Source organism: Vicia villosa, linkage group LG4 (genome assembly GCF_029867415.1).
Source record: "Vicia villosa cultivar HV-30 ecotype Madison, WI linkage group LG4, Vvil1.0, whole genome shotgun sequence".
In the NCBI taxonomy this organism is placed as follows: domain Eukaryota; kingdom Viridiplantae; phylum Streptophyta; class Magnoliopsida; order Fabales; family Fabaceae; genus Vicia; species Vicia villosa.
The window spans coordinates 154,149,558-154,221,646 of record NC_081183.1 but is presented as its reverse complement, the minus strand read 5'-3'; the positions used below and the strand labels follow the sequence as shown (position 1 = coordinate 154,221,646).

The 72,089-nt window shown below is 33.6% G+C and overlaps 5 protein-coding genes across 7 annotated transcripts; all 5 read right to left on the bottom strand.

Annotated features, from left to right (window-relative positions):
• Positions 1–13,892: 13,892 nt before the first annotated feature.
• LOC131595578 (putative elongation factor TypA-like SVR3, chloroplastic) lies at positions 13,893–19,780 on the bottom strand. Its single transcript, XM_058867961.1, has 14 exons — positions 19,417–19,780; positions 19,206–19,315; positions 18,921–19,124; positions 18,548–18,724; positions 18,218–18,370; positions 17,712–17,801; positions 17,331–17,465; positions 17,141–17,257; positions 16,799–16,950; positions 16,632–16,716; positions 15,813–15,907; positions 15,142–15,307; positions 14,830–15,025; positions 13,893–14,361 (listed from the first exon to the last, which is right to left on the bottom strand). Exons 1-14 carry the CDS (start codon positions 19,619–19,621, stop codon positions 14,228–14,230), a joined length of 2,019 nt encoding a protein of 672 aa, XP_058723944.1. The 5' UTR covers positions 19,622–19,780; the 3' UTR covers positions 13,893–14,227.
• Positions 19,781–23,192: 3,412 nt separating this feature from the next.
• Positions 23,193–28,931, bottom strand: LOC131595577 (uncharacterized). 3 transcript variants are annotated; one of them, XM_058867960.1, is made up of 10 exons: positions 28,800–28,931; positions 26,274–26,744; positions 25,971–26,186; positions 25,709–25,891; positions 25,285–25,506; positions 24,915–25,031; positions 24,674–24,817; positions 24,141–24,242; positions 23,889–23,957; positions 23,193–23,725 (listed from the first exon to the last, which is right to left on the bottom strand). In XM_058867960.1, the coding sequence occupies exons 2-10, from the start codon at positions 26,553–26,555 to the stop codon at positions 23,495–23,497; spliced, it is 1,566 nt and encodes a 521-aa protein (XP_058723943.1). In that variant the 5' UTR covers positions 26,556–26,744; positions 28,800–28,931; the 3' UTR covers positions 23,193–23,494. The 3 variants fall into 3 exon arrangements, with proteins under 3 accessions (XP_058723943.1, XP_058723942.1, XP_058723941.1); XM_058867959.1 differs by having other exon boundaries at positions 26,274–26,729; positions 28,800–28,930; XM_058867958.1 differs by lacking the exon at positions 28,800–28,931 and adding an exon at positions 28,083–28,127 and having other exon boundaries at positions 26,274–26,729.
• A 4,532-nt stretch (positions 28,932–33,463) lies between these two features.
• Positions 33,464–35,117, bottom strand: LOC131600003 (remorin 4.2-like). Its single transcript, XM_058872238.1, has 2 exons — positions 34,303–35,117; positions 33,464–33,870 (listed from the first exon to the last, which is right to left on the bottom strand). Exons 1-2 carry the CDS (start codon positions 34,954–34,956, stop codon positions 33,679–33,681), a joined length of 846 nt encoding a protein of 281 aa, XP_058728221.1. The 5' UTR covers positions 34,957–35,117; the 3' UTR covers positions 33,464–33,678.
• Positions 35,118–44,691: 9,574 nt separating this feature from the next.
• LOC131595576 (NAD(P)H-dependent 6'-deoxychalcone synthase-like) lies at positions 44,692–46,125 on the bottom strand. Its single transcript, XM_058867957.1, has 3 exons — positions 45,731–46,125; positions 45,284–45,527; positions 44,692–45,201 (listed from the first exon to the last, which is right to left on the bottom strand). Exons 1-3 carry the CDS (start codon positions 46,054–46,056, stop codon positions 44,821–44,823), a joined length of 951 nt encoding a protein of 316 aa, XP_058723940.1. The 5' UTR covers positions 46,057–46,125; the 3' UTR covers positions 44,692–44,820.
• Positions 46,126–50,095: 3,970 nt separating this feature from the next.
• LOC131595575 (ABC transporter C family member 8-like) lies at positions 50,096–56,468 on the bottom strand. The gene is made up of 12 exons (XM_058867956.1): positions 56,338–56,468; positions 54,219–56,155; positions 53,757–54,077; positions 53,540–53,626; positions 52,826–53,446; positions 52,582–52,746; positions 52,191–52,485; positions 51,654–51,868; positions 51,098–51,403; positions 50,928–50,991; positions 50,621–50,860; positions 50,096–50,531 (listed from the first exon to the last, which is right to left on the bottom strand). The coding sequence occupies exons 1-12, from the start codon at positions 56,360–56,362 to the stop codon at positions 50,401–50,403; spliced, it is 4,407 nt and encodes a 1,468-aa protein (XP_058723939.1). The 5' UTR covers positions 56,363–56,468; the 3' UTR covers positions 50,096–50,400.
• Between the last annotated feature and the right edge of the window lie 15,621 nt (positions 56,469–72,089).

The following is a 72,089-nucleotide window of genomic DNA, read 5'->3' as shown; positions in this document are numbered from 1 at the left end:
TTGAGACACAACAACCATATATTTTGAAGGCAGTTCATAAATGCTTTCACAAATGCAACCACTAACTAATGTTTTGTAGAACTAGAATCCTAATATATTCTTATTCCTCTGTAGAGGGTAGTTTTTGGTCTTAATAATGGTATTGAACAAATAGTTGAATATGCTACAGTTTGCATATACTTCCTTCACTTTTATAATATTTGTATTTAACTGCATCTTGTGTGTGTGTGTTTAATTTTACAGTTACTTTGAAGTCTCTGGTTTCTACTTGTACAACGCCGATTCAAACCTACCATCTCCCACATCAAGTCTAATTCAGGTTACTATCCCTTTCTTCTTGCTTATAGTTTGTTATTTTCTGCTTATAGTTTATTGTTTATGGTTCTATTTAATATCAATTTAGTGTCTCTCAACCAATTTTTTGGTTTGTGGACTTATATTACCTTGAAATAAGGTAATGTCTTCTTTAAGAAATCGGGTATTCAGATTAGGTATTCTATTCTGATGATAGCTATTTATTATCTTGACAGAATTCCTTAGTACCTGATAGAGAAACCAAGAAGCATTTGTTTAGCTTAATTAAGTCATGGATAAGACATGGATGAGATCAAACCGATTGTCGAAAGAGTACGAGAAAGGGGTATGGGAATTCGTTGAGTTTGCGGTTAAGCACTCCGAAGACCCGCTTCGAATGCCGTGTCCTTGCTTGGGTTGCTGTTATGGGGATAAGGTTGACGGGAAACAATTGGGATCCCATTTACTACGGTTTGGAATTGATAGAAGTTATACATGTTGGACAATGCATGGTGAGAAAAGTAACGGGAATGCTGGGTCGAGTTGTAATAGGAAGTATGCTTCAAACGACGATTGCACAGACACATACGATTGTGATCGAGTCGAGGAGATTGCAGAAGCGCTTGAAGAAGATCTTGCGGATTGTCCCAAAATGTTTGAGAGGTTGGTAAGCGATGCAGAGAAACCGCTGTATGATGGTTGTTCAAAATTCACAAGATTGTCTGCGGTGTTAAAGTTGTACAACTTAAAGGCGGACAATGGATGGTCGGATAAAAGTTTCACAGAGTTATTAGCCCTTATGAAAGATATGCTACCAGAGGATAATGTTCTTCCCAATCGAACGTATGAAGCCAAAAAGATGTTGTCCTCTATTGGCATGAGCTATGATAAGATACATGTATGTCCAAACGATTGCGTTTTGTTTCGAAACGAGTATGCAGCGTTGAATGAGTGTCCTAAATGTGGTGCCCCTCGATATAAGAAAAAGTTGTCTCCAGCTAAAGTCTTATGGTATTTTCCTATAATTCCGAGATTTAGACGCATGTATCGTAGTGAGACCGATTCAAGACACTTGACTTGGCATGCAGATGAAAGAATTATTGATGGAAAGTTGCGACATCCGGCAGACTCACCACAATGGATGAAAGTTGATACTGATTATCCTGAATTTGGAAAAGAAGCAAGAAACCTTCGGTTGTCATTGTCTACTGATGGAATGAACCCGCATGGTATTCAAAGTATCTCGCATAGCACATGGCCTGTGATTCTTATGATCTATAACCTACCTCCGTGGCTATGTATGAAGCGTAAGTACATGATGTTATCAATGCTAATTTCTGGGCCTAAACAACCAGGGAATGACATAGACGTATACTTGGCACCGTTAATCGAAGATTTAAAGTTTTTGTGGGACAACGGTGTGGAGGTTTACGATGGGTATAGGAAGGAAAGTTTCAACTTGAGGGCGATGTTGTTTGGAACAATTAATGATTTTCCAGCATACGGAAATCTATCCGGGTACAGCAATAAAGGTCAAAAGGCGTGTCCCGTTTGTGAAGATGAAACCGATACGACACGATTGGATCTTTGTCAGAAGAATGTCTTTCTCGGTCATCGTAGATTCTTAAATTCTAATCATCACTACCGTGGGTGGAGAAAAGCATTCAACGGAAAGGCCGAACATGGTACAGCCCCGCCTTTTTTGTCAGGTGATCAAATTTTTGAAAAGGTGAAAGATGTGAGCACTCAGTTTGGCAAGCCTTTTGCACATTCACTTGTCAAGGGTGGGTGGAAGAAGAAGTCCATTTTTTTTGAACTTCCATATTGGAAGTCGTTGTACGTAAGACATTTCCTGGATGTTATGCATATTGAAAAAAATGTATTTGACAGCGTTATAGGTACGTTACTCAATATACCAGGAAAGTCTAAGGATGGCGTTAACATAAGGAATGACATGGTAAACATGGGGATGAGAACTGAATTGAGACCCGTGACGAAAGGAAGACGAACATATCTGCCACCTGCTGTTTACACTCTATCTAGAAAGGAGAAGAAAACATTGTGTAAGTTCCTCAGTGAAGTTAAAGATCCAGAAGGCTACTCTTCAGATATTAGAAGACTTGTGTCCATGAAAGACCTCAAGTTAAAGAGTTTGAAGACGCATGATTGTCATGTTATAATGGAACATTTTTTACCAATAGGTATACGTTCTATTCTGCCAGAAAAAGTAAGAAGCGCAATAACTAAGCTGTGTTTCTTCTTCAGGTCAATTTGCAGTAAGGTGGTCGATCCCGCGATCTTACCAACATTGCAAAAAGAGATAGTTGTTACTTTATGTGATCTTGAAATGTATTTTCCTCCCTCGTTTTTTGACATAATGGTTCATCTAGTCGTTCATCTTGTGAAAGAGACACAATTGTGCGGACCAGCTTATATGAGATGGATGTACCCTGCTGAACGTTATATGAAAATATTAAAAGGGTACGTGAAAAACAGAAGTCGACCGGAGGGTTGTATTGCCGAACGATACGTTGTTGAAGAAGCGGTTGAGTTTTGTACTGAATAACTGTCAAATGTTCAATCAATTGGACTCCCCAAATCTCATATTGTCGAAAAAAAAGAAGGAAAAAGGCTAATTGGAAATAAAGTTGTGACAGTATCAATGGTCGAACGGGATCAAGCGCACTTGTATGTTCTGCACAATGAGATTGAGGTTGAGCCGTATGCATATTCCGGTCTCCGTAGCTAAATGGAATCTGAAAAGCGAAGACTTGGATGCGGAAAAAAAAGCGATTTGGGACGAGCTTCAGGTATATATCATATATGGTTAATTGTTGTTATTATCTTGACGATAAATTGTTTAAATTACTTATACTAACACACTATGAGTATGTTTTTTTGCAGAGGACTTTTGAGATACCAGATGATCGTAGACGCTACATACTTGGTTTGGCCGGCAAAAGATATAGAGGGTGGAAAGCTTTTTTGACAAACACTTATCTTAAGGATAAAGATGGAAACTTTCTTGAAGAGGCACCGGGACGGCCAAAAAAGTATGAGATCTTCATTGGTGAAGAAGATTGGGCTAAGTTTGTAGAGCAAAGAGATGAAGATTTTCGGAAAAGGAGTGCCAAGAATAGTGCGAGAGCATCCAAACCCGCATATCCATACAAAAAAGGGCGTTTGGGATATGCACGTTTGGAGGATAAAATTGTAAGTAAATAGAAATGCGTTTTAATTAATTGTCTAAATGTGTTTTATTTGACGATTTTATCATTTGTGTCAATGCATAGTTAGAGGAGACTAAAAGTGAGGAAACCTCACTTCTTGAACATGTGTTGTGGAGGGAAGCTCGTGTGGGCAAGGATCATGCTGTCGATCCCGAAGTTCAGAGAGTTTTTACTGAATGTGTAAGTATAATACTGTGTCTTTAATTAAATCAAATGTTTTTTAATATATAAATGATTTTTTAATGTAAATGAATTACAGGAGACCTTGTCGCAATCGGCATCCACCGGTGACGGGAGCGTACTTAGTAGAGCACTAGATGCTCCTGAGTATCCCGGTCGGGTGAGGGGTAAGGGTCATGGTGTGACTCCAACCTCTTTTTACAAGAGTCCTAGGAGAAGAAATCCTTCAAATGAAGAAGTGTTGCAAAAGTTGGCGGAATTGCAAGCACAAGTCTCTGAATTGCAAAGAGATAAAGAGGCGTATATGAGAGAAAAGTGCAACACTTCATCGGTGAAAGAAACTAGTGATAAGGCTAGTATCAACTATCAAAGGAAATTTCCCGAGGTAATTATAATTTTTTTTCCTTTTAAATTGTTCTATTTTATTAATGATAATGACTTTATATTTACTATTGGTTTAGGGCATTTCATCTTGCCAACTATACTTATCGGAACCGAGTTATCGACTAGTTGGCAAGGGAAAAGTGCACAACACTTTGGGAGATTTACTTCACCATAGACCGCTCCCGGATGGACACCTGAAAGTATCGGTGGATGTTGTAGTAGATCATGATGCGATGCTACCGGTACCTGACATGGTCTCAGAGACGACATTGCTGCGAGATGCAATAGGATCATTTGTTGCATGGCCCTCGGAGCTCATTACCATTAGTGATGAGGTATATTGAAAACGATTATGAATCATTTAGTTTTCGAATGTCAATTCTAAACCGTTTATTAATTATTTTTTACATTTTAATTTTAGACTGCTCCTATAAAACCCACAGTTAAGGGTAAAGGGAATTTACAGGAGGAGGAGTCCGTTGCATCACTAAAAGAGGTACATTTAAAGTGTTAATAATTAATCTGAATCTAAATCTGCATGATTTTATATTTTACCTAACTTATATGATTTTTAGGCATCCGCTCGAGAGTCACAACAAGTGACGCAGCAAGTTCGTACCGTACCACCCACTGGTCCTCCGAAGCCAGCGGGAAAAAAAGGCGGTGCTTTTGTGCCTCGGTACCGGTCGACGCTCGCAACAATGGTTGATATGTCCGATTTGAAGGATGGTGCTTTACGTGAAATCGTTATGGATGAGAGTGTCTTCGGTATTGAATTCAAGTCACTTATTACACTTGATGACTTGGAGGAGATTTTTAAGCATGATCAACTAGGCGTCAATAACATGCACTCATACATCCGGTAATATTCCCTCATCCGATATATTATTTAATTAGTCCCACAATATAATTTATTTACACATTTCAATGAAAATAATCTAATGTTTATTATGTTTTTATTTAAGGTTGTTGTATGACAGAGTGTTGCGCGGGACTCCGTTGTCTAACAGATTCCGTTTCGTGTCTTCCGCCCACTGCAACGGAATGGCAATTGCTTCGGAACGGGAATCAGTTAGACAGCGATTAGTCGATAGATTCATGTCCACCGGCAATACAGAATGTCTGCATCTTTGGGCGTATAATACCCGACCAGTAGGGTTAGTTTCTCATTCTTTGTTCATCTAATCTCTGTTTCTTTTGTGTATAGCAAAATTTTCATATAACCTATTGTTTTTATTTATAGAGCACACTGGTTGCTGCTTGCTATCAACCCTATAAGGGAAGTCGTGTATTATCTGAATTCGGTAAATGGTGAATGGACCAATTATCCGGCCATGAAGGACATCGTTGATTTGTAAGTGGGATCGTTCTAAATATATATTCGTGTATATTTATATATATATTTACTTATTTGTGGGATTGATCTAAACATATGCTTTTATATATTTGTTAATTAGATCAATACAAGTGTTCCGAAGTCAACGGGACGCACAGGTATCCCGAACTAAATCTAGCAACATTACTTGGATCCAAGTGCAGGTACATTATTTTTCACAATGTTGCTTATAATATATTTATGCTACTTGATAAAACAATGCACAACTATAGAATCTTATTTGTTTTTCTATGTAGTGTCCGCAACAGAAAAACAGTTACGATTGCGGATACTTTGTATTGAGGTTTATGAAAGAAATCCTTCAGGCAAATCAATTAGAGATTCCGCTCACGGTATGAATTTATAACTTAAGATAATTTCATATAATTTATTACATTTAACTAAATGTATCATTCATATTTTGTTTTTGTTTTGTAGTACCTTGACGAATTCCGTGCCGCTGGATACCCGAAACTTAAGTTGGAAGAAATAAAAGAGGATTTGTGTCATTTTTATATTAAGCGCTTTTTCATGTAGGATTTGTGTCGAATTGAAGTACTATAATATTATTGATGTTGTAATGATGTATATATATATAATTTTGGATATTATAATGGTATTATATTAGTATATATATATATTGTCTTACTGATGGCTGAAATAATATCGTCGAAAATAAATTACAGGTCGAAAATATTACAGGCTGAAAACATATTACAGGTCGAAAATATTACAGGTCGACTGGGAGGATTAAATTACAGGCTGCACATTAAAATACCTCATTTAGCTACTAAAGCGCTTTCTAAAAAGCGCTCTTAAAGGCCCACATACTAAAGCGCTTCTTTTTAAAAGCGCTGCCAAAGATTAATAAAAAAGCAAAAAAAAAAAAAAAAGCAACATACTAAAGCGCTTTTGTAAAAGCGCTCTTATAGGGGGGGCTATCAGAGCGCTTTTCTGGAAAAAGCGCTCTTAAAGCCCACCCTATAAGAGCGCTTTTACAAAAGCGCTTTAGTATGTTGCGTTTTTTTTTATTTTTTACTCTCACAGGGGGGCCTATCACAGCGCTTTTCTGGAAAAAGCGCACTTAAAGGGGGGCCTACCAGAGCGCTTTTTCCTGAAAAGCGCTCTTAAAGGGGGGCCTACAAGAGCGCTTTTTTCAGAAAAGCGCTCTTATAGGGGGGCCTACCAGAGCGCTTTTAAAAGCGCTTTCGTAGCCTATGCCAGCGCTGGCTTTGGCAGCGCTTTAAAGCGCTGTTAAAGGCCATAAAAAGCGCTTTAAAAGCCCTTCCTCGTTGTAGTGTCTACAGCCTCTAGCACAATTGATCCTAATTCCCCTACCCTAAGCCCCTCACCACCCGCTACTATTAATCACCATCCTATGATGACCCGTTTCAAAACTGGAAATCCTAGACCCCGTCAATTTCCTACCCTTCTTTTAACCACTGTAGAACCTACCACTGTGAAACAAGCCCTTACCTCACCTCAATGGACTCAAGCAATGGAAACTGAATATAATGCTCTTATGAGAAACAACACTTGGACTCTAATTCTCTACCCACTGGAAAGACTGCTGTCGGATGTAAATGGGTTTTTCGTGTCAAAGAGAACCCTGATGGCTCTGTGAACAAATACAAGGCAAGACTTGTAGCTAAGGGTTACCTTCAAAAGTATGGGTGTGATTACACAGAAACCTTCTCTCCAGTTGTCAAGCCTGTCACTGTTAGAATTATTCTAACCATTGCCCTCACAAACAGTTGGCCTCTCAAGCAAGTTGATGTAAATAATGCTTTTCTTAATGGCTATCTTGATGAGGATGTATACATGACTCAACCTCCTGGTTTTGTCTTCAGTGATGCCTCTCTGGTTTGTAAACTTAACAAAGCAATTTATGGGTTAAAACAAGCCCCAAGGGCATGGTATGATCGACTCACAAAAACATTAATTAGTTTTGGTTTCCAACAATGCAAGTGTGATCCTTCTTTGCTCATATTCAACAACAAAGGTTGTTGCATCTACATGCTTATCTATGTCGATGATATTATCCTCACTGGTTCCTCACCTATTATGATTCAACAACTCATTACCAATCTAGACAGTGTTTTCTCTCTCAAACAACTGGGTGATCTAGACTATTTTCTTGGAATTGAGGTTAAGCGCACTTTCAATGGTAATTTACTGCTGTCTCAAGGAAAATATGTGAGAGATCTCCTGCAGAGAGCAGAGATGGATGGTTGCAAAAGTATTACTACACCTCTCCCAGCTGCAGTTAAACTCTCTAAAGCTGGTACTGATTTCTTTGAAGATCCAGCACTTTACAGGAGCATTGTAGGTGCTCTACAATATGTTACCATTACCAGACCAGAGCTCGGTTACTCTGTGAATAAGGTGTGTCAATTTATGTCTCAACCTCTGGTTTCTCATTGGTCTGCCGTAAAGAGAATTATAAGGTATCTTAAAGGTACAAGTGATTATGGATTGGTGTTCAAACCAGCTAGTTCTGCTGCTCCTATTCATCTCAGGGCCTACTGTGATGCTGATTGGGCATCAGATATGGATGACAGACGCTCAACTTCTGGTGCTTGTGTATTTTTGGGACCTAACCTCATCTCTTGGTGGTCTAAAAATTAAACTCTTGTTGCCAAGTCTTCTGCTGAAGCAGAATATCGCAGCCTTGCTCTTGCTGCCTCTGAAATTCTTTGGGTTCAATCGTTGCTTCACGAATTGTGTTTGCCTATTCCTACTCCTGTCATCTATTGTGATAATCAAAGTACAGTTGCTCTTAGCCACAATCCGGTGTTGCATTCAAGGACAAAGCATATGGAGTTAGACATATTCTTTGTCAGGGAAAAAGTACTCAACAAATCGCTATTAGTTGAACATGTTCCTGCACAGTTTCAAATTGCAGATATTCTCACAAAATCTTTGGCTCGTCCTCAATTTTGTTTCCTTCGAGACAAACTCAGAGTGTCAAACACCACTGAGTTTGTGGGGGGAGTAATAGAGAATATGATGAGTCCTGTTTTTCACTACACTTCCACTAGTGGATGTTAGGCTTTAATTTCATAGAATAAGAAAAGTCATGTTTTGCATTAAACTTCCACTAGTGGAGGTTGGGATTTAAACTAATAGAATAAGGATGGTCGTCCTTAAATGTAGAATTTGAATGATCAAACTTTTCTTGTATAAATAGAGCACCATGCTCCATTTCAAAATCAATCAAAAACAGATTCACATTATATAAATTTCTGAATCTATTAAGTAACATGCTCTTAAAAGCAAAACAAAAGTATGTCGAGCGTCTCGAGTGAACCTTAAACAAGGAAGACTCAATCAACTCTGGGTTTGTGTTTTTTAAGTTTAGGAATCTCCACTCAAGTGATCCCCTTAACCAAGAGGGACGAGATTTTCCATTCCATTTTATTATTTTTCACTATTTATTAATGTTTTATGGTGTTTTATTGATTTTTGTTTGTTATGCAAAAGGGGAACATACATTTCTAACCTAATGCTAGCAAATAAGAATGGCCCTAAGGTCAAGGATAAGGGATCTCTACCTATGTTATCATGCATAGACTACAATCTAAGTTGTTCTATATGACTCATCTTAATGAAGATTGGAGTCACCGCCCTAATGGAACATGGCAAGCACATGGTAAGAGATAAGCAAAGCAACAAGCAAGGTAGGTGACTTCATGAAGTCCCTAACCAAGTCTACTCCTAAGAGAGACTACACACAATGAATCCCAAGAGAAAACAATCCACAAAAGGTGGAAGAAAAACAAACAATCCTCGCTTCTTAAACTAACAACAATCAGAGTGTGAAAGAAGAGGAAAAACATGAGAAATAGGGAATAAAGCCCTAGGGCAGTAGAAAACCAAGGAAATTAGTGTCCTAAATCAAACACAAAAGCATCATTACATCTCACAAAAATATCCACAAAAAGTTACCAAAGTATCGCATGAATCGTTACTTAACAATTAGCGAACAACTATCAATTAATCAAAACAAAAAGCAAATGAACACACGAACTAAGCTTGAGGTCAGTAGAATATTAATTCATTTATAGGTCTAAGACCTTATACCAATCCTTGTTAGTCAATTAGCTTGAAACAACACAAAGTTCTAACAAAAACTAGACAAAACTAGGTCAAAACTAGTTAGTAAGTTCAAATGGTGAATGAAGTTAGAAAAATGTAATAAAATGATGGAAGTCAGTAACTAATAACCTCTAATAGGTGTCTAAACAATCATGGAATCAAGTCAAGAAGTCTCATACAAAATTATAGGTCATTTGGACAAGTTATGATACAATCGCTAACTAAAAGCAAGTTATTTACATGTAAGAAAGGAAATCCGAGCAAAGCATGAAAGGATGACTTAAAATTCACAAATCAGGTACTAAAACCTCTTAAACAATCCTAGAAATGTCCTCAAAAAGTATTAAAAGCATTGCATAGGTGCATCATCCCTTATGGGCAAAAACAAACAACAATCGTACACAAACGCACAATAATCGAACGCTAAAGGAACTATCCTAAAAACCATACTAAAATTTAGAATCAGAACTTTCTCTTTGATACATAACATCCTATATATCTCTACTGAATGTACACAAAAAGGAATGGAAAAAATCAGTGTGCAAGTTATTCAATCAAGCCTAAATGCATAAGGTACCTAAACCGAAACAAAATCGACTACACTTTAGAAAATAGTCCATTAAAAATACCAAGATATAAGTCCAAAAATTCTTAGAAAAATATTAAAATTATCTAAACACATTAAGGAATCTAAAACATATTTTTTCACATTTTTTATTTGAATTAAAACAGGTTAACCAATCAGAAATGAGAGGAAGAACAAAAATGAAATAATAAAGAAAGATCTGCCTACTGGGGGTGAGAAAGTAATTTGAAATGAATTGTTTTCTCTTTATTAGCGCGTATGGGCCTGAACAGGGTGGTGTAGAAACGAAAATGGACTAAGCCTAGGAGGAACGTGGCCCAGTCTGCACTACAAACTCATTTTTTTTTATTTCATTTGTTTCAGCACTTATTTCATTTTAGCATATGGTTTAGTATGGAAATAAAACGTGACATGAATATAAGACACCTTGCATCAATTGGGCAACTTTCATTTAAGTGAGAAAGAGACAAAAACGCTTGCAGCCAATCACACACCGTCACGACTACTTTCAATCATTGAATAAAAACTACAGAACAATTAAATGGGAGCTACAACCAACAGGATCGTGCCACGTCAGGGATTGAGAAAAATTGAAATTCAAAACACACAGACGCCGGAGCTCCGCTCCGGCGGAGATATACCTAAATCTCCAGAAATCAAAACAAATACCACCACTTTGTTCGGTTTTGCACGCTGATCATGAATCCACTCATAGAATTCTCTAATTCCTTCTCTAACACACAAAACGAATCACATTTTAAAACCCTAACATGAACAATCTTTACCAAAACTGAACCTAAGCATATCAACGCATTCATCTTTGTTCACAGGCCTCAAATACGTAAATTAAACGTTCAGGCAATAACATATTCCCGCAAATCGAAATCAAAGTTCAAGAATCCAAAACTATGCAAATCGACTGTCATCTATCTTGTACAATAGTACTAGTATGCTCAGGGAGTTGAATACACTTACTTGTTCAAGATCTTGAATTGAGAATGAAGGAAAAGATTCACGCTTGCCTTATTCCTGAAACTTAACTCTTTGTGAGAATGATGATGGAAAGGCCTTTTGGCTTCTGAGAAATAAACTCAGAAGCTTAGGGGAATTGATGTCAATGCCTGAAAACTTGCCATGATGATGATGGTACGAGCAGAGTCTTGCTAAGCAGTCGGAGGAAATTGGTTATGGAGCTTGTAGGTGATAAAGGTTGGTTCTGTGACGGTGAGGAGTGAGAGCCACTGCCGATGACGATAATGGAAGGTGGATGAAGATAATGGAGTTTGTTATGGTTGTTAGAACGGTTAAGGTGGAGTGAGAAGGGAGGATGAAGAGGAGAGTGAGGAGAACGAGAGTAGAGAGAGGTTGTGAAGAAACTGGAAAAAAAGAAAGCCAAAATGAGTGTCCTCCTCTGAAATGTGGAAGACCTCTTGTTTATATGTGGGAGCGTGTGGGGTGTATTGTATTGTGGTGGGGATTGTTGTAGTGTGACTTTTCCTTTCCAAACTTAATGAGCAAGTAGTTGTTTTTGTAGTAAAGCCCCTTCCTCTTTTCTATTTTTGCATGGTTTGCATGGCCATATGGAGTAAGCTTTTGCTTTTCTTTGGGTACATACAGAATTAGTCTTGACAATTGAAAACAATGCTGGTGTATGTACTCGTGCACGCGAACTTGTATTGCTCACATGGAGTTTGTATGCCTTAGGGCAAGACACCAACTTCCGACATATATAACTCATGCCATGGAGTATCCTTTGGCACAAACCTATGCTCAATACAAAGATGACATATGGGAGAACCAAATTGATGCTGGGATTCTTGGGAATAGTGATGGAATCTATGAGCAAATGGTCCTTGAACTCACTGATTCGCTACTGAATTCACGCGGCGGCAATGACCGGGCCTGCTACGTCATTGTAACAAACTTCGAATTGTAGACTTTATGGCTCTCTAACTTTCTAACCAATAGCTCAAATCAGTCCCTCTTGGTCTCATGATAAGGATAATGCGTGACAGAATAAGTTGGATGTTTGAAAGTGTTTGAAATAATGGCTGGGAGTGTGAAAAAAAAGGCTATGAACATGTTGACGTAATGCTGCAACACGCGCGCGCGCAGCTCAGTCTGACCGGCCCTGTTTACGAATTCCAATCAGCCTACTTCATGGCTTCATATCTCAACGATTACACGAATAAAATTCTTCATCTTTGGCTTGTTCGATAGAACCCATGGAGTAGAATAGAAATACGTTGAACTTGAGTCCATAAAATAGTTTCAACTCCTTAAAAATCTTCTTAAAAGTGGCACGCCAAGTGCTCGATGTATTGCTTGCTCTGCCCAGAAATTGCCGTCAACATGACTTGGACTCACTTGTGATCTTCAAACTTTACACTTCCATAACTCTTAATCAATGCCTTATTTGAAAAAACGCCCAACTACAACGTTGTTGAGGGCCATGAGGTGAACAACTTTCATGTTAAACTTTGCTCAAAAAAATGTCTCTAACCACGCGTAAATGTGTCATGAAGTCAGCTGATCCGTCATTTGAAAACCTTCAAAAATATTTCTAAGTATCAAACTTTCTTCTTTTGGAAATTTCATTTTTCAACTAACTTCCAAAAATGACAACTTTAATTATTTCTTGATTTTATTTTGTTTTGTTGACTTTCTTTGACCAATTTTCAACCAACTTTCAATATTTGACAGTTGACCTTGATCTTGACCAAAAAGTCAACATTTCCTGATTTTTTGATCCCAGGTGAATTTCCCGATTAATCCGCTTCCGATCTAATTCTCAATCAATGTTCACCCAGAGAAGATTTAATGAATACATTTCTTCAAGGCAACCATACTTCATGCTCAAAATTATTTCCTGATTAAATGTTGCCAAAAAGTCAACAGGGTTGACTTTGGTCAAAACCCTAATTTGAAAACCCCGATGAACCTGAGGATCGTATCTTTTAATCAGCGCTTTGAATTGAAGAGGATGAGACCCTGATTTTAGGAGTATGTCAATGGAAATGAGGCCATGCAATCGGACTTCCGATATTCTCTCTTTTTTATCAGGAATTTCTTATGCAAAAGCTTTTTTCTTATCGATTCTGAATAGTAACCATGATATGGATGAATGTAATGGACGAATGGCCTATATGAGGTATGCATATGAATGTAAGGTGAAGGCCAATTGGGGAATAAATAAGTGGGCAAATTTTGGGGTGCAACACCTTGTGACCGATTAATCAAAAGGATCAATTTCACTGTCTACTAGCGGAGGGTCCCGTTTAAATCTAGAGCACAACTCTGTATGGACTAACCTAACACAAGAATTGTTAGTACCTAACTGAATTCGAACCCAGGACCTTGAGAGGAAGAAGCACACTCTCAAGACCCAAGTCTCCATCACTAGATTTAATTTTAACATAAATCATTTTACTTTTAGATCTTTCTTATTCGGACTCAGTTTTACAAAAATCATCAACTTTCTTAGACGAAAGAAGATGAATGTGAAAGTCAATAAATGAGTTAAGTTTATATACCAATTATGTGATGATTTAATGGCAAAACCTAACCCAATCCCCCTGCATTATGAAGTCCATGCACAAGTAACACAATCATGGTCTGTTGCATAAGACATATGCAATTGAGGTTTTATTTACCTCTAAGTCGAACTTCAAATTACTAAAGTTTATTTCCTCTGAAAATCGTATGATTAAAGGCAAAAAATACACAGTATCGACAGTATATGAAGTCTAGTAAATTCATTGATCATTGCATTATCATATCATGAACAATTCGTATTTTGATGTTCCTTCTTGTCAATAAATATGAATTTGAACAACAACCAAGCCTTATCCCATTAAGTAGGGTAGGCTACATGGATCAAAATTCAGTATGATTTTATCCTCTAAATCAACTGTGAACAGTTGCTATGATGAATAAGGTATTTTGCCAACTCCTATATCATTCTGCAGTTTCAGACAAATATACGCGACATTGCATCAAACAGTAGTGAAGTTATGTAGTTTCCGCAGAGTTGCCTTATAAAACATCTGCAAGTTACTGCTTCACAGCATCACTGGAAGTCTACTTTCCTTTCTTTGCAAGTTTTGGATTCTTGCACATTCTTATACTTTTGGGGGTGACCTCTACTAGTTCATCTTCTTGAATGTATTCAATGCAGTCATCCAAACTATAATCCAATGGAGTATCAAGAATCACTGCACAAGGGAGTAACGTAAATTATTTTTTTTATCAAATATTATTAGCTTATTGATAATTTACTAGAACTTCATTTTTAAGCTATTAGATGATAATAAATTGGAAGAATTATAAACAAAAAAAAAGAAAGAAAATATAATGCCAAAATGAACAAAAAAATGAGCTCATATAAAGTATCGATAGACACAAGCACGGACAAGCTACCGACACCGACACATAGACACATAATAGAAAATAAAAGTAATTGTACGCAATTACAAGTGTTAGTGTCATGTTGGTGTCAGACACTTAGACACACCTTCAATCTGAAGTTTAGTGCTCCATAGTTCTAGAGTAATTGCAAACAAAGTAGCTTGGGATAAACTAATGATTTAAAATAATTAATTAATTAAAAGAATATATTATTTGAATCAAACCACATAAATTGAATATATGTATGTGTTAATTGCAATGGAGCTGCTTCTCACCTGATTGTTCCTTGTTGGAACGGATATTCGTAGCAGCTTTTTTCTTACAAACATTCAAGGACAAGTCCCCAGAGCGTTGATGGATGCCAATAATTTGACCTTTATAAACTTCTGCTCCAGGACCAATAAACATATGCCCCCTCTCCTGTGAACTAGCGATTGCATAAGATGTACTTGTTCCACCCTCAAAAGCAACCTGAAATTCCAGATTATGAATGAATGAAGGAAACATTCACAAACAGAAGAGTTTTGGATTTCAAAGCAAGGTCATCCATATTAATATTAATATTATGATCGGTAATCAGACATTACCAGCGAGCCTAAATCCCGAGTATTCATGTCACCAGCCCAAGGCCCGTAGCTATCAAATATAGTGTTGAGAATAGCTGTCCCTCGGGAAGCAGTTAAAATTGCATTACGCAATCCAAGCAGACCACGGGTTGGGATCTTATATTTGAGTAGTGTAGTTCCCTCCGATCTACCAAAAATATATATTGAAATTATTAGGACGGAATGCTATATTAATCTAACGGTTAAAACTAAACTGTAGGATATACTATAATTTAGAGAGTAAATTTGATATTCATTGAAATAAATGATATATAAAATCAACATATTACATTTAGATAAATACAAGCACACAATTACAAACAATGAATCTGAGAGAGCCTATGATTATGACACATACAAATCTGGGAATTGAATACAATGTTGGAGTGACATGAGAATGCAGCATTTTCTTTTTCTTTTTTTGAAAAGCGAAAGCAGAATTTCTAGAAGGGATAAGGATACAGGTAAGTCAATATCAATATAAAATATAAAACCACAAACGTACAATACCACCACTGACTAGAACATCCTAACAATAATGGAAATTCTCTAAGAAAATTTGCTTTATCATAATGTAATGTTTCCATAATAAAGCTATAACTTTGGTGGTAAATTATATCATAATAAAAGTAGTAGCATAACAATTTACATACCCAACTCCTTGCATATCAAACATTTGCCCTCTTCTCCCGCCAAGAAGTTCAACAACAGCTCCCATGTACACTTCCGGTACCTCCACAGTTGCAATCTGCAACCATTCCATAAATTAAAATATGTATGAAATGTGTGAAGAGACTCGAACTTTTCCGGAGAAAACTCAGTACAGTATATCAAAACTTAAAGCTTTTAAGCAACTCGGAGCTTTGACTAACAATCCTAATTGTTAGCATAAATGGAAGAAACAAAGTTCCTGCATTTCATTGTAATAATATCCTAGTTCAACTCATAAAAAATGAATAGACACTTCTTATGTAGAAAATGGGTAACCTAGAGGAGTCGAGGGAAGAGTTGGAACCATTGTGAATTTATTGTAGGAAACCTTGCCTTGCACTTGCTAAGCCTTGCATTTCTTATATAACATCATCTTAATATATTTGTATAACCTATAATGTTGATTCAATGCTTAAAATGAACTTAGAAGCTAATTTTACAATTGTGATTATTGATTATAGGACACAATTTGAAGGCTAACACAAAGATCATTCATGTGCTTTTAGTAATACAAAAGGATGGGATTTTGACACATGCAATTACACAATAGATTAGAAAAGGAATATTTATAGTTTCAAACTGACCATCAAGTAACAGACACACACAGGAAAAATCAAAGCAATTAATCATGTCAATTAGGCTAGATTTTATCCTTAAACAAGCATATCATTTTTACAGGAAAATAACTAGGATTCAGCATCTGTGAAATGATTGAGTATTTTTTATATTTAAATGGCAATAAAAGTTGATTGGGAATTTACCTCATACGGCTCCAATACTTTGTCATTCACCTTCTTGTTGATAACTTTGGGAGGCCCAACCATGAACTCAAATCCTTCCCTTCGCCTGTAGATTGCGATATTATTTCAAGAATTGGATTATTGACAGAAATAGAGTACTCTCCCACACACCACAGACACACACTTACATATTTTCAATGAGTATGGTGATATGCAAAGTTCCACGCCCGCTGACAATGAATGTATCAGCTGTTTCACCATCTTCAACCTTCATAGCCAAATTTCGCTCAAGCTCACGATAAAGTCTGTCCCTTAAATTCCTACTGGTAACATACTTTCCCTGGAAAGTACAAAATAAGTTTTAGTCATTCTCTTGCGTAGCTATCAAAAAAATTAAAAAATTACCAAGCTGAATCTAATAGCAATTATTGTGTCCAACAGACAGTATCCGGATGTCAACATAGTAGAACTAGAAGATACAAATAGAAGATATTTTATTGCTGAAATAAAATATTATTCTACATACATACCTCACGGCCGACAAAAGGTGAAGTGTTTATGGCGAAAGCCATTTTCACTGTCGGTTCTTCCACTTTGATGGACGGTAGTGCCTTCCCAGTCAATTTATCCGCAATTGTCTCCCCAATCTGAAAGGCAATGGCTAGTAAGGATACTGATATACAATATTATGCACTTCATCTAAAAACTCTCAACCTTTACCTGAATATCAGAAATTCCACATACTGCACATATATCCCCAGCCTCCACCCTTTCGGCAGGGACCCTAAAGAATTTTTCGTACACAAAAAGCTCGCTAACTCTTCCATATCTACATGAATCTTCTGAAGTACAAACCTGGGCAAAACCATGCTATGAGTGATAGACCAAAATTGAAATTAAGGCCTTAATATTCTCTGCTCCATCTCTCCCAAAAATGGAAAAGGAGTCATGCATATGAAAATAGTGAGTTCGTGGAAATGATAGTTATTCAGCAAACTTCACTTATTATGCACAAATATTCACCACCTTGTAAAATTAGTGAAGCATTACGTGGAGGAATTCATATATTGAACAATAAAATAAAGGAAAAGGGATACACACCTTGACTTCCATTCCTTTTTCTAAAACCCCAGCTTCCAAGCGCCCAATTGCTATACGCCCTTTATGTCCTTCGAACTCGGTACTTGTAACCTAGTTGATGCATAAGTGTATGGTATGACTCTAATTAGATGCTGCTGTATATATACTTCACATAATTTGGCCGTGATGTTAAAATGTGAAAATTGAGAGTTTATTGGTATTTTGAAATATTTTATCGTCTATTAAAACTATAATCTTGGACTAAAGATCATATCCTACACACACTTCATAAATGCTCGTGTCTAAAAGGAAATCGTATGATCCAAGTAACACAAAAATTAGACAGGATTGTCAAGAATATTTTCCCTCAACTGAATCAAATGATAAAGATCTTCAACTTCTTATATTAATGTTTCCCTTGTTGCATTAAATTATTAGAATCACATACTTACCATTATACAAAATGAAAATAAATAGAACAATTGAATAGAAAAGACTGCGAAGCAAAATTATAAAAAACTACTAACAAGCATTTGGAGTGAGCCATCTTTATCAATACGTGGTCCAGGGATACATCTCATGATGGATTCGAACAATGGCCCAAGGTCGTCTGCCAGATCTTCAGGAGACAGCCCTGCTTTCCCTTTAATACCACTTGCATATATTACCTGAAAGTCACACTACAAAAACAAAAACAAAAAGAAAAAACTCAAAATCTTACAGATTTTATACCTTTCCCACAGATCATTGTGAGTAAGGAAACCACATTTGAACTTACTACTGATAAACTTCCAAGTTCCAACTTAATTTGTAAAACACACGGAAAACAAACTATTTGAGTTATATCACAAGCATACCTGTTCATCTGTTGCATTTAGCTCAATGAAGAGTTCAAATGTAGAATTGACAACAAAATCAGGCCGAGCAGAACTCCTATCTATTTTATTCACAACCACAACAACCGCATGACCAAACTCTAAAGCCTTCTTTAAGACAAACCTTGTTTGCGGCATTGGCCCTTCAACAGAATCCACCTACACAAGCCAATAGAACCTTGATGAATCATATATATCACAAGAAGACACATTTTTCAGCTTCAAAAACTAAAGCATTTACATTAGAGAGCAAGTATAACACATTTCGTGGCATAGGAAACCAACACATTTTGAAAACAACTATCAATTCATTTCCAGTGAATCGGAAAAAGAGTTGGAGTGAGTAAGTAAGTACCACTAGAAGGATTCCTTCGACCATATTCAAGATGCGTTCTACTTCACCCCCAAAATCAGAGTGACCTGGAGTATCAATGATATTAATCTTGGCATCTTTATATGTAACAGATGTGTTTTTACTCAGTATAGTGATTCCTCTTTCCCGCTCCAAATCATTCGAGTCCATTATCCTTTCTTGTACAGTTTGATTATCACGAAACACCTACACAAAAGCAGCCAATAAATAAACAAATAAAATCTATATTATCTCATGTTGATAACAGAAATTGTGAAATGGTTTAACCTTAGTTTGTTTGAGCATGGCATCAACGAGAGTTGTTTTTCCATGATCAACATGAGCAACAATTGCGATATTTCTAATATCTGGTCTTCGCGTCAATTTCTTCTTCTCCTCTGAGATACAAATCAAATTCAATCAAAACATGATAAAATCAGCAACTAAAAACCGTAGAGAATAGAGAGAGATTGAACTGAATTGAATTGAATTGAATTACCGGTTTTCGGCTCAGTGGCTTCGGAAATTGAACATTGGATTGACCTATTGTTCCTCGAAGCAATTCGAAGAGTTGGCTTGGAGGAAGATAAAGGAAGTCCGAAAAGGTTGTTACGTTTGGAAAAGAAGAGTCGAGAAGATGAAGAAGAGTGCTTTGGAAGTGTAGTGGATGAGAATAGTAGAGAGTTCTGTGAAGTGAGTGCCATTTTCTCTATTTTCCCTCACTGACTCACTTTCTCTGTGTAATGGGTTGAAGTTACAGAGAAAAGAGAGAAAGATGAGGGATTGGGGGAAAGGAGTGTGTGAGGCTATGAATGAAATTTTTATATTATCGTTGAGTTGGAAATGTAATATTAGTGGTACAGAAATGGATATGATACTTGACTGACTGTGTGGGAGTTGGCCAACTAGGTTTCCCTTTGTACGGCTTACTTTGCTCCACATCTCTAATATAACATTGTAAGCATCATTGTTAAGGATTAATTGACGGCTAATCTTATCTTACATTCATTTTGTTAGATCACTTGTAATTTAGTCATGGTTAGTAAAATTTATTGTACTAATTGAAAAATATATCTAACACTCCATTGTATTCGAGAGGCTAAGGTTTCGTAACCGACAGTATATACAACACGTTGCAAAGGAGTTGGAAAAGGAAAAAATAGTCGGTGCTAACAAAGTTGCATGTAGTTGCTTCATTAAAAAAAATACATGGAATATTTTGTGTGTGTGTGTGTGAACTTATAAGTATTCAAATACAATATTACCTTATTCCATTAGAATTCATTCACGTGTTTTGGAATAAATTACGCATTAAAGAGCGTGAAATTACTGAAGAAGAAAGTGTGATATAGTTAGACTTAGACGAAGAATGTGAAGAGTCGAAGAGGTATTTCAGTACCTTGGATATTGTTGGCCAGATGGCGATGAAGAAAAAATTTCATGAATTTACATATCCATGCACAACTTCCATGTGTCCACCACCAGTGAAGTGAAAGCCAAAAAAATGAGTTGAGGAGACAACTTTCATGTGTCCACCACCAGTGAAGTGAAAGCCAAAAAAAAGAGTTGATGGTGAAGTTTATCTAATAATCATTTGCATTCTAAAGTGTTATGTGACACAGTCTCAGAAATTAAGAGTTCATTACAAATATTTAGTTCGAGAGTTCAAGATCATGAGAAATGGATGACAATTCTTAATATGGGTTATCCATATTGATTCATAGTCTAGTAGCTTTAACTTCATTTTCTTTCAACTTAGTGGTTTTTCCATCTATATTTGCGAGCAGACAAAATGATTGCAGTTGATTTTGTTAACAAGAGTCATTAGGGAAGGTAAAGTTGAAAGTAGGTTGTCTATTGCCTTTCGTTAGTGACTGTTGAAGACAAAACTAAAAAATAGCATATGCGAGACGTATAAAGCGGGAAGAAAAAGTCATGAAGTCAACATAATTTATGTTGTGTTGATATTGTAGTATATATATATATATATATATATATATATATATATATATATATATATATATATATATATATATATATATATATATATTCGTTCTGCTATGATTGGTTGACAATGTAAAAAAAATTTTACAATGTCGTTGCATCACTCATTTTCTCAAATTAAAGAAAATGAACTCAATTTTTTTTTTATCGTCACTTCTTATCTTCAATTTTTTACATTTAAAATTTTACATTTGTTAAAATTCAATCAAAACTTTAAACAATTATAAGATAACTAAATATTTTGTTCTATCATGTCTGCATAGAGTCTAAAACTACTCACACTTAACTTTGTTATGACTAAGAAAAAAAAAAAGGGTGTTTGGATCTTCTGCTGCCCTTGTCTCCAGCTTCCTCCGCTGCTCCATATCCAATGGTCAATAAAAATGAAATATTGATGATTTAAAAGAAAGATAAAACCAAAAAGTAATCTAAAGGTCATGTTTAGTGCTGCTCATAGGGCAGTAGAGATGAAATTGGAGAGGATCTGGATAAAAAAAAAGTGATTTTATTTAAAATGAATATGAAAACTTCGGAAAACTTTAGAAAAGGAAGTTAAAGATAATTTAGATTAGTGAAGCTTTCTAGTATTGTCCCAATAATAATTAACAAATTTTCTACACGAGGAATTCGTCATGGTAAAAGTGGCAGATGAGGTAAAGATGTGCTCCTGGAGGTGGCTGAAATTAAAATCGAATCTAATATCAAATGACATATTTCAGAGGTATACGAACCCCGAGGGCTTGTATTGATTTCATGGATACTTGAAAATAATTTTCTGGGTGAAAAGTGTTAGAATGAGCAGGTGTTGATAGGAGTATTTTAGTTATCAGTGAGAATTCTGTTGGGTATCAGGTGCTGACTTAAAATTTTGTGGACAATTATGAGGAACAAGTTTCATTGTTGCAGTCTTTGTTCATCAAAGTCAATGAAGGCAAAGGAAGATTTAGAGAGGTGGTTTAAGAGGAGATATGTAGGGGATCGATTCCTGAGTTTATAGAGAAGTCGTGGAGTTCTTTTTTTCAAACGTTTATTCGTAGATTGGGCGCTCGAGGGATTCGGTGTTTCCCTTTCGCTATGTTAGTCGTGGCCTGGAGTGCATTATGTTATAGTAGTCGCAGTCAAACTCTGGTAGCAGGAAATTTAGGTCGGAGTCGATTGCTCTAGGAGTTGAAAATCAGTGGAGAAATCTTTTGTGCTCGGGCTACTTTCTTTGAAATCAATAAGCAAGCAATTGAAACTTCCCAAAGCTCAAATGCAGTTCAATCAGTTCCGGCATAAAATACAGTTGACGAGTACAATTGACAGCAGGGTAGATGGTGGGAATTATGAACCTGGAAGTGGAGATCTTACTGCTTTCACAAACATTAGACCCAAAAGTCTAGATGCCCATACAATATTGCCTATGCTGATAAGCTAAAATATCCATTTTCATTGTCAATCTTAGTTCTCCATACAAAAGCATAAAGATAGATATTGAAAATGAATTTTGGAATAACATTGAGCAGAAATTGTATGGAGTCTACCTTACTAACACGACAACATATATTCGCATTTCAAATGCTCAGAATTCTAACCCTTAGGGACTGTTTGATTAGTGGAGAAAAATGTCAAAATTGCAATTTGGAAGAAAAAAGTCAAGCTTCATTCGTTGAAGAAGACATGATGATTCGATCTCATAAACTGAATGCTAACATGTTGCTGTTTCGAGCAATGTTGATATGTCTAGTTGCAATCATGCAGATATCAACTTATCGGGGGGGCCTTCAAGGCTGTGGTACGCTGTTACCGTCAGTGTAGCCTTGAGCAATTGACCTATTTTGTGTTGGTATCTTCTGCTCGGGTCTGTGGTGCTGCTGTGTTTCGCTGACTTCCTATTGTGTTGTGTTGGTTTTTGGCTACTGTATTGATGATCTCGAAGCGTAACTCCATTGTATGGAGAAGCACGTGGCATGACGTCTGCCGTTTTGGTGTATAGAGGTGTTATTCTTAAGCCTGTGTTCCAAGTATCAGAGTTGTCATTGGGTGTAGTCTTGTTCCTATACTTAAGGCTGGGATTAATTGTTATTATGTAATGGCAGCTCTGGTGTATCAATCATTCATTTGGTCTGTATACGTTTTTGGCCTGGTGCTGGTAACACTGATGTAACTATGCATTTCTTGTGCTTTTCAATTTTAATACATTGCTTTTGGCTTCTGTTAAAAAAAAACAAATTTTCTACAATGTCATCTATCACAACTGCTAAGCTTATCATTCATCACAGGAGTAAGAAATTAACAAAAGAGTCAATTTAAATAAGTTAAAAGATTTGTGCATATTCATAAGAAGAATTTAATTTGTGTGCAGAGATAAAATTAAATCCCCAAATCTTTCTACATCACTCTAGCTTCTCATATTAATCACTGAATACCATTCTCTCTATTTTTTGTTTAATAAATAAAACAAGTTATCAGAAGGTTCATTTACCAACTAATGATTATCAATGGCGAGAATCAGGTCAAAAATCGCATTCGCAGCAGTAAAGTAATCTCAATAACTAATCAAAACCTCAGGTTAAGGTTAAACCACCTGTTTCCTAGATTGCTCCATTCAAAATATTATTCACTTCGTGTTCAACCGTTCTGGCCAATTCAACGGCGGTTCCAACGTAAGTATGAGGCGTTAACTTTAACAGATAGGTCTTTGCATTTTGTGGTATATCTAAGCCTTCAATGAAGTCTCTTAAACTTTCTTTGGTAATTGCTTTCCCTCTAGTCAGCTCTTTTAACTTTTCATAAGGCTCGGGAACACTGTATCTTCGCATAACCTATAGAAAAACAAGCTATATCATTGAAAAGTCTTATAAGTAGTACGCAACCACAACAAGCACTGCAATGTTCGGTCAAGTTACAAATATATTTTAGGCATTCGATGTAAAATAAAAAAATATTAAACCAGATAATTGATTAAAAACAAAAGCATATACATACCGTTTGTATTGGTTCAGCAAGTACCTCCCAGCACTGGTTCAAATCTTCGCTCAAGCGAGCTTCGTTGACCTAAGTTGTGGATTATAATATTTACAAGAAAGTTCAATGAATAAACAAAAAGAATGATATTTTTTCTTTAGATTAAATATAAAAACGAGAGAAATTTGCACTGTGCAAATAGGCGGTGACTGCAACTTAGTACATAATGAATCTAACAGAAAAGTAACACAAATTCTATGTTGGATTGTATACCTGAAGCTTCCCAATTCCTTGAAGCGTGCTTTTATATGCAAGAAGAGAATAACCAAAATTGACACCCATGTTCCTTAAGACAGTTGAATCAGTCAAATCCCTCTGCATAACAAAAAAGCACAAACTACAAATTATCACTTCTATGAGCTATTGTAAGATTGGAACATTAGGACAAAATAATGACAATTTTAGCTGGTTAGAGTTAAGAAGGGATCATTGCAATGAATATTTTTTTATTAATTTCAATAAGAAAAGTTTGATTTTTTAATTCTTTTAGAGCAATTCAATTTTAAATTTTGTTTGCATCAGCTACTCACACACAGTTAGACTATCACCTGCAATAAATTACACCAAAAGTTCAATACATTATAATAGCTCAGGTAATGCTTTGACGCATGCACACATGACTAAACAAAATTAGTCTAACCATTTTCTAAAAGATGTAATTGTAAAATCTTTTCAGTACCATAGTTTAGAATAATGCCAATACAAAGATGATAATGATCAAAATAAAACAAAGAACATTAACTTGCCTGCCAACGTGAAATCGGTAACTTCATGCTTAGATGAGAAAAACCTCCATTAGCCACGCCTAAATTTCCTTCGCTGTTCTCAAAATCAATGGGATTCACTTTGTGAGGCATAGTTGATGACCCAATCTCCCCAGCCTTAGTTGTCTGCAAAACAAGTTTTGAAAATGAAAACCGATTGATGTTTGTTTTTTTTTTAAAAGTCACCGTTCTTTGGCCATAGATAATGTATTAGAAAACTCACCTGCTTAAAGTAGCCCAAAGATATATAGCCCCATACATCTCTATCAAAGTCGATTAATATATTGTTGAATTGGATAAATGAATGAAAAATCTTCGCCATGTAGTCATGAGTTTCAATCTACCAATCAAGATGGATAATAGAATCAAATGATTATGATCTCCTAGTGCTAACGTCAAATATATATGTACTCAAGATATAACTATCATAAATAAAGGAGTTTCATTAACAAAGTGGCAACGGATGTAAAACAATGCATATACACGAAGGAAGTCTTTAACATTTATGTTGCTGCTAACAGCCTCAAGATTTAGTTTCTTTAAATGCATAAAAATAGACTAAACTGGAATAGAAACAAGAATTGATAACAAACCTGGGCAACATAAGGATTAAAACTTAATCCAAGAGAGAGTATAAACTCCTGTGCAATATCAGGCCACTTAACATCAGGGTATGCAGAAAGATGCGCGTTGTAATTTCCAACTGCACCGGCAAATTTCCCCAAAATCGCAACTTGAGACAGTTCCTTCCTTTCTCTACTTAGCCTCACAGCAAATATCGCCATTTCCTTCCCTAAAGTAGTCGGTGAAGCTGGCTGAAGGATATCACAGAAAAAACTATTAAGTTCAACAATATACAAGCAATATAACAAACAAACAAACAACAAAAATATCACCAAGTCCCGGCTAGTTGCTCTGAGTCGGCATTATGTGCAATATCGCAAAATCAAAATCCACAACAATGCATTGATTTTCAAATAGTTTTCAAATAGTCTAATAATGCAAAAATCAGCTTACCTGTCCATGAGTGCGAGAAAGCATAGAGATATGAGCATTATCTTTGGCCATTGTACACAAAGCTTTGATTATTTTATCCATGGCAGGAAACATAACAGAATTCATGGCTTCTTTCAACATCAAGGCATGAGCAAGGTTATTTATATCCTCAGAAGTGCATGCAAAGTGAAAAAATTCAAGCACCTGTTAAAAAAAACTTTGTTCAAAATTACACAATCCAATAAGAAAAAAAAAAAAAATAAAGTGAACCACAATTCACAACCTTAGCAATTTCAGCATTTGACTGGCACTTTTGTTTCAAGAAATACTCTACAGCTTTAACATCGTGATTTGTAATCTTCTCAAATCTTTTAATCTCGTTAACATCAGTTTCGCCAAAGTCGTCAATCAAACCTTGTAAGAAAGACTTAGCATCTTCACTAAAAGCAGGAACTTCAGTGATTTCACTGATCTCAGAAAGCTTCAGCAACCATTTAATCTAAACAATATAAACACAGCCATAAATTTAGAAGAGTAATGTAAACAAAAGGGGTAAAAAAAATAGAAGAATAAAACATGGGTGTACCTCAACAATGACCCTATAGTAATTGAGTCCATATTCACCCATGATAGGAGCCAAGTCTTTAACTTTTTCCCTGTAACGGCCGTCTAATGGGGATAAAGCTGTGATGGTAGATAGTTCGAAGTCGGCGGAATTGAGGCGGGACATGTTGGTGGCGGCGGTGAGGGAATTGGAGATGGTGTGAGAGGGAAAAAGGAAGGAAACATGGGAGGAAGGAAAAGGGAGAGGATTGGTTTTGAGGGGATTGAAGAGGGTTGGAATGTGGGTAGCGTTAGAGAGTGCCATGAGTGAGATTGTCAAGTTCTGAAGATACTCAAAGCTAAAAGATGTGAGAGAGAATCTATATACCAAGGTACTAAAAACCAGAACGAAACTGATCTGTGTCCGGTCCGGTTCAAAGAAACATAAGAACCGCACTGTTGAAAACCGGAGAACAAACCGGTGGTTCAACCGGTTCACCTGTTAGGCAACATTCTGGATTTTTAGAAAAACCAACAAAATTTGCAAATTAGGTTTTAGCGTGAATAGAAGTACAAATTGATTCACAAATCCATTGCTAGAAGAAGGAGAAGAATCGAGGGAAAAGTTACACAAATAACATTCAACTCATCTGATTCAGAAGGAAAATCAATTAAAAGTTACACACATAAATTAATGTTATTGTTTAATTTGGTGAAAGTTGTAAGTAAATGTTTTATTAACTTTTTTATTAAAGAGAAACAAACAGAATAAAGAGTGTTTCAAAAAGAAAAGAAAGAAATAAAAGAGAATGAGAGTAGAAAGCTACTTAAATTTTCGATAACTCATTTATGCACTTGTTTGAATTAGGGTTATGAATTACGCAATTTTTTTTAATAGACCTGATGTCTTTTTAGGAATATGTATGTAGTGAAAATTCCCAAAATAATTCTATATTTCGAAAGTACCTCTGAATACATTATTTTTGAAAGAAAAAAAAATTTTATTTCGAATGTGTATACGCGGAGCCATTTTTTTTTAGAAAAAATGTGACTTCAGATATGCATATCCAAAGTCACATTTTTTTAAAAATGAATGCCTTCGGAGATATATATCTGAAATATTCTAATTTTTAGTCTTGAGATTTTTCAGATATGCATATCCGAAAGAACTCAATACTTATTAAAAAATTAAAATCAAAGTGAATCAATACAATCGATGGGTTTCAGTTGGTTGGGTGAGTATGGAGGTTCTAATCTATACGAATGGGTTGAAAAGGTTATGATATGCAGTGATGGTGATATTGTGAATCGGTGTTTGCTGCTTATGTTTGTGAAATCACCAGGTATTCAGAGCAAAAAGAGTTGTTTATGCCTTGATGATATTTCGGAAGTGCATTTCCGAAATATCCTAAGTGGTGATTTTGGAAGTGCATCTTCGAATGCACCTTTTTTTTTAAAATAATAGTTATTTTGGATGTGTACATCCGAAATCACTTTTTTTTCTAGAAAAATGTACATTCGAAGATGCACTTCCGAAATATAAATGCATTAATCGAATTTCGCTACGGGTTGCTAAGAAGCAATGTTTTAAAAATCGGACCGGTCATCGAACCGGTGAGCGTCCTGGGTTACTGGTTCATTGGTCGAACCACTGGGTCATTGGTCGAACCGCATGACTAAATCGGATAAAACCGGATAACTCGGTTGAATAAACCGTTCTCTATAACAAAACTATATGATTATTAAACCGGTCGAACCGGATGAGTCGATCTCAAAAAAAAATATTTATTTTTCTCCTTCATGTTCACAAAGCAAAATAGCATAGATACTGATTAACAATTATAGTAATTACCTTCATGCTTCAACTCTTGTGAAACTCTAATATCCAATTTGCAAAACATATGGTAATAATTTCTTTCATATAGCATAAACAAAAAGAGTAAATTAGATCAATGTGCTAAGGCGTTCAAAATTTGTAATTACTTTCATGAATGTCAATGTTGTAGTAGTCACTGCATTAGACTGTTGGAAGGAGATTGGAAAGCTCATTTAAAATTCATCAAAACTAGACTTTATAAATCAAACACTCTTAACCAAAAATATGATTAATCATGAAACAATACAGTATTGAAGGGATTAGCTATAATAAAGAGTAGTAGAAATAAAGAGGTTGTCTAAACAAGTTTTAATCCCCATCCATTATCCAGCAAGTTTAGAAAATAAATAAATAAAAATAGGTGATATTCAATTCAAGTCACAACTTACAATAAGCTAAGTCATATACCATAAATAAAAGTATGTATCAAAACAGAGGTGTTGGTGTATTCTATTCCATATCACAGATATCTTGTTTGTTTTTTCTCTCACCTTTTTTGAGTTACTTTTTCATCATCATCAAAGTGGGTTACAAAATTGCAACAAATCTATCACTTTTCTCTACTTTGATTTTCCTAGTCCTTACGTTTGATTTTGTAACCTCTTTATGTGAACCAAAACAAAGCATAATGCACAGACAAACTCATTCATTTCAAGTAAAGATGATTAAATAAAGGGAATTGGAATCACAAACCTGGAGAAGAATCGGAATAGCGGGTTGAATCACGGTGGTGGGTAGCTCGCTTTTTTGCAGTCTTTTACGAATAGGGTTTGTGCAGTATCAAGAACAAGAACCGGAAGGGACGAACCAAAATACCATTTTCTTTATTTTTTTATTTTAAAAAAAATAAAAAACAAAAGACAAACATTTAAACCGCCGGTTTTTTAAAACCGCCGGTGGTTTTTACCGGTTTAAACCGGTTTTGACTGGTTTTGACCGGTTCAATTGCACATCCGATCCAACAAATGAACCAGACCGGTTACCTATCCGGTTCCCGGTTCGACCGGCCGGTCCGGTTGGGTTTTTAAAACACTGCTAAAAAGTCATGGCGTCTATAGAGGGTTAGAAGTAGTACACTGACACGATATAATAATTTTAGACTGTCATCTAATTGGGATCCATCAATCAGCTATGTCACATAATTTTTTTAAAAATAACAATATAATCTGCCATTTAATATAATCGTTATTTTTTAAACAATTTTACATTGTCAGTGTATATCCTTTTTTCTCTAAATTTTAACTTAAAAGTATTAACTATTAACACGTGATTAAAATTTATTTTTTTATTGATATTTAATTTAAAAGATCAACAAAAATATATATTTTTTAAAAAATATATTTTTTATTTTACTTTTGTTAGATATAGTATTTATAAATTTAAAAAACAATTATTTTTAAATATTACCGATTGAATTTCGGTTGAATCTCAGTCATATTTTAAAACTTTAAATCTTTCTCTATACTTGTTTAATTAATGTCCAATCTGATTTTAATTGATTTGAAAATTTTAAGATTACTTGTTACTAATATAATAGTTAATTAGATGTAAAATTAACAAACGAAATTATACAAATGAATAAAACAATTTAATTTTAGAGTATAATTAAAAATTAAAAAGAGAGGTGTATATTTTGAGATATTTAAAAAGAATAGTAACAAAATACTAAAAAAAAATACATTTAGCATGCCATAAGCTATTTTTTAATAGGCAACAATTCTTCCTATTAAAATGTGAATAAGGGATACTCATATCCAACAAACAAAACTAGATACTCTTTCTATATTAGTTCAAGGGAGAGGTAAATAATTTTAGAAGAGACTTTCTTTTTTCACCTCTGTATTTCTTTAAAGGCATGTGATGAAATTACTTTTTTGTCTTTAAATTTCAGAGGTGCATATCTGAACGCACCACATTTTGTTATTTTAGATGTGTTTTCAAAAATGTATCTCCGAATTTATTTATTTTTTCAAATCAAAGGTGTTTCAGATATGCATCTCTGATTAAACCTATTCTTTTAATTTTTGAATTTTTCGGAGATGTATCTCCGAATTAGGGTATATAATTTAACTCACACCAGAATCCCCTTCATTTTGTCTCTTTCCAAACTTCAAACACCCAAAAACTCTTAAATCTTTACATTTCCAAACTTCATTTTTAATAATTTTTACTCATTGCAACTCATTTCAACACATTTGAGTAAGTTTTTGTAAATTCTTTTTTTAACTTTGCAAGTGTATAATAATTTGTTTAGGATGATTTAAATTTAGTAGGTTGAGTTGTATATTGTAAAATGTTGCTTGTTTGATGTAAAAAAATGTGAGGAAAAAAATACATTTTTGGGAGATTTTCGTATGAGCTCCAAAACTGGTTGTTGCAGGTAGTTTCAGATGTGCATCTCCGGAAACACGTTTGAGAGGTTTCAAATATGCATCTCTGATAATATGTCTGCGTGTTGTTTTTTAATAACTTTTACAAACCAGTTTATCATGATTATTCTTTTCTCAGGATAAATGGCTGAGAATTCGAATAAAGTTAGACTCGGTAGGCCAATCCAAACTGTTTTCGCTCGGCGCGAGAGAGCTGAGCAGGCTGCAAGGGGTCGAGAACGCGGTCGGCTACTGCGAGAGGAAGTGGAGGAACCAGCCACTTTTGTTTCCAAAAGTTGTCTATCCCGTGTGTCCTCATCTAGGGATAATGAGAATGCACTGAAAAAGGTACCGAAGGGGTTCATGTTCCTGCATTCGATGAGGTTCGTGTTCCGGCACTCGCGCATGTTGCCCCGGGTTACCCAGGAGGGCCCTCTAACACTTCACTCTTGATATATTATTCTGATCATGTCGCCCGACATGTTTCCACTAGAGAGGTATATTTTCTCTTACACTTTTTTATTATTGTTTTACTTTTTTATTACACTTTTTATTACACATCCCTATTTTTACTTTACAAGAACGGACGATACTACATTCCGTGAACCACACTCGTAAAATATTTACTTTGCATCATTCTACTACAAATTAGTTCAAGGAGGTCATTATTATCTCCAGACTATCTGGACTTTGTTGTTCCGGTTACAACACCATTAGCCACGAAATGCATGTGGCATTCGTAGAGAGATGACACAAGAAGACGTTGTCTTTCCACTTTTTAGTTGGAGAGATGACGATCACTCTTGATGACGCCGCCTGCTTGCTACACCTTACTATTTGAGGGAGGCTCCTTAACCACTCTCGCATCACTCGTGATATTGCCATTGAGTGGATGGTTGAGTATTTAGGTGCTCAACTAGAAATGACAGTGGAGCAGTGTTCCTCAACTAATGGTGCACATGCGAAGTTCTCATTCTTGTAGGACCTTTAAAACAACCATCTCACTGCGGTAGCTGATTCCGAGAATGAGGGGGATAACCTCCTTGTTCAGTATCACTGTTAGTGTGCTTTGAGGTGTTACTTCATGTACTTGGTTGGCACGTCCCTTTTTGTGGACAAAAGTGCTAACTACGTGGATGTAACATACCTTTGGTACTTTATGGATTTGGACGCGGTGAGTGAGTGGAACTAGGGAACCGAATTTTTGGTATACCTATACCAAAAGCTGAATGAAGCCTCTAACTGGAGGACGAGGTAGCTTACAGACTCTTGCACACTATTAAATTTATTTTACTATTAATAATTTTTGCTAATATGTCTCTTATTCGTTTTTCAGGGAAGGATCGGTTCTCACTTCCACTGCATTCATGGATATGTTCTTGATTTTGACCATACGGAGGAGATGCCGAGAGATGTCATGTGTCTCCTCCATAGAGGGAATCAAGCTGTCTTACCGTTTCGGGTGTATCTCGATCGTACTATTCATAATGACATCCTATGGAAACTGTTCGAGGATCACAGAGACATCATCTCATTTGACTTCATCTCTTTGTACTCTGGGTGGCTGGCATGTGGGACTGACATCATGGTCATGTATTTACCAAAGCGATGCATGCGGCAGTTTGGCTATGTCTAGACCATACCCAACATGATTCACCCTGTCACTTAAGATATTCCAAATTCAATTTTGTCTATTCTACGAACCGGCTTCAGCCATACTGCAAAAAGAATTTTCTGCAAAATCGTAAACTACTATTATAGATAGAAAAGACAACTTTACTATGATGGAGAAAAAATATTATGTCCAAGAAAAACGTCACCCCTTTGAAATAGATATTTTTTAGATTTGGTATAATTGATATGTAAGTTCTTTAAATTTCTCACTAAATTATAGAACAATTTCTTTTATCTTAAATATAAATAGTCTAAAATACTTTTTCTAGTAAAAAAAATCTTTCTTCCCATCTCTCTTTCTTCTTCCACTCTCTCCCTCTCCCCCTCTGTCTCTCTCCTGTATCTTTTTCTCTCCCACTCTCTCCTATCACCTTTTATGATGTCCCTTTTTTGTTAGACAATGGAGACAGGTGGTTTGATTGCATGTAGTGATCATATTTTTGTGACAAAATCTTCTCATTTTGACTAGAGATGAATTTATCAAACTTTTAATCTTGCTTTGTTGATAATGTGGCCCCATGTTGATAATGCCCTCTACTAATGATTCACGGCCCAAATATAAACATATCAAAGAAAATGAAAATACTGTCCAATGTTTTTAACTTTAGTAATGTCTAATCTTTCCTTTGATGTGAAACTTATTTCCTACTACCTAACTTTAGTATGAATTTGTTTTTGAAACTAAAATAAACTATAGTATGATATTCTATAAGGCTATGTTTGGGAGTTTGGAGGGGAAGGGAGGGGAGGGCTTTGAAAAATAGGAAGAATTGAATGAAAATGATAAAAAGATTTTGGGAATGAGGGTTTTGGAGGATTTGAGTTTATTTATAACATCAAAAACCCCATAAAATGGGGGAACTCAAAAATTGTATTGAATGAGGGTTTTGGAGGGTTTTGAAGGGCTTACCTAAATTTTCCAAATATCTTTTAGGTTGTTAAACTATTCTGAAAATTAAAAATTTAATAATGATTATGACTCTTTTATCATTCTAAACAAAATCATTTTTTCAAAAAATGTCAAATATTTTCCTATATTTTTTTAAAATTTCATTTTTGGAAGCCTTCCCCTCCCCTCCAAACTCCCAAACATAGCCTAAGAGTTTTTTTGGCATGGTTTGCAAGATATTTCCTTATAAAAGAAGCAATTATTTCTTTCTCCTGTAATGGGATTTTTATTTTATAACTAAAAATTGATTAGGTAGATTTGGTAATCCAAAATTAAAGATTACAAACTATCTTTTACGTGTGGGCAATGCATTTGCAAATTGTGGAGGCCAACTAATTACAATATATATGCAATAGATTAATGTATAAAATCCAAAAAAAATAATATAGCATTCACACACATCATTGTAATAATACATCATTCAAAAACACACCTTCATATTTATTTTTTGTTTATAATAATTATACTAAGCACTCACTGCAAGCCCTCATTAACCTTTTAAGATAATAAATTAAAAAGGAAAAGGAGCTCTCTCACATGGTCTATTTTGTCAACAAATGTGATTCAAATAGTTGAAATATTAAAAGAAAGATCTTTTGGAAGGAGCTTTTCCAACAGCTCTCATGAGGTTGCAAATCTCAAGAATCCTGGCTATTTTGGTACCTCTTTTAGCCTCTGAAGATGCTCTCCTCTCTTGTGCTTTCCTATGAGCTCTTGCTACCTCATTTTGCATTTTCTCTAATGCTTTTGCTCTTTTCTCCTCCAGCTTCCTCTGCACAAATCATGCATTAAATTTTTTGGTTCATAATGGACAGACACTCACCTTGACACAGACACGGACACACCTTCGATCAAACACACCGATGCTATAGAGACCACTTACATAAACACTGAGACCGACATGTTGACACAGACACCGAATACACCTTCAATCAAATGTGTCGGTGCTTGATCATTTACATAAACACTTAATGACAAGAAGAAAACTAATAATTTAATTAGTTGTTCACAAATTGATTGAATCAATGATCAACTAATTTCTAGAGTTTTTTTTATAGTTGATATTAATAATTTAAACCGGCCAGCATCATATCTCCAAAAAATTCATACAAACTAATCATGATTATGAATCCACTAACCATAAACAACGTAAAAAAAATCAAAAACTTAGCACCAAATAACAAGATATTCATGAAAAAAATACCTCAACTTTCTTCATCCATGAATTAGCTTTCTGAACCTGCTCATTCTCCCAACCATTGATTACAGCATCTTCCCTTTTGAATCTGTTATTAATCTTAGCAACTTTAGCATTCTGCCATGCTGATATCTTGGATTCAACCTCTTCTTTCTTCACCCTCTGAACTGAAACTTCACTCTGATGACCATTGATGGTTCCTGAAGATGATGATGAAGGAAGCATCTCCAAAAGGTTGTTATCACTATCAGCCACAATTGCCAAAGGGTTGGTTTCTTCCATCAATTCATCTTCTCTAATCCTCAACAAGTTTTGAAAGCTTCTAGTGTTATTGTTGTTGTAGTAGCTTTCTCTTTCATTGCTACTTCTAGTAGTATTAGTATTAGTATTACTCATCATTGGACTTAGGTTGCTATGGTCAATACTTGACCCTGCTTGAACCAAAGCACTGAATTCTCTACTTATACTTGTGAAATTCTCAGTGGAAGCAACTTCTGTATTAGGTATGGAAAATAAAGATGATTGGTGACTGTGTGGTTGTCTTGTATGAGGAGGGTGAGGTGGGGTTAAAGCATGGATTTCTCTTATTTCTTCATCTCCTTCTTCATAATCATCATGTTCTCTGCTATGGCTTGTTGAAGGTATTTGATTATTCGACATGAGAGGGTTGTTTGTTGCTTTTGTGGGATGGGATGGGTTGTGTTTGTAGTGGAAGAGAGAAAGTGAAGTCAAGGGGAAAAAGAATGGTCAGCTGTTATCAAGTCAAAGATCTTTCTAAAGAAAATGGACTAGAATTTAAAAAGATAAGAAATCTAGTAAAGGTGTAAATCACAGGAAAAAAAAGGTCTAGTTTATAAATGCTTACATTGCAAAATAGTAGGTTATTTATAACCATTTTATTTTGATAAATTGAAAAGATATAGAGGTAAGAAAATAGATCTTCTGCATCTTTTTGGTCCAGCCTTTCCTCATGCTCTCATCCAATGGTTGAAATTACATAAAAAAACTAATAAACAAAAAGTACAGTTTTGAAAAGAGTGAAAAATTATAGATGAAGGGGTGTGATGAGAGCAGAAGAGAATTGGTTGGAGAGGATCCAGGTCCTAAAGGTAACAATCTTAGATTTTCTGAAAATAATACACCTAGATCCAAGAAGATATAGGCACCAAAGGTAAAACCTTATTATTTTGCAGGTATGCTTTACCACTAAACTTTAAGAAAACTATCAATGGATTTGTGCAATGCAAGAGTATATTTTCAAATATACAGATTTTACAAAGTATTTGATTTAAGAATGAACAATGATGACACATATGAATCACATTGATCAAAACAAGTGTTTTTGAGAATATCTCAAAATTTATGATCCTTAGTGATTAATTGAATGAATATAAAAATAAGGCCAAGTAGGCGTGCAACACACAAAGCCCAAAAATAAGACATGCTGAAAATGGGCCAGCAACCGATTGGCACTATAGTCCAATCGTTTGGAGCATTTAGAAAATAAAAATCCGAACGTTGGAGCTGCCCACAACGAATAATTGGATAAGCATTAAATACAATGGTCATGTGTAAGAGATAAATCACAAAAAATTAAAGGCACCAATCGGTTGACACAATCGATTTGACATAGTTTATAAATAGAAGTATTTTTCTTTTCATTCTCATCTCATCATATCCTAACTTGTGCATTGCATTAGAAATACCTTTAATCTGTAAATCATCAATCATCGCCTCAAATGGCCTAAAAAAGAATTTGTTTCTCTCAACCATCATCATCATCATCATCATCATACTTTTAAGAAGATTTCTCCAATCAAGCTCAAGAAAACAACTTTAATCGATACTATGTTGATTAAGAATTGCATATATCTTACTACCTAGATGAAGATCTCTTCAAGAACTGCTCTTTAATGGACATTTTCTACTTCGCCAACTTGTTTGTGTTTGAAAAAAATCAAGATATGTACCCTGAGTTAGTAAGAATGTTTTATGCAAACCTTTCATACAATGATGACATCATAAACTTTGAAGTCAAGAAACACCCGATCACTTTGTCTCTTGAAGATTTTTCTCAAATATGAAACCTACCTTTCATAGAACAAAACTATGATCAAACTGATTCCGAAGGTATTGAATTTAACATTGACATTCATGCTCATACCCTTCTCTCTGATTCTTTTTATGGAATCCCATCTCCCTTCAATATCGGTCTTATACACCCTGATTGTAGACTAATTCATTATACAATGAGTCATGTCATTTCTCAAGGAAAAGTAACTTTAACACCCTCAACAAGTCAGGCATCCCCGAAATTTGGTTCTTGGAGAACCAAGTTGAGAAAATTGGGCAGATTTTGTACTTAACCGCATGTTAGATGGTAAAAATAAAAATATCACTCTTCCCTGTGCTAAACTTGTAACAATTTTTTCCCTACACCGATTATGATTTCAGAGAAGAATGTATAGTAGTCATGCACACAGAGATAGGGAAACAGCTATAAGAAAATGAGATATGTTATTCAAGGAAGAGAACTCGTTCCAATGCCACCAAGAAAAGGAAAACAACAAAGAAACAATGACCTTCCTCCATCATCCTTAAACACTCTCGATGACATCCGCGATGAGAAAAGGGTAATGAATACAAAGATTGACAAGAACATCAAAATAATGGATAAAAGAAACCTAATCTACATAATGGCTTCAAGTGAGGATGATGATGATATGAACTAAGTGTTTCTTAGTTTCTTAGCTTTCGTTGTTTTAATTTCTTATTTCCATCTCTTGCAATTTCTTTTGTACTTTCAATGCCGTAAAATTTCTCTTTTGTAATTTGAATTCCAAGTAATTTTCAATTAATAAATGATTTTTTTTCTTTATATGTCTTAAATGCCCATGTTTGCATATTTATTTTATTGCAATGCATCTTTATCCGCCTTTTAATTTCAACAAAGGGGGATAAGTATACTCTTAAAGGGAGTAGAGTATACTCTTTATTTTATTAAGGAGGAGTTTAATTACTTCAAACACATATTTTATTTCTTTTACCACCTCCAGTGAGAGATGCATTGTTATCATAAAAAAAGGAAGAATATAGAACCTTGTTTTAAAGGTGGTATGCATTAAACAAGAACACCAATTTTTTATGATGACAACTAATGATGGCGACTAAGGTTTCATAAAGGACTTGACTATATGATAACGACAAACAAATAGAAAGTAACTCAAGCCTCATTCTAAAGTAAGCTCAAGCAAGTATATAATAATAAAGCATCTCACAAATATTTGACGTTTTTGAGAGCCTGCCTCGACGCGTCTGAGTGAACATATTATAAAGCATGAGATCATTCTCATAAAAGTACATGGATAAAGCGCACACACACATATATAAACTCGTTTTCAAACTTATTTTTCTCAAGAAAATATTTTGAAAAATGCTTTGAAGTCATGTCAGATGAGTTAGAAACTGTCAAATAGCTCTAGCCAAATTTTGTCTTTGCCAATCGATTGACACATTAACCTAATCGATTAAATTACTTTAAAATTGAGCCCTAATCGATTAGGACAACATCTTAATGATGGATAATGGATAAATATCCTTCCTTTCCATTTTGAGTTTGATACTCGATTAAATTATGGTAACCAATTGATTGGCAAGTTTTAAAAAACGTTAAAATCATTTCCCTTTTTGTGTCAGTCTCTAGATTAGAAATAGAGGTCCCTTCCCATTCTTTTTCATCATCCATAATCGTGTTTTCATTTCACATTTCTCACGCTCTCTCTAAAATTTCTCTTTGTGTACTTTCTCACACTAAAAATGTAGCCTAATTACTTTTTTCAAGAAAGTCTTTTTAAGAGTGATGAACTTTTAGTTTTGGAAGAATAGAATTGTAAAATTCACCAAGGGAATTTTGTTTACACCCTGGTTGAATGTTATCTACTTAGAGATTATGTTATTTGGATTTAAACCTAAGCCCGTAAAAAGCAACGGTTTGGGGATTGTGTGATTCTTTCTCCATTTTGGTTCGAGATCAACCCGCTAGTAAAATCTCTTAGATTATTGGTTAGTCCGTGATAAAACCAAACTTAGGTTCAAGATCATCCCGATATTAAAATCTTGATAAGTTCGAGATTATCCCGTGGTAAAATCTCTCAGGTTCTTGGTTAACCTGTGATAAAACCAAGATTGGATTCATGAGCTAAGCCCGATATTAAAAGCTCTACAAGGTTCAAGATTAGCTCGTGGTAAAATATTTGTTAAAGAGCTTGAAGACTAACAACTCCAAGATTCTTCGTTTGTGGAAAGAGGAGTAACAACTCTGATCCACCGTTTGGAATGAAGATTCAGTACTTCACTCCTATGTTTATTGTTTTGTTGGAAGTTAGTCGTAAGCTTCATTTTTCCTTGTATAAGGGGGTTCATGAGTATAACCTATTAAAAGCTTTCAAAATTTATTGGATACTCTTAAAATCAATTCTTAGGGAGCATATCAAGATAATTTATTTATCTTTGTCATCAATCGTCATCCCAAGCCTCACCAGATCGATAATTTATTCTTAGGGAACAAGTTTTTCATCAACGTCTTTGGCATATAGTGACTCTTCAATTTGTCCCAAATGTTTTGCAGCGTCGTTAGGTCCACGATATGATACACTACCTCGTCTGAAACACATAGTTGAATCAATCCATCGACTTTCTCCTTCATCTCTACCCAATCTGTAACCTCTATGTCGATTGATTTCGTCTCACGCAACGTCTTATGTAAACTTTGTTAAGCCAACAAATTCTCAACCCTCATTTTCCATAATTCCAAGTAACATATCATGTCAAACATTGTCACTTTAAGTTTCAGATCATGCTTAGTTGTCATATGACACCAATTATTAGAACAACGACAATTATAGAAGATTAAAGAAACGAAAGTAATAGATATTAAATACAATCGATTTTGTTAATGCAATTCGACTAATAGTGTCTACATATGTAACTATAAAACAACTATAATTTCGTTTTATTTATGTGATGAGATTATAGATATATAATAATACGATTCTATTTTTAATAATACTCATGATGAATTGTGACTTGCACCTACCAATCGCCTCCGCATAATAAAAAGTTGAGTCTACATATATTTTGGTCAAATATAAAGACAGGGGAAGTCCTTCTCTTTCTTCGGTGTTTACATAAATATGAATCATACTCAATCATAGATAAAGTAGAAACATTAAAATTGAAATTAAGAAAGTAAAAATGGTTCGGACCCAACACTTGAAGAAACTCTAGGAAATGGACATTATCTTGTAAAGTAATTTGTCAGATAATTTTAATATCATTGAAATTGAAGGAAATTTAAAAAGAGAAGACAATGAGGTGGGTCATACATTACATACATATCCAACAACTACTACTAAACAAATTTAGGTGCGCAGTGCATCAAGGGAATTTCAGGTGTATTTTTGTGTGTCAAAGTTAATAATAAATGAAAATAGTCATTTAATTGAATCCTCCCATTAATTTTAATTGGTTTGTTGCCCAGTACAACAACAGAAATATTCTAAATCAAAATCTTTAATGACTCACGAGTGTGGAGGATTGGCTCAAAAATCTAACTACAGACAAAAAAGTGTGTAAAGAGCTTATCTTTGTAGGTCCACGTAGTTTTGTAATAGAAAGTGTGACAAATTTTGAGATATTTGGAATTCTTTGTTTTATTACCTTTCGGAAGAAACGCGTATACACCAACTTTTATCTTTTTTTATTCTAATATTATGTTAAATGAAAATATAAAAGTTTCGGAGTAAAGTTCCGAACCACAATAGAATTCAAAATAAAATTAGAAAATTTCTTTACCCACCTCCCTATGGGTGGTCATCTCCTGCGAAAAACCAAAACTACCCCTGCTTCGGAAGTTCATTTCCGAAAGCGTGTTTTTTTAAAATAACTGACTTACTTCGGAAGTTCATTTCCGAAACAATTATTTCGGAAGTTCACTTCCGAAATACTGCGATTTCTGCAGATTTATCAAAACACTCCCCCTCCCCCAATCATTTACCCTAAATCAAAACAAAAAGTGGCAGAGGCGAAAATTTGTGCAAACAGAATTCCAAAGCTGCATCAAGGCTCCAATCACACTGCTAAACAACATTCAAAAGCCCTCAATCCTAACACTTTGTAAGTTTTGAAATTTTTAGATCTATTATTCAAATGCATGTTATTTAGGGTTTTAATTGCATAAATGATATATGGTTAGGTTGTTAGTAGTATTTAGGTTGTTTAGAAGCATTTTGATTTGGTTTGAAGTTTGGTTTAGGGGTCTGCCATGGAAGTTGCAGAAAACTCCATCGCAGGGGTGTTTCGGAAGTTCATTTACGAAAACACCTCCATCCCAGTTTTCGGAAATGAACTTCCGAAATGTATCAGAAGTTCAAATTTTTTTGTTTTTTATTTTGTCTCGCATATTAATCGATTTCAATTGTTTACAGGAACATGTCTTCTAGAGAGGGCGCTAAGGGGGGAAGAAAGGATTCTTCAAAGAAAGAGGTGAAAGAGGTGAAGGAGGTGAAGGAGAAGAAGAAGGTTTCGACCGGCTCTACTTCTCGTTCCCAGGGGGCTCGGGGCCCGGATGCTCAAGCTCAATCTTCAGGCGTGAGAGTCGTGATCAACGCTGATGGTTCTGAGACTGAGTGGGATGAGGATTGGTATAATTATCTTCATTCGGAGGAGTTCGCTCGTCGGGAAGAATAACGTGTTTTTTTTTGTTTGATGTGTATTTTGTAACGCTCGTCGGGCAGAATAACATGTTTTTGTTTTGTTTTGTTCTGATTTCGGATTGTATCGCACAGTGTATTTGTATTGGATTTATCATGTTAGTTTTTGGAAGTGGTAACCGGGGTCGGAACATATGACAGATGAGGTGGATGTTTGGAGGAAGTAGAACTGGAGATACGTCCACCACGAGACAAAGTAGCCAATCAATGTAAGCTATAGTTTATGATTATCATCTGGGGAGGTCATTTCTAAAAAATCAAGATTAAAAATAATAAGATTTTTTTTCCAATTTTTTGTAATGACGTCCCCTGATGATAATGATAAATTATAGCTTACATTGATTGGCTCCTTTGTCTCGCGGTGGACGTACCTCCGGGTCTTCTTCCTCCGGACATCCACCTCCTCCGTCATATGTTTCGGCTCCGGTTACACCTCCTCCGTCATTTGTTACTTTCAGTTGTACGTATTTTTATTAAAATAATAAATAAACCTTTTGAAATTTGGAAGCCTTTTTTTCTCCCCACCACTCTCTCATCCCCACCTACCCGTGTTTAACAATATGTAACTTTAATTTTATGTAATATTATCGTTGTAATTTTCACCCGATTAAATAAAGCGAATTGTTCATTTTCTTCTGTCCAGACCTATTTTCGGAAGTGCATTTCCGAATTCCTCCAAGGGGGGTGCGCTCGGAGATGAACTTCCGAAACACCACATTTTCTGAAAAGTGACTTTATTTCGGAGATGCATCTCCGAAATCAATATTTTATATTAAAAAAAACACGTTTTCGGAAGTTCATTTCCGAAAACACCTTTTTTCCAAAAAAAAGTACCGTTTCGGAAATGAACTTCCGAAACAAGGGGTATTGTGGTAAATTCACCGGAGGTGGCCAAGAAGGTTGGGAGGTGGGTGAAGAAATTCTCTAAAATTATAGTATTTGAGTCGGATATTTTTTCAGTTCGGGCAAGAACCGACCAAATCAATGAAATTTATGTCGTACGTGAATAAATTGAGTTATTTCATAAATAAGTTATTTTTTCAAATATTTATGCATTTTTTCCCGATCAATCCAACCCAAACCAACCCGTTGTTTCCCGGTTCGGTTCGATTTAGGCTTTATCGCAAAAACATGCAAATCCAATCTAAACAAATCCATTTAATTTTAATCGGTTTGTGTATCAGACTCTCTCAAAATCGACTCAAACCGGCCCGCGAACACCTTTAAATCTAGATATTTGCGCTTCACAAAAAATAATTAGGATTAAAAACAATTTTTGAAAAAAAACTAACGATCAGTAAAAAAAAAAAGAGGTTTGTTGTTTGTATAAGGTAGTTATAAGTCTTTTGTTTTATTTGTGTTAAATTGACATAGAGTATTTAATAATTCTGTTAAAAATAACTGAAGTAATGAATTTGCTATTGATATTTGTGTTTATGTTGATCTTAAGTTTGATAGAAATTTATAATCTTCAACTGTTGGAGCCAATCTTGATTGCACAAGATTTAATCACTTTCTTGATTGATTCTAGTTTTTCGTTTTTTACTTTTCACTTGAGTGATTCCATACTTTGAAGAGAGAAGAGATAATTTGATAGAGAGAAAAAAGAGGTGAAGAATGTATTAATTATACTAAATACATAGTTTCTCTCTATATGTGGATATATACAAACAATATGTACCTTCCTATTTATAATAAGATTACTTGGACATTAAGTAATTCTCAAAATAATTCCCTCCGACTTATTTCAACATTTATTCGACTTTTTAACTAATTTCGACAAGTTGTATTCGACTCTCTGTCGAATACACATAGCTTCGTCTACTACTTGTTATATTTGACTTTCTATCGAATACACACAACTTGACTACTTCAAGTAGTGTTCGACTCTATCAGCTACATACAACTCCGACTTCGTCAAATCTAGCATTTACAAACATGCTTAACACAAAGAATCATATAATTAACACACCACCTATTTCATTGTGTCTAAACTATCTATATTCATCATAGTTGTCAATCTCTTGAACAATTCCACATGCACAACCTTTGTCATGATGTCTGCAATCCGATTCTCAGTTCTGCAATGTTCCAAGTTTAGCTTTCCATTTGTTATTTGCTCTCTAAGATAATGGAATCTGATTTCGCCATATTTGCTTCTTCCATGTGCTATCGGATTCTTGGCCAAATTGATAGTAGACAAGTTGTCAATCTTCATGATCATTGCTCCATGATTTTCATCTGCAATCTCCTCGATCAAATTCACCATCCATGTTGTTTGACATGCACAAAGGGAGGCAACTATGCACTCAGCCTCACATGATGGTAGAGCTACAACTGGTTCTTATCTTGAGCTCCAAGCAATTGGTGCACCACCTAGCATAAACACATAACCAGTTGTGGATTTCTATCCTCAACTTCACCACACAAACTTGAGTCACTGTATGCCACTAGTTTGCATTCCTTTCCTTTATCTGCTGCAGGAAACAAAAATGACATAGTCTTACCTGATATGATCCAACAGTTATTCCAAACATTGGATTGCATACCTTCACCAATTTCCCAGAACGTGGCCTCCTTCATGACGGGACAGATTTTAACCATGTGCTTCCAAAGACTTGATTAAGCAAACATTATTCATATCAATCAAATTCCTAAAACCCAACCCTCCCATATGTTTGGGTTGCATTAGTTCACTCAACTTGACTACATGAATGTGTTTCTGAGTCTCTGAATCTCCCTAAAGAAATTCTCTCTGCAGCTTAGTCTCCTTGACGCATGCCTTTGGTAACGAACACGTCATCATGGTATAAGTCGGAATCGCCTCAATGACCAACTTCGTCAACGTTGCTCTACCTGCAAAAGACAAATGTTGAGCTTTCCAGCTCGTTAGTTTAGATTTGATGTTCTCCATGATGTGCTTGAAGTCTTTTCTTCTATGACTTCTACCTGTAATAGGCACTCCTAAATACACCCCCAATTCCCTGGCTTCCTTGTATTCAGACATGCTAAGGAGCTCTCATCTCACATTAATAGGAGTATTGCTCGAGAAAAGAACTCTGGTCTTCTTATTGCTCACTCGTTGGCCCGACATATTGCAAAACTTATCAAGGATGTTTTTCACATAAGCCATTTGCTTAGTAGTAGCTTTACTAAAGAGCAATAAATCATTTGCGAACATAAGGTGAGATATACTTAAACATCTCCTACCAACTTTGATTCACATCCACTTACCATTCTCTGTTGCCTCCAAGATCAAGTGAGACAATTTCTCCATTCAGAGGACAAATAAGTATGGTGAAATAGGATCTCCCTAACAAATACCTCTAACAAGTAGTTAATTTCCTTATCATTCCATCTAATGGACATGGTTACATATGAAATTGCAGCCATAACCACTTGTATGAACTTTAGTAGGAAAATTAACTTCTACAAGAACTTTATGCACATACTGCCAACTCAAGTTATCATATGCCTTAGCCACATCTAATTTTATCACATAATAATTTGTGGTTTCTTTATATAATGAAGGATAGTATGCTAGCCAAATACACATAATTTAAGTGTTGTGAACTTAAGTTTTTTTTTTTCAATTAATACAAAAACACATAATTTTTTTAAAATGTGAGATTAAAGAGCTTTTTCAAATTCATAACTACAAATACAACATTTATTACAAGAGTTTTTAAAATATAAACTTCAAAATACAGTCATTTATTGCAAAAGAGACATTGGACAGAACCCAATATAAGGCTTACGTTTCTCCATCCCAAATGTTAGGAATGAAAGAAAATGGCCCATTGTTAACACGAATCTGTTTGATTTTATCAATCTTTTCATGGTCATCTCTTGTAAGTGACCAATCAAATATCTCCAAGTTTTGCTTCATTCTATCCTTGTTATAGCTCTTCACAGCCATACTCACCCCTTGCTCATACAACCATCTAAGACATACCTGAGCAACAGTTTTTCCATGTTTTTCAGCAATTTCCTTGAGTATTTCACTGTCCATAACTTCATTAGAGCCCCAACTGGCCCCTTTGGCTCCTAAAGGAGAGAATGCAGTTATAATTATACCCTTTGCTTCACAGTATTCTTTTAGCTTCTTCTGATGCCAAACAGGATTCATCTCCACCTATATTTCACATCAACTTTGTATATTGTATCATAAAATATATTACCAAAGAAGAAAATAATTAAGAAGTTCATTTGCTTACTTGATTGACGGAAGGCGGAATGGTAGCAAAAGAGAGTAGATCATCAAGTTTCTTGCAAGAGAAGTTGCTGACTCCTATAGATTTCGTTAGGCCTAGTTTCTGGCATTCTTCCATTGCTATCCACACCCCTTTTAAGTCAAGTGTGGTTATTAACTCTTCACCATATGGCAATTCCCAATTTCCAGGTTTCACACTCACTGGCCAATGGATCAAATAAAGATCCAAATATTCTAATTTCAGCGTCCTACAGTATAGCATCAATACTCTAGGGTTTAAAACATGGCCGCAATCATACTGATTACAGTCGTCTGTGTGAAATAATAGCATTTTATTTATTAACATAAAAATATTGATACCGTTTTGTTGTGGCCGTTTTCGCGTTCATGGAGGATTTATTAAAAATAAGACTAATGATTTTAACTTGAAGAAGGATAGAATTTTGCTTACTGAAGTGATTTCCGAAGGGCCGGAAGAACAAGATTGGGAAAATTATCTGTCAACCAGAGTTTGGAGGTGATGAAGAGTTCATCTCTGGATTGAATAAGACCAAGTTGAAGTGCTTCTTGTATGGCTTCTCCTAAAGCCTGTTCAGAACCATAGATTGACGCTGTGTCAAAGTGTCTGTAACCCGATTTGATAGCTTCGATTACAGCTGTTTTTGTGAGTTCTCCATCGTTATTGGTTACAGCTGCAGTACCAAATCCTATGAATGGTATATTGCGTTGGTTGGAGGATGATTTCAACACAAGGTGAGGGATTTTGGAAGAAGACATGGTGATGATGATCGAAGCTAATGGTGTGTTTGGTTCTCTCTCTTTATATAAAAGCAAGAAAATGATAAGGCTTGGAGGTATAGAATGGCCGCAAACTAAGGCATTTAGTATGGCCCACCTAGTTTTGGTCAACCGTAGTTTTGCCATGGCAAGGTTATCATAGAATTATAGATTTTTTTAATTTTATTAAATGTAATTAAACTTTTAAATTCTGTAACAACATTATGGAATTGTTGTTTTAATTAATATTATTAAATGCATTTTTTTCTTTTAATATCATAACCAATAATACCAAATTCATTAACCTTGTATCTAGGGGTGGGAATAGGCTGGGCCGAACTACGCTTTGCCAAGCCTGAGCCTGGCCTACTAAAAAATTCAAAGCCTAAGCCTGGTCTGTAGCCTATCGTAGGCTTATTTTTTTGGCCTGAGCCTGGCCTTTTAGAAGGCCTGATTGGCCTGTTAGCCTACTTAAAAGCCTATTTCATTTGAACATTTGTAAATAAGTCATTCAACTCAACTTTATATAGACTAACAAATTAAAAGATCAGAACTTTATATAGACTAACAAATTAAAAGACCAGTTAGATTAAATGTTTGTTTGCATTGAATTATTTGAGTTTACCTAATAGTATAAATTTTGTGATACTATTTGTTTGAAAAAACTTATGGAAGTAACTTATGACATTGTTCATAAGATTTTTTTCATCTTGTTTTCATAATTTCTTTAAGATAACTAATATTTATTTTTATGGGTTTGTCTAACATGTGCAATATTGCACATGTTAAGGCAACTAAAAGTAGTAACTTTTTATTAAAACACATTAATTATTTATTAAAAAAATTATATATTTAATATACAATACATAAATTCCAAGACAAACTTACCATTTTAAATTTCTTAACATGTGCAAATTTGCATAGGATAGAAAAACCCTATTTTTATATTTTAATTCAAAATACAAAATACAAAATACAATATAATATTAATAAAATTATTCAAATTTATTTAAATAGGCCGGCCTCATAGGCTTAAAAAGCTTTTTATATGGCCTGTGGCTTAGCCTTTTTAGTTAAATAGGCTTATAAAAAAGCCTAGGTCTTTTCTATTTATGTAAAAAGTCTGGTCTGACCTTAGCCTATGTAGGATGGGCCGTAGGCCCCTGTTAGTCGGCCTGGCCTATTCCCACCCCTACTTGTATCTATGTCTTTGTTATGCGTCTCTTTCCATGGAGAAAAAAGATATACATTTGTTAAATTATTTCCCACTCTTTGAACATTCTTTTGAATTCATATATTTTTATATTATAAATATCTATTATATAAGTCATGTAGATGACCTCAAAAATCTCTTCATTGATTTCTTAAATATTCCATTTTCTTAATTTATTTTTATTGCTTTTTTCTAATGACCAAAAACGGTTCACGATTTCACAAGTGTTTCTACGGTTTCTTCACAAATTGTTTAAATCATAGTTTTATAAGAAGATGTGACGACCTTGTGATTTTAATTGAATTTTTATTTTTGTAAAATACATACGAAAATATGTTTGGGTTAGAAGGGTGTTACAATTAGCACTTCAAAGAGTATACTTTTATCCTTGAATCTTTTGTCATTGTTGAAACTTCATAGAATCATTGCCAAAGGCCATAACACTGCCTTCATCTTCTTCTTACAGCAACCTTGGAAGAATAGATCACTTGGAAGATGTTTATGTTTCCTTATTTTAGCTCGTAACAACTTCCAATATAATAGTGTGAGTATACATCCATCTTTACTTAGGATCAATCCAGAACAACTTTTAAGACATGGTGTCAAAAGCAAACTGCACACACCTCAAAATGTTGTCTGTTCAATCCTAGATGAATCAAATATTAGAGAATATCTTAAATTCAATTAGGTTTGAAGAAATACTAGAAAAGTTTTGCTTTGAATTAATCTATGTAATTCATTTCAATGAATAATCAGACATTAGTAGATCAATGTAATTTCATTGAAATTCATTGAATTGCATAAGCTTCCAATAGATTATAAAAACTCGTCTAGGATCGAAGAAACCATATCCTCAACTTTTGGAGTCGTAAGACTTTGATCAAAACCAGCCTTTGATACCAATTATAGGTAAGAATATGGACATAAAAAGGTATAGAAGGGTGGGGAGGTTGAATAGACAATTTTTCCTTTGAGAATTACAAAAATATTTTAAGTCCCATGTACGAAATCAAAGATTTTACGAAGCACGGAAGCAAAACACAAAAACAAGGAAGCTTGGAAGAATCTCAATGAAATAATCCATATGAAATAATACATGATATGCACTTATGCATTTGATTGCTTCAAAAGCAAGTCAATCACAAGACTACTCAAGTAGCTTCAAATAAAGCTATTTCGAAACACTTAACATATATGTTCTAACCAGACACAATCAAACTCATGATACTTCAATAAAATTAATACACCACAGACCTAAGCTTGTACGTTAAATCTCTATAAGCATAGTCTAACTTATGTGGCATAAAATCAATGCAAAGATGCAATAGTGCAATAGCCTAATGATGAATACTAGAAAATTAAAAAAGTAAGGGAAAAAGAAAAGATACATAAAGATATACAGTGGTTCAGCTGTCATCCTCGTATTGTCTATTCCACTCTTAAATATTGTTGAAAACTATTGGAAAATAATCACGATCTTCCATTATTTTGATAAGTTTGAGTACAAGCATTTTTGTTACAATGAACTATCAAATGATAATTCCTTCTGTTGATGCAGATGCTCAACTGTTAACAAAATACAAGATAAATAAAAAACCTTGATCCAAAAACCTCGTTATCCATAATAATTCTGCTTCAAGTATTTGTATGTGGCAATCCACCTGATCCCACGGATCTCTTGTCTGGGTGATTTTCATAGTCAAGCTTTGATTGGACAACTCCCAACTATGTATGCGAGTAACTTTCTCCAACACCACCAAAGGTGGAAAATTTCCATCTCCGCCTTACAGACAATTGATACTAGATCTCGCCAAAGTCTTCTTTGGAGTATAATGGAAACTCTATTCTTGATGAATAGCAACAAACACCAACGAAATTCAAAAATTGATACATGCATTTGTTACAAACAACAAACTTCACACAAAAATATGATATTCCAGTAATTAGAAATGCCAAAATAGGAATCAAGATCGATATTATACCCTAACGTACCACTATAGTCTCCCTCTACACTCAATCTTTGAAGATGAAGGTCCTTAAAAATGGAATAAGACGAAGGATGAAGATGATGAACAATGCCATAATATCTCACAAACAATCTACAAACACACGGTGTTAGTCAAGTGTTTTAGATGAAGGCGAATGAAGAACACACAATGTTCTCTCAAATTTTTAGATGAATGGGTCTTGACTTTGATTGTTATCAAGAAATTAATTAATCATGAACAACACATCAAGATTAATCAACTCCCCCTTTTGAATTCACTCAAACTCAACAATAAATTGCACAAGAACAAGATGCAACAAAAAGGAGAATGAATTTGACATGAATTCATAATCAAGAAGTTGTTTTTGTAAAGAAGAGAAAGAATCATGGTGATAGAGATAAACACACTAAGAATAGAAGACAATATTACTTTGTCTCTATGGGTTTTTCCATAGGTTTCATCCACTTGTTACTTTCATCAAAGAAAAAACTATTTAAATCAAGGATGAAAAATAGTCTTGAAGCTTTGATTCAAATCAAGTGAAAACTGTGATTCATATCAATTTGGGCAGAGCCAAAATAAAGCTTCAGGATTTCAATTGTTTCAAATCAATTTTTGTACTTGATTCGAATCACATGAGATTATGATTCAAATCATGTTTATTTTCTTATTCGAATCAAATTGACTAGTGTCAAATCTCATTTTCCACACAGCTTATGATTCGAATCATGTATTACACTTGATTCGAATCCAATGACTGAAAAATAGATGTTAGTGCTTTAACTTGAGATTCAAGCTACACATGATGAGATGACAAAGTAGCAATTATCTAGGCTCAAAAAGACAAACTACCAAGGATCAAATACCTTTAATAATTGAGTAAGGAGGGTTCTTAATGGTACAACAACAATAGCCAAAGCGATTACAAATGACGTACGAAATGAATAAAGTACAAGCACACGACAATACAAATTATAAATACACAATTATTAAAAATATCTTTATCAAATTGACAAAAACATCAAAACGCATAAGCGATACCATACGATACTGTGAGTGCACTTTCATTTATAACTACAATGATTTGAACCAATTTTTCTTACTCATAGTTGCTGTTTGCTAATATTTTATAACATTTATTACTCATTGTTGCTGTCTGCTAATATTTGGGAATGAATTCTTCCTGCAACTGGACCAATATTCAGCAACCAGCTTAGAGAATGAAGAGTTGGTTTCCATTAGCTTTGAAGGCTCGTCATATTCCATCAGTTTCCCTTTAATAATAACCACCAAAAAATTATGAAGCAAAAGATAGTACTAAAAATACATAAGCAATAGCATGTATAATAAGGTAATAACATACCATAAGATAAAACCATAACCATGTCACTGTCTATTACAGTTGGAACTCTGTGAGCCACAGTTATGACTGTGCATTCTTCAAATTCTTGTCTGATTATTCTTTGTAAAATAGCATCAGTAGCAGAGTCAATGGAGGCAGTAGCTTCATCCAGAACAAGAATTCTGTTTCTCTTAAGTAGAACTCTTCCAAGACAAAACAATTGGCGTTGTCCTAAGCTCCAATTTCCACCTTCATCACTCACTGCAAAACACTTCAAAATTAGGATTCCATGATTTGTATATTCACAAAACCATGTATAGAGACTCACCAGAAGAGTCCAGGAGACTTGGTAGCTTGCTGATTGTTTCCTTAAGCTGACATTTCTCAATAGCCTAAATATACAAATCAAATATAAATTTATTGAATAGTTCATGTAAAATTCAACTACACTTAATAACTACGTCTTTTTTCTAGCATGTATGTAACTAGTTTATTCACCTTCCAGATATCATCATCTGTGTACAGGCCTAGAGGGTCCAGGTTTGTCCTAATGCTGCCCTTGAAAAGAGTTGGTTCTTGAGGGATTATGCTTAGCTTCATTCTCAAATCCTTCAACCCCATTGAGCAAATGTTTATCCCATCTATGAGAATATCACCTCCCGATGGCTCAACTAAGCGAAACAAAGCGCTAATCAGTGTACTTTTTCCACTTCCAGTCCTTCCAACAACTCCTACCCTACTCCCTTCTTTAAATGTACAAGTGATTCCCTTAAGAACTAATGGAGCACTAGGACGATATTTAATCTGGAACCAATGTAAAATGTAGGCATCAGAGCAGAAATTTTCTGTTCACTTCAGAAATATAAAGATGAAAACTGAAAGTAAAGGTAGAAATAAAGTGTGATACGAGAATCAGCCAATAATATATAGTTTTCTCCATATTTCAAGTGGATATCAAAGATTCAGGGTTGGAATGCCTGCTTCTCAGTACAGGTCAATTTTGCGAAGATGAGTTAGGCCGTAAAAAAAATCTAAAACATTTATCCAACTTTACCTCCAAGCCTTGAAGATCAATCTTTCCCTTGGAAGGCCACGAAGATGGCGGCCGGTTATTATCCACAATGGCAGGAGGCTCAACTGGTATATGAATGAATTGTTTGATTCTTTCAACAGATATAATATAGTTTGATAAGTTGGAAAACCATCTACTCCAAAATATTTGGGCTATTGTCAAGGTAAAAGCATAAGAAAGAGACAGCCCCACAAGACCTGCACATAACAGAAAAGTTGTTTAGAATTATTAGCTTGAACAAAATTGATCACGGTAATTGTTAATTGACCTATTATGTTATAGGTTTTAAATATATTTACTCTTTGCGAACATATTACTTTTTACTCTTTGTCCTTGTAATACATAGAAGTAGACTCTTTAACTGTACTCCCTCAAATATGACCTATATAAGGACTAAAATGAATTGCAAGGTCAATTTCAATTTTTGCAAGGACTAAAACTAAACAACATGAACCAAAAACAAAATTTGATATACTTGTAAGGATGAAAAGTATATTTAAGCATATATTATATTACTACCTGGGGATACATATCCATGAGGAAGTAGAATAAGCAACAAAGATGCAGTGATGACAGTCAAATTTTGAAGTGCTTCAATCCTTAAAACTACCCATTCCATTGCCGCATTGGAATGAAAGAACAACGAAGCATCTGTGTCTACAAGTGTTAAGTAGTTTTTGAAAAATGTGTCTACCATGTTGAATGCTCTTACAGTAACCACTCCAAGTGATGTCTCAGATGCAAAATTCATGACTGGAGCTTTGGTTGTTCCATTGATCCGTATTAGTTCCCTTGCAGTAGCTTGATAATAGTGCTTTAACGGAAAGAAAAAAAAAATTAGGAGTTACTAGCTCAATGATAACCTTGGACAGAGAATAAGGAATCAAGAAAAACTAGAAAGTGGATAAACCTGAATGTATATTGATGCAACCATTGCAGGAACTGCAACAACGAGAACTTGCCATGTGACTGAAACCATTATACAAATTATCACCAAAATTTCAAGTGCTACACTTGCTACAATGGTGATGGAATAAGGTATATCAAAGTCCAAAATACTTAAATCTGATGAAGCCTGCACAAGAGAGAAAAAAATGTTGGACTAAATTAAATATGAGGGGTTACGGAATTGTAATGAATGGAAAAAATCTTACTCTAGTTAAAATCCTTCCTACAGGAGTTGAATCAAAGAAAAGCATTGGAGCATTAAAGATAGCTGTAGTGAATCTTGAGAAGAAAGCAGTAGAAGCTTTTAATCCAAGAAGTGCAGTCAAGTAAGACCTTACATATATAAAAGCAGCACTAGCAAAAGAAACTATTGTATAAACTCCAATCAAGGTGGCATTAGTTACTTTTGGAATTTCGATTGCTATAGCAAGCCAAAAGGTTGATACAGTTTGAAAAGCCATGAAAGCAGATTGTGCTAACAGGATGAAACACAACAGGAACGTCCCTTTAGAATAATTAATGTAGTCCCAGAATGGCTTGCATCCAACATTACCAATCACTTTTTCTTCCTCTTGTGTAAGTTGTGTACCAATTGGATCCTTGATACTAGAAATCTCTCCCTCACTTTGATTCTTAGTAAGATAAAAACCATGAGAGTTTTGAGGATTAGACAAAACTTGGTTTTCAGAACCTCTTTTATGTTCATTATCTTGATTCAACTCAGTAATTGTGTCTTTATGAGCACTCACAAGTAGTTCAAAGGCTGTTCCTGCGGTTAGGAGACTCTCATAACTACCTGATTGAATAATTTTTCCACCCTCCATTACCTAGAATTTGAATTCATCATGATAGTATCAACTTCTGAGTGAAATACATATGTTCAATTGTAATATAATAACCATCTAAATGAAATACTTTACCAAGATAGTATCAACTTCTGAGAGAAACTCCATTTGATGAGTAACTAGAATGACAGTTTTCTCTCTTAAAGCAGTCATGATACAGTCCTGCGATGTTGTAAACACAGTACATTTGCCACACCAAAATGAGGACAGTAGTTTTTTTGTAACTAGCAGAACCTGTTTATCCGCTTTTATGTATAGATCAACAATTTAACATGATAAAAGGGATGCTTACGTTGAATAGTATTGCAGCTGTGTGGGCATCAACTGCACTGAAAGGATCATCAAGGAGATATATATCAGCGTCGTTGTAGAGTGCTCTAGCTAGTTGAATCCTTTGTTTTTGTCCTCCACTCAAGTTTATCCCTCTCTGACCAATTTCTGTAAGATCACCATGGCTAAAATCATTGATATCCTTATCTAAAGCACAAGCTTTAATTGCTTTCTCGTATCTTGTTCTGTCCATTGGCTTGCCAAAGAGTATATTATCTTGAACGGTTCCACTCTGTATCCATGAAGATTGGGAAACATAGGCAAAAGTGCCACCTACATTAACCTGTTTTCCATTATATGAAATATCATAAGAGGAAAAAGTGTAAGATTCTAATATTATGCTTATTCATATGAATTTGTCATGATAAAATTTAAATGTGAAAATATTCAAGTCAAATCTAAATGGGTTATAATAGAAACTTACAGTTCCTGATATCTTAGGAATCTCTCCAAGTATTGCATACAAAAGTGATGATTTCCCAGCTCCAACTGGTCCACAAACTGCAATTTTATGTCTCGGTTTGATTTCTAAATTCACATCTGCCAAAGTTGGAGACACAGATTCATGATCCCAAATGAAGTTGCCATCTTGAATTTCCACAGCATTAACCGAACATTCCTTGAATTTTCTTTCACTATCATCATTTTTTAGTTCTTCATCGAGCAAAAAGTTATTAAGACGATCGAAGGAAACCTTAACTTGAATCATAATGGATAGAGCCTCTGGGACCATTCTAACAGGCTCTGACATGTTCCTCAATGTTGCAAGAATGGTAAAAATAGTTTCAGCATTCAATGGTGCACTCTTGGTAACTGCACATCCAATAAAAACAACAGCAGAAATAACTGTAGGAGACATCCAATAAAGAAATGAACCAGAAGCTTTCAACATCTGCGCCTTAGACAACCATACGAACTCTTTATCGCGTAACGACTGGACTAAATTCTTGAATTTTTCTTCCCATGATTGTAACTTAATGATCTTCATACTATTTAGAATCTCTGAAGTCGATCGAAGACGCTCGTCCTGTGCAATCATAAACTGTGACTGGCAATTTTGTAGGATTCTAGCAAATGGTACATTAAGAAATCCACATATAAGAATAGGGACCAAACCGGGAAGAGCACCAATACCAACAACACCATAAAGGACACCAATGGAAAGAACAAGTTGTAATGCAGAAGTCCATGTCATGTGAAACCACCATGGAAATTCTCCCATTCTATACGCATCAACAGCAATGTAGTTCACAATTTCTCCAGCCGAGTGCCGTGTCCTTGCCGAGCTAGAAAGCTTTAGCTGCTTTTGATAAACTGCTACCATCAGAGCTGATCTCATTTTCAACCCTGATCTCCTTGAGTTAAAAAACCAATGTCTTTGAGACAAAGACTCAAACACTTTGGTGACAATCAAAACACCAACTATGGAAAGACCTTGTCTAAGATCTGGCTCAGCTCTACTTGAGTAGTTAACAAAAGCATAGAGTATTAGAGGTGAAACTGCAACAGAAACAGTTCTGATTAATCCATAAAATGCTATTAATATGTTTTCTGTTAAGTAAGTTCTAACTATAGACCAAAGAACCAAACTCTTTGTATTATTCTTTGGTCTCTCTCTAACAAGTGATTCCCAGGCATGGACAAATTTTTGATAGGCTGTGTTTGCTTCATCTTCAGATACAAGGGAAGGGATTTGTTCAAGGTCTAGTGGCTTTGAGTAACCTAAAATGAGTAAAGAATTCATCCAAGAGAAAACCAACTTGCTAAGAAAAGTAGCATGACTAAGTCCTATTTGTTTAGTTTCAAATTTTTGAGCTAACAGTGGCTCAGATAAACCTTCTTGGACACCATGAGTTCCGAAATAACCAAGATTTTTAAAGGCACAATATAGAAGAAGGAAATGTACAAGCCACTGTAAAATATCAAATGTTTCAATTGCATGATTTCGGAATAGAATTTCAATATTGAAAGATGAAACCAATACACAAGAAAATAGCCACCATATAGAGTTTAATATTCTTATCCATTTGACTCTCTGAACAATCAAAGAAATAGCAAAAGAAATCCAAATGATTCCTCTGATAAAGCAAGTTAACCATTTCAATTGATCAGATTGAGCTATAATATTCGAGAATCCAATAGTGAAAAATGCAATACTAATAATAGCACAACAGATTGAGGTAATAGGGAAAATCCAGGATTTCCTATGGCTTTGATTTGATGAAGTTTTTGTGATGAAAGTGATAAGCAAAGATGTGAAGTACACACAGAGAATGAGTATGTTGATTGTGTCAATTAAGGTCCTTTGAAAGCATAAAGAAGTGAAATCAAAATTGTTGAGACAAATCCATGAAATTTCACCTGCATATATATAATCCAAGAATGAAAAATGTTATAAGTGCATAAACAAGAAATCATTATTTATGTATAAATGAAGTCGTGATAGTTGTGACGTGATATACATAAATGAAATGGTGGAAAAAAAAGCATGAAACTATTTCTGGAACGATAAAACTAAAACGGTAGTTGTGAGTGAAAGTTACCAATGGAGTTGGAAAAGGAAGCCATTTTTGGAGCTTGAGTTTGAGTGGTTTGTTCTCCTCAACTCAGCAGCAGAACAGACTCGTAATATGTATTAGTACAAAAGAGTTGTGAAGCACGTGCTCTTCACAATTCAATACAATTTTAATAGTTTTTTTTCTTCTAATAATAGTATTTAGAAGGGAGAAGCAGTATGATGTCAACGTTACAAAAATATTATAGTAAAATTGTGAATTGTGTGCTCTTATAAATATGAGGAGTGCTATGCTTACACCAATTTTCTTACACCTATACTTACACTCTATAAAATACTATAATACATGTGCTTAATTGTATTGAAAAAAAGTGGGAAAAAATAATTAAAGCAAATAAAAAAACCAAATCGTATTAGATACGGTGTAGTTGTCAAACTTTGATGTACAAATATCATTCTTGTATAAATATAGTTAATCCACGTCTCCGTATTGACCTGAAGAACCACGGTGTTATGTCATAGGAGACAAGGGTTCTTTAATGCATTGAATCAAAGGTGTTGTTAGGATTCAACAAATGGAAATGGTTGATATTTTTGTGAATAAAAATGTGTTGTTTTGGAACATTTAGGCTATGTTTGCAAGTTTGGAGGACAGAGAAAAGTTTCCGAAAATGAAAATTTAAAAAAAAAATAGAAAAATATTTGATAATTTTTGAAAAAATATTTTTGTTTAGAATGATAAAAGAGTCATTATCATTACTAAATTGTTAATTTTCAAAATAGTATAACAACCTAAATGATATTTTGAAAATTTATGTAAGTCCTCCAAAACTCTCCTTCAATATAATGTTTGAGACTTTGAGTTCTCCAATTTTATGGGGTTTTTAGTGAATAAAATCAAACCCTCCAAAACCTCCTGCCCAAGATCTTTTTATTCTTTTCACCTAATTCTTCCTATTTTCTAAGTCCCCTTTCCTTCCCCTCCAAAGTCCCAAACAAAATCTTCCTGGTGTTTAAGGACTAACTAGGAATGGCAATTTGGCCATATCGTATGGGTATTTGCAAAAAATGCTTATAATGAGTTGGGTAAAAATCCACAAAATAGATATGGAGGACACGCGTAATTACCCATTAAAATAAACGGGTATAAGTGCATGCGTGAATATCTTACTATCCACCCGTCTCATACCCGCACTACATATTTATATAATATCATTTATTTTATTATATAAAAATGCACGTTTATCAATTTAAAAATATATCTTTTTATTAAACTATTTCACATTAGTAAAAATGTTTTTCTTCAATCATTTGTTAAAAAATATCTTTATTAAACTACTTCAATCATTTGTGTTTGTTTTTTTCTTCAAAATTGCTCTCGTGACATAAAGTGTTTTTGCTTTAATCAATTCAGTAGTGTACGTTTCGCAAAATTGATTGGAGGTTTTTTTCTATGTGTTGTAAAGAGAAAATGAGAAGCAAGAAATAGGTAAGAGAGAGAGTATACATAGGTGAGAGAGAGTATAGAAAGAGAGAAAGAGAGGACGAATGTAATATTTGATAGAAGTAATGATTTAAAAATAAGATTGATGATTAAATTGGGGAGGGTATTAAATTAATAGTTTATTGGTAGAATTATTAAATAATTAGTTGAATCACATAACTAAACCGAATTAAATTGAATAATTCAGTTGAATAATTCAATTTTTATAAAATATCATGACACCTATAAAATCTTAAAATATCATAATTTCATAAGATAGTTCTTTAAATTCAAATTCGAAAAATAATCATCACACGTAACAACATAATAAAATAGTATAAAATACAAATTTAAATAAATTTTGAACAAAAATTAAATTGTAACTTAAACTAAACTGAATAACAAAGTAAGTTATCTAATAAATTTTAGTCTAAAGAGGAAAACTTGTTTCAAATAAATTTTGTACAAAGTCTATTTATACTTTAATTTTATTTTTTTTTAAAATTATCAAAATAACATCGTTTTGTCTGGAAAAAATTAATAAGTATTTAAATTGTTGACTTTTCAAAATTATCAGTTCTCTTATTTTTACCACTTTTAATCGGTTCTGACTGATTCACATCAATTCAATAAATTATCCAATCTAATAATTAGACCAAATCAATGACCTCTTCAATTTTCAATTCCATCAATTTAATTACTCTCTTTAGTTCAATTTTAAAACACTAGATAAAAGAGAAATAAAAGAGAAATATGAGAGAGTAATTTAATTAATTTCAAATGAAAAAAATATCTTTAATTAAAATATATTAAGATATTATATTACTTAAAACATATTTTCTTTAACACTATTTTAATTTATTGAAACAATTAATATTAATTTAATAAACAGCTTAAATTTTATTTTAGATCAATATTTATTTTAATTTGACTCTTATAAGTAATTTTTCTATTAATTAATTAAATTTATTAGTTTAATAGTACTTAAACTTAGCCCGATTAGGCGATTACTTTGGACAAAATAATAATGGCTCAATTCTTTTATACTGAAAGTAGTTTATTTGATTTTTCATTTTAAGTTAATTAAAAATATATAAAATATGAATTTAATTTTTATATACGGTTAGTTAATCATAACTCTTAGGGTCCGTTTGGTTGGGAGTAGATGGAGGGGAGGGGAGGAGAGGGGAGGGCATATTTATAAAAATATGTGTTTGGTTCATTTTTTATAAGAGGAGGGAAGGGAGGGGAGGGGAGCAAAATCCCTCCTAGACTCACTTTTTGCTCCCCTCCAAATTAGAGGGATTTGGAGGGGAGGGAAGATTTAGTAATTATAATTTTATTATTTTCCCTATTTTAACCTCAATCATTTTTTTAATTCCAAGATTGTCCTTATTGAATTATTAAAGACTAGATTTTTTCTCTGTATTATTTCACGTTTATTTTTTTCTATTGTATAGTTGCTATTTGTGCGTTGTTTCTCTTAGGTGAGTTTGTTTCCTTTTTATTTTGTTGAAGTTCCCTTTTTGATATTATTATTTTTTTATAATAATAACATACTTATACTTATATCGGTTCTTATATATGATAGTAATAAGGCTTTTTTTATTATACTATTAATAAAAATAATAATAATAATAATAATAATAAATATAATATATTTATGTTATAAATAAAAAATTTAACTCTAATATTATTTGTTTAATTTTTTTAATATTCTAACCTTATTTTATTTATTTTTAATTATAGAAATTATTTTATTGGGTTAGATGAATCATAAGATCAGATAATGGTTTAATTTGCGTTGAAGATATATAGTTCAACTAATGTGTGTTGTTGTTTACAATTATATTATGGTTTATGAATGAACAAGTTTTTATTTGGTGAAATTTACACAATACTATTGTTATTTAGAATTATTTTTACTAAACAAAAATAATAATATTTATAAGGATAAAAAGGTAAATTGATTTTAAAATTCCTTCCCTCCCCTTGTGAACCAAACATACTTGTTGTTAAAAATCCCTCCCTCCCCTCCCCTTCTCTTCTTTGAATCAAACATATATTTTGTTAAATTCTCTCCCTTCCCTTCACCTCCATTCCCCTCCCCTCGATTAAATTTTCTCCCCTCCTCTCCCCTCCGTTGAACCAAACAAATCCTTAGATGTGATGTTTATTTAACTTTTATTTGAAATTGACATTAATGATTAGGAAAGTTCTATCAAGTTCTTCGTTTAAAGAAAATATCCCTCCTATTGAACATTCAATCCTATCTATTAGTCAAACAGCATTTCAAACAATACACAGCTTGATGAATCAACTTCTAAAATTTTGAATACTCAATATAACACCAATCTACAATAGAAAAGTAACCATTATGCCAATTTCATGTGCAAGATGAAGACTCGGATTCCGGTAGAGAATACAAACTTTGATAATTCTGATTGTGATATAGAGAGCGAAGATGAGGCTTTGGTGGAAAGACCACCTATAAGGTACTCTCTTCTTCTACTAAAATATAAGAGAAAAAATATTTTTTTTTTAAATATAAAAGAAAAAAAACCATCTTTTATATTTTCAAGATAAAATTAAATATAAATTGCATTTAGTTTACGTTTTGTCATCTTTTCTATAACCAACAATCAATCATATTTGTTTTTACATCTTTCTATGCACTTTATTTCATTAAACCAACAAATTAAATAATTATGTTTATACTTTTCTTAATAATTGTGTTTTTTGTTTTTTCTCTTATATTTTGGGACGGATGAAATATGTCATTTGTATGTTTTAAAATTCAAATTTATAGCAAAGTTATTGTAAATTTTATACAATAACTTATTGCATGGTCATGTCTGAACATTGTATGTTTAACATATTATGTTACAACAAAATTTTATGATATTAGATCCTCTTTAGGAATGTAAATATTGACATGCTTGCATATGGTATAAGAATGTAAGACTAAATTCAGGAATACGACTTTGCCCAAATTTCAATGATGTTATCATGGATGAAAGGTTAAACTACTAATGATCGATGACCCACCTCTCATTCTTTGAGAGCTTCTATTTGATCATACAAATAGATGATGGAAAGAATTATCAAGCAAAGGGAGGTGCTCCCCCGACTCTAAGACTTCATGGACAGACTTGCCATAGAATAGGGACGATGCTACCAAAGATAGGGCAACCACCAAAATATGCATAGTTGTATATTTTCGACACTGACAATGGAATAGATAGTCGCAGAGAATCTTTCAGATCCTTACTATAACAACCGTCATTTTACAAGATGCACAATATTAAACTGCAATACATGATTTTTTTTCTTATTGATTCATATATAGGGACAATAAACATATTGACAGGGCTATTGTAACAAATATGAGGTTAATGTTAGATCAACATAATCTTGATGCAAAATCTTTCAGGATGTCATGTGATATGTTAAAACATTAATAGGTATAGAATTTGAAACTAAGACTAATATCTAAGTGTAAATCTGATGGTCGAGTTTACAATAAGCCCACAATATCTGAAGTCGTTGTCCTAATTGTTGGAGATATTGATTCTATTACAAAAAGATATATAACAATGCAAGAAACGTGGTGGTAAATTGCAAAGAATGGATGAATTTCATTCAAGCTACCTTGCTTTTCAATATCCATTACTATTCACATATGGTGAAGATGGTTACCGAGTTAATATTTTGCATGCTTATGAAGGGAAGGTTGTTATGACAAAAAGAAACCGTCAAACTATTGTGGAATGGCTTTCATTTATATTGCAACAAAGGAAATGCGAGGTAAAACAATTCTTTCTTCAAAAATAATGTTTCATCAATTTTTGGTTGATGGCTACACTATGATGGAAAATGTGCGGTTGAATTGGCTAAGAAAGAATCAATCCAAATTGAGAGTCGGTAAATACCATAAACTTCAAGAAAATACCGACAACCCAAGTCAACACACAAATACAAAGAATTGAAAAAGAGTTATGTTGCCTTCCATATTGTTGGAAGCAAAAGATATATAGATAAATTTTATTTTGATGGTATGGCTATTTTAAGTGTGGTTGGGTTCCCTAATTTGTTTTTGACCTTCACATGTAATCCTAATTTGCCTGAAATAACAAGAGAGTTAGCAAAAGACAACTTAAAATCTCATGATCGACCTGATATCATATCAAGGGTGTTCAAAATTAAATTGGACAAATTGATGGTTGATATCACACGGCGACATATTCTCGAAAAGGTCTTAGCAAGTGAGTTTTTAATGCAGTATATTTGAATATTTAAGCTTCATTTATTTGCATCCATAATACAGAGCATTATAAATGTTTTACTACATGCTCATATTCTAATTTTCTTGCACCCTCAAAGTAAATATCCAAACCCTTCTGATATTGACAGAATCATCTCATGTGAAATTCCTAACCCCGAACTACATCCAAGACTTTACGATTTAGCCAAGAAACATATGATGCATGGCCCTTGTGGATTGTCAAGATTATCATTACCATGCATGAAAAACAGAAAGTGTTCCAAATTTCTCCCCAAAAATTCAATGAAACAACTATTGTTGACCAAGATAGTTATACTATATATAGAAGAAGGTTAAACACGCACACAGTTGTGAATAATGGAATTACTCTTGACAACAGACATGTGGTGCCTTGCAACATGACATGGGAGCAAGACATACGAAAGGCTTTTAACTTTCCGCAGTCGCACCAAACTCTATCTAGTTCGACGCGATAGTACCCCCTTGACCTACCCTCATTATGATTCATTGTATCCTGTACACTAAACCAACCTTTAATATGGTCAAACACTATAACACCATGTGTGTTAGCTTTGGCAGTTTCCTCTTAAATAAATTTCATAAAGCTTTCAATAAACAATTGCCCCGATTGTAACATTGACTGCCACTTTGAACCCCTGATATCAAACAGTGACTCCAACCTAAAATATGTTGCTCTAACCAATGTAGTTATCGGTTGGTTTTTGATGCCTTTGAAGATATAGTTCATTGATTCCACTAGATTGGTTATCGTGTGCCCCATCGTTAACCATTGTCAAATGCCCGGATCCACTTCTTCATTGGAATGTTATCAATCCACCTTAATGCATCCGCATTTGTCAACCGGATCTTTTTGCAGTAGTGCTGGAATGATGGCTCTATTAAGGCATATGCCACATTAATCACCTTTTTTTGAAGCGTCTTGTCTTTTATCTCCCTCATGAAGTTTTGAGCGATATGTCTAATGCAATAGACATGCGTTGAAGGGGGTTCTTGCCAATCGTTATCAGGGTTATTGTAAGTACTCTTAATAGAAGGATGTCTGTCCGAAATCAAACAGAGGTTGGGTTGGGGAGCAATGTGTAAGCGTAGGTTCTTGAGAAAGAAACTCCAGCCACCAACCGTCTCACTTTCAACCAGAGTGAAGACAATTGGAAAAATATTATTGTTGTCATCTTGTGCCACTTCCATAATTAATGTTCAATTATACTTCCCGTACAAAATGAGAAAAAGAAAAAAAAAACAAATAAAAAAACGAGTTTAATTTTATATATATATATATATATATATATATATATATATATATATATATATATATATATATATATATATATATATATATATATATATATATATATAGTTGTGTAAACATCTATAAATATTATGTAACATTGTGTTTTTGAGGTCTAAAGTTGCACTATAAGTATTTAACATCACAAATCAATAGCTAAAAATGTGATAAAATATTAAAATATCGAGCTTGATTGACCAATATATTACTACCATACACCTTAAACATGTTTTCTGCGAATGAGAATTTTAATTGGTTAACTAAATTCGTGAACAAATCGTCAGAGAAATTCTCATGAGCTATGTTATTGTTTTATTTGTAAACTCTTAGATGATTGATGGACAATATAGACAGAGAATTAACACATAAATATTATAGTAAAATGCTTCACCTCACAAAATTTTTTAATAATAATTATTTAATATAATTTAGTTTATATAAACATTATTTATAAAAATCATTTTTGTAAAAAACCAAAACAAACGGGCCTAATAAAAAAGAATTTACTCGGACTTTAAATAAGACCAGGTAGTAGATGATAAAAGCAGTCTCTTTAAATTAATCATATCTGAAAAGCGAATACCAAATTTAAAAAGAAAAAGAGAAAGTCAAGACAGCAATAAATAAGAAAGGCCAATCACCCACTGTAAAAAGCTTCTAACTAACAACAACCCTACTGCAAAATGATCGATGATAAATTAATGTCAATAATGTGTCAGTATTCTTCCAATCCACCGCAGCTGCCGCTGGAAAATTGAAAAGCGACCGAGTGTAGGTCATATTATTAAACATCATTAAATTCTTTATTTCTATTTATTGTCTTTAAATATTTAACTAAACATTTTCCGGTCATAGTAGCTTATGTTCTAAAAGAATATGTTAACCAATTTAAAAATAAATAGAATTTCTAGGTTAAAAAAATGTTGCTTAAGAATTTTTAAAATTAATTGTACGAATTTTTAAATAACATTTGTACATTAAATTTAGAAACATAATTGACATTTAAAAAGTAAACAATACATAACCACAGAAACAGCAAGTCAAGTTTTTTTTTAATCTTTTATTATTGATTTTCTACTATTTGCACATATTAAAAATAACTAGTAATTTTTTTATAAAATTAGTTAATATTTTACTTATTTATTATCTTAGTATTTAAAATAAATGTGTATTAATATTATTAATAACATAATAATTGATATTAAAATAAAAATGATGATAAGTACATAAGAATGAAAAAGTAACAATAATTTTGCATCATAATGAAATGAAACCGGACAAATATGACTCAAGAGTGAAAAACATGTGCTCGGATCTCTATATATCGATTTATAAGAAAAAGTTAATAATTCATGTTTAATAAAAAATAAAAATAAAAATAACTAGTAATTTTGTTTTATAAAATTAGTTAATATTTTATTTATGTTATGAAACTGAATAAAATAATATAAGAGAGAAAGAGAAGAAGAAAATATATTCTATTATTCATATTCGGGTTAAATATGTTTTTAGTCCCTATAAATATGATAACTTTCAATTTTAGTCCCTACAAAATTTTTAATATTTTTCGTCTCTATTTTTTGTCCCTCCCATTAGATTCCACTAACGGAGACTTATGTGGCACGCCACGTGTCATGCCACATCAGCTAAAGTTAACAATAAACAAAAAGAGACATATTGCGGGGGGGTTAAACCCCCTTTAAATAACTTAAAAAACAATAAATTTCCACAAACAATTAATTAAATTGTGTCTAATTGCTGCTGAAATTCTGAAACAAAAAGGTGTCTATGATCCTAAAAAGCTCTTTGGTGTTAGCACACTTGATGATGTTGTAAGGGCAAACACTTTTGAAACTCAGAAGAAGAATATGAGGCTGATTGATGTAGATGTTCCTATTGTTGGGGGCCATGCTGGGATTACTATTCTTCCTCTATTGTCAAAGACAAAACCCTCGGCGAGTTTGTGTTTTAATCTTTTACATCTAAGCATTCCTTCTTCTTTGTTTTGTTTGTAATCTGGAATAAATTCAAAAACAGTAGAAGTTGCATTAGCAGTAACTTCTCAAAGCTATTTTTACATACATAAGATGCTAAGATGCTGATATGTGGCAAAAGGAAAATCATTAAAATTAACAGTGGTGCTACTAGCAGTAAAAAAGACGCATGTGATAATCTTGTTAATGATGCAAACAAGATGCTCCAAAGCCAGAAAAATCAACAGACTTGTGTGTTTGATGATAATCCACTTAACAAGATCATAAAGCATCAATTCCACCGAAAAAGTAAGACCATGTGATTCTAATCATGCAGCTGTTCCTATTAAAAAGAGGAGATTGACTGCTTGTGTCAAGGCAGAGAAAAACCGCATCATTGAAAATTTGGATTCTTAAATAAAATAAAACTCAAAGCAGTTTTTTTTAATTTGCATAAGTTATTGACTCAACTATATGTTGCCATATTAGTGAATCATTAGTTGAGTCGCACGAACTTGTTCTTACTACGAATGTTATTATCGCAAACTAGATTTTTCTGAACACAAAGACCTTAATAGAAATAATGGTTATGGTTTGAGATTATTGAATAACTTAACTGAAACATAAATGTGAATGAATAATTGATTTATGGTTTGAAAGAAACAAATAAATGAACAGAAATACAGTCCAAGTTAGTGCAAATTTTGAATAACATTGAAGATGCAACTGTTCTATTACAATTTCTTAGAGTTTCAAAATGAACGATGCAATTAACATCCCAACGATTTGTTACAAAAAGAAGGTAGAACCCATAATTAGATCTCTAAAGATATGAATTAATATATATATATTGACTAGTTTGTATATTATATCACGAGGAAAAATTTTACTACCCCTACATTTGTCTTCATACCTCTACATTTTACCAAAAATATCACTTTTACCCTTGTGTATTTTTAACTAATCATTTTATTTTTTTAACTTTTATTTTACATATCGGAAGACTTTGCAAAAGAGTTCCGGTATGTATTTTTTTTAGATTTTTCAAGTTTTATTTTGCGTTCCGGAAGACTTTGCAAAAGAGTTCCGGAAGTCATTTTTAACTTTTATTTTGCATACCGGAAGACTTTGCAAAAGAGTTCCGGTATGCATTTTTTTATAGATTTTTCAAGTTTTATTTTATGTTCCGGAAGACTTTTGAAAAGAGTTCCGGTAGTCATTTTTAACTTTTATTTTGTATGCCGGAAGACTTTGCAAAAGAGTTCCGGTATGCATTTTTTTTAGATTTTCAAGTTTTATTTTGTGTTCCGGAAGACTTTGCAAAAGAGTTCCGGTATGTATTTTTAACTTTTATTTTACATACCGGAAGACTTTGCAAAAGCATTCCGGTTTGTATGTGTAGGGCTGCAATTTTATGAATTTTTTTTTTATAAATTTTAAAAAATAAAATAATAAAGTGGTTAAAAATATTAAAGGGTAAAAATGGTATTTTTAAAAAATTGTAGGGGTATAATGCTAATTGTAGGGGTATAAAGTAAATTTTTCTTATATCACCACTGGATGAATTAAACTAGTTTGCATATACCACTGAATGAATTAAACTTGTTACTTATTTTTATATGTGTTGTTTGGAGATCTGACTCTATAAAAGCTTTATATACATAGGATATACCTAAAAAAGGAAACAAAATAATATGTAAGAATTATAACAGATAACTCTTAGCCTTCAATAGTCATGTTCATAAATAGTATAAAAGAAATCAACAAAATTAAGTATAAATACAATATCATCATGGTTAGGAAATTGGTTATTTAATATTCAGGAAGGATGGTAACAAATATTTTTTTACCAATTATTTGATTAATTACTTGTGAAAAATTATTGTTTTTTAATTATTTAAAGGGGGTTTAAAACCCCCGCAATATGTCTCTTTTTTATTAGTATTTACTTTAATTGGCGTGGCGTGACACATGGCGTGCCACGTAAGTCCCCGTTAGTGGAATCTAACTGGAGGAACCAAAAATAGGAACGCAAAATATTGCGAGGACCATTATTTGAAGAAAAATTTTGTAGGGACCAAAACCGAAAAATCGTTATATTTATAGGGACGTCAAACATATTTAACCCTTCATATTCTAAGTGTAAGAGATTCTGATACAATACGAGTTCTATTTATAGGACATATGTACTAATTGAAAAATTAACCTAAAATCTCCTAATTGATGGACATCCATAATCATACCATTTATAACACTCTCTCTTGGATATCCATAAAGAATATACCTCGTTAAAATTTTACTAGAAAAAATCCAATGGAAAAAATTCTAGTGAAGAAAAAAAGTACGACATTCTTTGTGAAGGAACGACCTCATTACTAATCAATACAAATTATTACAAATAAGAAAGAAAATTATAGAGAGACGATAATCCATTATTCATAATAGTTCTTCTCGGATGTTTGTTCAGGACATGCCTTGTTAAAATCTTACAAGAAAAAATTCAGTGGGAAAAAATCTAGTGAAGGAAAAATAGTAAATATCCTTTTAAGTAAAATTCATTTCTCCCCCTCAGCTAAACGATCATTTCTTCGATGATGAAGACCAATTTTTTGCACTAAAAAGGTCTATAAGATGAACAACTTTGTTGGAGCTTAAATCACCACTTTACCGAAGACCATGAGTGAAAAAGAACTTTGGAGAATGTGTTTTGTTCAATGTCATTTAATGTAACCATCTTTCAGTTGAGCAATGCATGCATTATTATCTTCATATGTGGGTTTTTAGAAGTCAAATCACAAGTCTTTTGTGTGTGTTGAATTTGGTATCTCAATCAAGCGCATTCTCGATTTTCCTCATGTAGTGCTAAAAAGTTCTTCATAGTCAATGAAGTTGTTGTTGTGATTTGTTTCACAGGTCTCCATGTAATAGTTGTACCATTATGAGAATTTGACAAGTGACTTATTTCTGTATAATTTGTTAATTATAATTTGGACATTTTGGAATAAAACAAACTCATTTCCATTTATCTTTAAGATATCAAAGTATATGTTGGACTTCGTTCCAATGTCTTTGTGTAGGTGAAGAACAATATCTTGCTAGTAGAGTTATAGAAATTAACATAGCATGGTGTGCATAGTTAGCAAGATATATTAGTGCTTTAATTACACTAGGATATGATACTTCAGGACCAATTGATTTTTCATCCTCTTCTCGAGGTTTAAAAGAATCGTTTGTACATCTCATTATCCAACATCATAGAGGTAAACAACATATGAGATTTGTCCATATAGGAACATTTTAACATTTTGGCTATATATGAGATTTACTCATATAGAAACGTTTTAACATTTTGTCTATATTACCTTCTTGGTATATAAAAGTTCTATTGTCTACATGTTCATCTAGTAAATAATTTTTATTTCCTAAGTCCTCCATCTCAAATAATTTCTTTAAATAATTTATAGCTTTTTGAAATCTCTTCAAGAGTTTCAATAATTTTATGTCATCTACATAGACAACTATTATAGAAAATTATTAGGTCTTTTCATAAAAATACAAGGACTTATGAACTTATTTGTATATCTCTCTCTTGACAAATATTTATTGAGACAATTATATCACTTGTGTCCATATTGTTTTAGCCCATAGATATACTTGTTCAATTTTATATCCTTATCAAGTGAATCATACAAATAAAATATTACAACATCCATCATGTTCAAATCAAGCTCTTCATGAGCTACAAGACTAATTAATTATTGAAAATTACTTGAATCCACTACAGGTGGATATGTTTCATCAAACTCGATCTTAAGTCTTTGTGAAAATCATTGAGAATCAAATCAAGTTTTATATCATTTTTATTTTTCTATCCTTCAGGGATGCTTTATATGTTCTTCAAGTTTTGTTATCCTTTAGGAATGCTTTATATGTTCTTCAGGAACAATATAAAAAATTAAATATTTTTTGATCCTTTAAGGATGCTACATATGTTCTTCTGGAACAATGTAAAAAAACTAAATATTTTTTCGATCCTTTAAGGATGCTACATATGTTCTTCATGAACTATATAAGAAATTCAATATATTTCAATTCTGTAGAGATGCTTTTTTTTTTTCTGAATCAAAAAAATATTGGATTAATTCAAAAAACAGTACAAAGCACGGTGATCACTAAGGATCCAACCTACTACCAAGCATTTACAATAAAAGATGAGCTATGTAATCTCTATCTTTCCTAGTATACCACCCCCTTATGTATGATGGTGTCTTTGATTCTATTTACAATAGTATTGCTATCAAAAATTTGTCCAAAGCAAGTAGTGTTCCTATGCTGCCATCATCCATAGATTGTTTCAGCAAGGGCTAGTTTCATGATACCACATTTCTTGCCTTTGCCACTGCAATATCTTGTAAGCCAAGCCTTCTCAATAAGCCATTGTTGTGGAAATCTCTCAACTTGCAGCCACTGTAGGATGGAATTCCAGATACTCTGCATAGTGGTGCATTCAAAGAACAAGTGCTCAATTGTTTCCTCTTGCAAGCAAAAACAGCATTCTGTAGAGATGCTTTATATGTTCTTCAGAAACAATATAAGGAATTCAATATTTTTCTATCCTTTAGGGATGTTTCATATGTTTTTCAAGAACTATATAAGAAATTAAATATATTTAAATTCTTTACAGATGTTTTATATGTTCTTCAGGAACAATATAAGAAATTCAATATTTTTTATCCTCTAGGGATGCTTCATATGTTCTTCAAGAACAATATAAATTATTATTTTCCTCTCTTTCAGAGATTCTTGGTAATTTCTTCAAGAACTATATATTAAACTATTGTTTTGCTATCTTTCAGGGATGTTAGGTAATTTCTTCAATAAACTATTGTTTTGCTATGCTTCAAGGATGCTTCAAGGATCCTTCAAGGATGCTTCATAAGTTCATAAGTTTGGTAGAGTTTCGTGCTGATAACATGTTAAGAAACCGAATAAAATAATATAAGAGAGAAAGAGAAGAAGTGAGTATATTTTATTATATTCACATTCTGAGTGTAAGAGATTCTGATGCAATATGAGTCATATTTATAGGACAAATGTATTAAATGAAAAATCAACATGAAATCTCCTAATTGATGGACATTCATAATTAAACTATTTATAATAATTTATTTATTGTCTTAATATTTAAAATAAATGTATATTAATATTATTAATAAAATATATTAAAATAAAAATGATAATAAGTACATAAAAATGAAAAAGTAACAATAATTTTGCAACATAATGAAATAAAGCCAAACAAATGTGACTCAAGAGTGAAAAACATGTGTTTGGATCTCTATATATTGATTTATAAGAAAAAAGTTAATAATTCATGTTTAATAAAAAAATATAAAACAATTTTAATTGGTTATTATTTATAAAAATAAAATTAAATAAAAGTTTATTTAATTTTATCTTTAAAAAATGCGTTTCTAAAGTAAGATGTTTAAATAAAATAAATTAAATTTTTTTACTTACAATTTGTAATAAGAAAAAAAAAGTGTATCTTTTAATTTATAACTCGTTACGTATAGAATATATATGGCTAAAAAGATATTTTACAAAACAAAAGTACACTACTATAAAATATATATTTTGTAATATCTTATTATTTCAGACATATAATTTATTGAATTAATAACTTTTATTTAGGCATTTTCATTTATTAAAACATTTTTCATCACAGTCGATACTCTCAATTTCAATCGTGGTGAAATAGAATAACAATTCACCATGGTTATTTTTATCAACCGTGATAAAATATATTACTTATAAAAGTTAACTTATATATCATTTCAAAAGTGATGGCTCTCAAAGAAAATCCTAACTTCTCTCGCCTTAACCCAAACTTTCAAAACTCAAACATAATATTTCCAACCAGTATGAATCAAGAGAAGGTTACACGAATCCTTGTAAGACGAAACAAGTACCCCATATCTTCGTCTTCATTTTTCACGAATCTTTTCAATGAAAGATACTTTCGTGAATCCTAGTAAGAGTTATAATGTTTCTAGTTTTTCTTATTCAAAATATACATGAAACATTTGTCTTGGTCGAACACAGGGTTCATTGTTTTCATGTTGTTAAATATTGTTGTTTATGTTAAAATAAGTTGTCATTTGTATTAATAAGTGTTGTTGTTTATGTTGAAGTATGTTGATAAATGTTGGAGTATGTTGATAAATGTTGAAGTATGTTGATGTTTTTGTTGTTAAATGTTGTTGTTTGTGTTGAAATATGTTGATAAATATTGAAGTATGTTGATGAATGTCGAAGTATGTCGATTTTTTGTTGATAAAGCATGTTGATAAATGTTGAAGTATCTTGATGGATGTTGATGTTTTTGTTGATAAAGTATGTTGATAAATCTTGAAGTTCCTCCACAGCCAGATTTTAATCATTCCTCCTTTAAGAGCAAGAACCGTCCAAGCACTGCCGCTTGGATTACTAACTCTTATTGCGCGAGAGATGACCATTGCGGTCTCGACTTTTCCTCAACCTTTTGAAGGATAACCATTGTTGTATCCTTATATGCGTGCTCCTGATGAATTTTGAATGCTCAACCAGGTTAACTGAACACTACCCTGCCCCTGGGTTAAATGCGAGGGTTTTCTCGTATAGAAAAATAAACTCCTACTTCAAGGCTCAAAGGGGTTGACAAGGGACTAACTTCCTTATATCTCCAGTG

Coding starts and splice junctions, on each gene's coding strand:
- LOC131595578 (XM_058867961.1), bottom strand. CDS start 19,621: ATGGCACTCACTTCACAGAACTCTCTACTATTCTCATCCACTACACTT. Junction 19,316..19,416: donor AGCCACTGAGCCGAAAACCG/GTAATTCAATTC, acceptor TTTGTATCTCAG/AGGAGAAGAAGAAATTGACG. Junction 17,802..18,217: donor ATGGCTCACTCCAAATGCTT/GTTAGTAGTTTT, acceptor TGCATCAACTAG/GTTACAAGTACCGAGTTCGA.
- LOC131595577 (XM_058867958.1), bottom strand. Junction 26,187..26,273: donor ACTATAGGGTCATTGTTGAG/GTACACCCATGT, acceptor TATATTGTTTAG/ATTAAATGGTTGCTGAAGCT. Junction 23,958..24,140: donor AAGGAATTGGGAAGCTTCAG/GTATACAATCCA, acceptor TCCACAACTTAG/GTCAACGAAGCTCGCTTGAG.
- LOC131595576 (XM_058867957.1), bottom strand. CDS start 46,056: ATGTCTTCTTCCAAAATCCCTCACCTTGTGTTGAAATCATCCTCCAAC. Junction 45,528..45,730: donor GCCCTTCGGAAATCACTTCA/GTAAGCAAAATT, acceptor GCTATACTGTAG/GACGCTGAAATTAGAATATT. Junction 45,202..45,283: donor TTCCGCCTTCCGTCAATCAA/GTAAGCAAATGA, acceptor TGTGAAATATAG/GTGGAGATGAATCCTGTTTG.
- LOC131600003 (XM_058872238.1), bottom strand. CDS start 34,956: ATGTCGAATAATCAAATACCTTCAACAAGCCATAGCAGAGAACATGAT. Junction 33,871..34,302: donor CATGGATGAAGAAAGTTGAG/GTATTTTTTTCA, acceptor TGATTTGTGCAG/AGGAAGCTGGAGGAGAAAAG.
- LOC131595575 (XM_058867956.1), bottom strand. CDS start 56,362: ATGGCTTCCTTTTCCAACTCCATTG. Junction 56,156..56,337: donor TTCCTTTTCCAACTCCATTG/GTAACTTTCACT, acceptor ATATATATGCAG/GTGAAATTTCATGGATTTGT. Junction 51,404..51,653: donor TTGATCTTCAAGGCTTGGAG/GTAAAGTTGGAT, acceptor CATTGGTTCCAG/ATTAAATATCGTCCTAGTGC.